The sequence below is a fragment of the Ovis canadensis genome, chromosome 24 (genome assembly GCF_042477335.2).
Source record: "Ovis canadensis isolate MfBH-ARS-UI-01 breed Bighorn chromosome 24, ARS-UI_OviCan_v2, whole genome shotgun sequence".
NCBI classification, from domain to species: Eukaryota; Metazoa; Chordata; class Mammalia; order Artiodactyla; family Bovidae; genus Ovis; species Ovis canadensis.
The window spans coordinates 46631008-46703096 of NC_091268.1; the positions used below are offsets into that span (position 1 = coordinate 46631008).

General features: G+C 45.3%; 1 long non-coding RNA gene across 1 annotated transcript; it reads left to right on the forward strand.

Moving 5' to 3' along the window:
* Window positions 1–3515: 3515 nt before the first annotated feature.
* On the forward strand, window positions 3516–20931 carry LOC138428904 (uncharacterized). The gene is made up of 2 exons (XR_011252615.1): window positions 3516–3603; window positions 20597–20931. It is a non-coding gene; the product is annotated as an uncharacterized lncRNA (long non-coding RNA).
* The last annotated feature ends 51158 nt before the right edge of the window (window positions 20932–72089 follow it).

The window sequence follows — 72089 nt, forward strand, 5'->3', positions numbered from 1 at the left end:
AATGAGCTGTCTGCAAAACCTGGCCGGTCAGCTCAGGCCAGCAGAAAAATTCACCTCACCACTAGCAGAATTAGCCTTCATATAAGACCTTGATGAGATTTTTCCATTGGGCCCAGAGTATGGAAATGTTGGCCATTTTCTTTAACCTCTGAGCCACCAGGGAATCTCTTGTATGAGGTCAGACCTGGGGAATTGCTCAGATTTCTCTTTTCACCATTGGTTGCTGGAAACCTTAGAGCTACACATGTGTTCCATGCAGAACACACACATGGTCTCTGAGGCACGTCTGTTTGGTTTAGACTCAATCCTGGATTCATCTTATGCTCCTTCTCTGGTTTGTCTTTCTGACTTACATGCAAAGATTTTCAGGCCTGCTTCTTTGCTTTTAAACTGAGTTTGTCCTCCATTTACAATTTTTTTTTTTTTTGGTAATTATAAAATTGTATAGTCTATAGTACAGTGAAAAGTGAAAGTTTTAGTCACTTAGTCATGTCTGACTCTTTGTGACCCCATAGACCAGGCTCCTCTGTCCTGGAATTCTCCAGGCAAGAATACTGGGGTGGGTGGCCATTCCCTTCTCTAGGGGATCTTCCTGACCCAGGGATCAAACCCAGGTCTCCCGCATTGCAGGCAGATTCTTTACAACCATATCATTATATCTACCTGTATCTATGATATACTTAGGGCTTCCCAGGTGGCGCTAGTGGTAAAAAATCCAGCTTTCAATGCAGGAGATGTAAGAGGCTCGGGTTCGATCCCTGGGTCGGGAAGATCCTCTGGAATAGGGCATGAAACCCACTCCAGTATTCTTGCCTGGAGAATCCCATGGACAGAGGAGCCTGGCAGGCTACAGTCCATAGGGTCACAAAGAGACACACACGACTGAAGTGGCTTGGCACACACATATGATATACTCATGAATACTATGTCTATAGTATAATGTATAATCACATCTATGATCAAAATAGTAAATCCTCATTATGCTGAAAGGGAAACAGAAAAATATAAGAAAATCTCAACTCTAATCCCACCACTATTGACATTTTCGAGCACTGTTCTACTTTTGAGTCACCACTAGGATGGAAACGAGGCTTTGACCTTTTCACCCAGTGTTCCACAAGCTTAATGGTCCAGCTGCTTGGGCTGGGGATGACTTCTAGAGAAGGATTTCCTGTTGGAAATGTAATTGCATTTGGGAATAATTATAGAGGCTGTGACTATGTGTACAGACTGCCATCTCAAACAGCCAGGAAACCCAACAAGGCCTGAGCTACAACCAGCTCAAAAATGGGTTATTTTAAAAATGGCTATTATCAGTCATTATCTGGTTACTTGCTGTTAGACTATTTCAGTGAATTTTGAAATTTTCAAAGAAATTTATATGGACAAATAGCCCAAGACTAGGATGATAATGGGCTGCCCTAGTGGCTCCGGAGGTAAGGAATCTGCCTGCAATGCAGGAAACCCAGGTTTGATCCCTGGGTCAGGAAGATCCCTGGAGAAGGGAATGACTACCCATTCCAGTATTCTAGTCTGGAGAATTCCAAGATCAGAGGAGCTTGGGTCAAAGAGTCAGACATGACTGAGCAACTAACACTTTCACTTTTACTTTCAGGATGGTAGCAAGGGTAAGAAAAGGGATACCAAGGAGCAAATTGATCTCTTAAGCAGTTCTTGAGTTGTATTTCTTCATACCCCAAAGAGGACGGGAGTGAAAAAAAAAATGGTCTTTGATACAGCATTGTTTCATTAAATTATGTTTTTATTAGCATATAATTATGGAATGCTTTGGCATCTATAGAATGTCAGAGGACCTTTTTCTTGTATCTAAAATAATAATGAAGCTGTGTTTTCTAGTCCTTCAACGGTATTAGTCACTCAGTTGTATCCGACTCTTTTCGACCCCAGGGGCTGTAGCCCACCAGGCTGCTCTGTCCATGGAATTTCCCAGGCAAGAATACTGGAGTGGGTTGCCATTTCTTTCTTCAGGAGATCTTCCCAAATCAGGGATCAAACCTGTGTCTCCTGTATCCTGGATTGGCAGGCGGCTTCTCTACCACCTGAGCCACCAGGGAAGACTTCAACTAGTATTTTTAAAAAGTCTTTTACACATGGACCATTTATAAAGTCTTTACTGAATTTGTTACAGTACTGTTTCTGTTGTTTATGTTTTGTTCTTTTAGCTGTGAGACTTGTGGGGTCTTAGCTCCCCAACCGTGGATTGAACCCACAGCCCCTGCATTGGAAGGTGAAGCCTTAACCACCAGGGGAGTCCCCTTCATCTAGAATTTACTGAGTATCTATTTTGTGCCAAGTCAGGGACCAGTGATGACTTATTCCTGGTCTCTACCTTCAAGACAGCTTCCCAGGTGGCTCAGTGGGTAAAGAACCCGCCTGCCAATGCAGGAGACACAGGAGACTTGATTTTGATCCTTGGGTTGGAAAGATCCTCTGGAGGAGGGTATGGCAACCCCCTCCAATATTCTTGCTTAGAGAATCCCATGAATAGAGGTGTCTGGTGGGCTACAGTCCAAAGGGCCACAAAGAGTCAGAAGCAACTGAGCACGCGTGCACACACGCACACACCTTCAAGGAGCTCCCCTTCTTGTGAGGCAGCAGCAGACTGCATATTGATTATGTTCTGCCTCTCCGAGGGGCTTTGGACGCACAGCAAAAGGACGAATTGAGGCAGCCTAGGGCAGCAGAGAATGAAGCCTCCCAGACACTGAAGGACAGAATGGAGTGAGCATGGCTATCAAGGTAGCAAACAGTGAGCAACACAAAGGTCGCAGCTGGGAAGATCCGGGTTGTTCCGAGCTGCTCTGAGTGTGGCTGGAGGATTGAACTAGGAAAAGCGGAAGGGCTGGCGCCCTGCTGCTGCTGCTCATCTCTGGGATGCCTCCTAGACTGGTTCCCACACATCAGCGTCTACTCCTTCCATTCAGGTCCTGCTGTTGTGCTCCCTGGTGCGGGCTCCACTTCCGTGCTGGCGGCAAGCTGTGAGAGCATGGAAGGATTTCAGCAGTTGGTAAGTGCTCAATCCATGTCAGCTATTTTTGTTATCAATGCAGCTGGCAGCCATAGTTCTAGAAAGTTGCAGTCACTTGGGTTTGTGTATCTCGTAGGGAGAAAGCAGAGAAGCTTTACAGACAGAGGGAAGAAGTCCCACACTGGGTAAAACCTTTTCAATTTAATCCCCAGAATGATCTCCTTGATCTTCCCCAGAGAGCCCCTTCCCTCATGACACCTCTCCAAAAGAGAGAACCTTGGCTCATCTCTGCCCAGAATTCGGGACTTCCCTGGTGGCTCAGAAAGTAAAGAATCTGCCTGCAATGCTGGAGACCCTGGTTTGGCCCCTGGGTCAGGAAGATCCCCTGGAAAAAGGGATGGCTACCCACTCCGGTGTTCTTGCCTAAAGAATTCCATGAGCAGAGGAACCTGGTGGGCTACGGTACATGGGGTTACAAAGAGTCGGACGTGACTGAGCGACTAACACTTTCACTTTTACTGCCCAGCACTCAGCTCCCCGTGGATGAGGGGCTGATGAAGAGAGTGAAGCCGGAGGCCAAGTTTCCCCAGGGTGCAGGCCAGGGTGCTGCTGCGGTAAGTTCATAAACAGGACACGGTCACCTCCCTCAAGCCTTCCAGAAGAAGGTAGGCGCCAAGGCAAGCACGTGGATGCGGTATCCTCTGGCTCGAAAGACATCATTTCAGTTCTCCCTTCGGTGGGGAATTGCTGACACGTCTGGAATTGCCACGCTGCACACACACCAGGCCACCATAGGCAAACCCACAACATTTATGCTCTGGAATGTCAGGCCTTTGAGTTTAAAAACAGACTTTAAAGAGCTTGACAACCTGGCAATTGATCAGTGCTCTCTGCTCAGAATGAAAGCACAGAACGGTTTGTTGTGTCTCGATCCACAGATGGCTGTGGCTGGAGAAATTTTTTCTCTATGGTACTCAAAACACCCATTTGTCTGATATTCCCCACTCCACTTTGTAATTTATTGTTTGGCATTTGGTATGCACAGCCTGGTAGTAGAGTGAGTCTGCAAGTCATTTTTTAAAAATTCATGATGCTTGTGTATTCAGAACAGCACCCACTGGTTTTTGACGACCACGAGATCAGGTTTTCGTTATCTCACTGTCAACTCATGGGTTGTCATTGAGTGACAGGTCCAGGGTCAGGATTCTGTGGGGTTTCCCAGTTTCTGTCTGAACAAAGTACAGGGCCTTAGCACTTGAATTAGTGGCTTAGTGACTTGGATTTATTCTGAGTTTTTGTTCCGGCCCATGGAAGTTCTATCCTGACTTGGCCTCTCAGATTCATTCACTCCACAGTCAAGGATCATTTATTGAACTGCTACTCTGTGCTGGATGTTAAGGGTGTAGAGAGACCCAGGCCACTTTGGGTAATCTCCAGGTCGTTCCCACTGGAGCAGATGGACAGGGTTCTGAGCTGTCCAGACATGTAGACAGAGGGAGGGTAGCCAGGTCAGCAGTGGGCGGCCGCCACAGCTTGGGTGGGCGGAAATGTGGCTTGGGAATACTTTCCTTTTCAAAAACTGACTGTTTTCTGTTTAAAATCCAGACAATATTGTTTTGGGCAGTTGAAGTTTGCTTGTCTTCTACATGTACAGCCAGGGAAGAGTCTGACACACCACACTTAGTGCCCTTTTGGCAGTTGTAGAAAGAACTCTGGATATCACCAAAGTTCCACTAAGTGGCCTTTATCAACTTATTCGATTTCTCTGTGCCTCAGTTTTTCCTTCTGTAATATGGGGATAATCTAGATTGTTGTCGCAATGCAGTATAATACCATATATTCAAAAATTACCATTCAGGAAAGCCTTGTCTTACAACCAAATAGGTAACACATCTTACCCATCTATGTATTACCAATTTTCTAATCACTGTGAATTTTGAGATTCATGAAATGCAGATTTGACAGAATTGGTTCATTCATAGCAGTTGTTTCCTATTTCCTCAAACAAGAGATAGAGGGCATAATGACTACCATTTTGGAGGATAAGTTTCTTTGGGTATTTCTGATGATAAAGAGTGCCCCATGCTCTGAGACGCTGGAAAGCCTTGAAAATGCAGTGGGAGGTGTTACTCAATCACACTTTCTGTTTTCCGCGGTTCGTGAGGCTATGAACGATGCACCACTCTCAAAGTCCCATCAACTTGAAAAATGACCAAATGATGTCAGTTCAGTAATGGTCATCCATATTGTGCTTTTGAATCCCGCTGCTCTAACTGGAAGGAAATAAGGCACAGAGGGAAATTGGATTTTCTCAAGTGCCATCTGTCCAGGTTACCTCTGCAGTGTCAGGAGATGGAGGGCTGGTACAGGCAGCCCAAGGTGAAAGAGACTCTGGTCCATGGACCTCCTTGGAAACATGACTCTGGCCAGCCCCATCTTCCTTCTTTCTGTTTGCTATGTCTTATTTGTGGATTGTCATTTTGGATTTGAAGTTTTCAAAATTTTCCTTTTATGATTCCTAATGATCTCCTGATACTTGTGTTGACTGCTTCATCCCAGGTGGCAGACTGGACCTTCTGCTTGCTTGCTGATTTCTGGCACAGACCTCAGTGTTGCTGAACCATAGCAGATTCAGCCTCAACCATCCTTATCTGGAATCTTGGACAATTCATCCACTAACAGGGGCAGAGTTGTCAAGCTTTAGACCAGGAGTCCGCAACCCCCAGGCCATGGAGTTTCCTGGTGGCTCAGATGGTAAAGAATCTGCCTGTAATGCAGGAGATGCAGGTTCCATCCCTGGGTCGGGAAGATTACCTGGAGAAGGGAATGACTACCCACTCCAGTATTCTTGCCTGGAGAATTCCATGGACAGAGGAGCCTGGTGGACTACAGTCTATGGGGTCACAGAGTCAGACACAACTGAGCGACTAACACTTTCGATTTCTCTAACCCCCAGGCCACAGACTGGTACCTGGTACCTGGTACTGGTCCATAGCCTGTTAGGAACCAGGCCACACACAGGAGGTGAGTGGTGGGTGGGCGAGCAAGCAAAGCTTCGTATAGATTTACAACCTCTCCCCAGCACTTGCATCATCGCTTGAGCTTCATCTCCTGTCGGATCAACAGTGGCAGCATTAGATTCTCACAGATTAGATTCTCTAACCCTACTATCCTCGAATCATCCTGAAACCGTCCCCCTCACCTCGTCTCTGGAAAAATTGTCTTCCATGAAATGAGTCCCTGGTGCCCCCAAAAGGTTGGGAACTGCTGCTTTAAACTGTGATATTCATCTCTCAAGACGTAAATTCTCTCTGTTCCATATCGTCTTGGCTTACAACCTAAGGCATGATATTTAGCTTCTGAATCCCAGTGTCCTTGTCTGTGGAATGATGGAATGATACTGTATCAGGGCTGACCCTCCTGGAAAGGAGTGCCCAGGTGTAGTTACAAGTAATCCAAGAGCCTTATGTGTGAAAACAGGACAGGAGGAGCCTGTGGGGCCCTCAGGCTTTTCTGGTGTGGCGGGGGAAAGCGGCCCGATTATGCAGGCCTGATGCCTGTGAAAGAAGAAAGGAGAAAGGAAGATAGGGTAGAAGAGCTTGAAACTCTGGAGGAGCTCCTGGAAGCTCTTAGCCAGGCACACGGAAGCGACAACTGTCACAACTACTTTGAAAACTATAGCTTTGACTCTATGGACCTTTGTCGGCAAAGTGATGTCTCTGCCTTTTAATACGCTGTCTAGGTTGGTCATAGCTTTTCTTCCAAGGAGCAAGCGTCTTTTAGTTTCATGGCCATCTGATGCAAAGAGATGACTCACGGGAAAAGACTCTGATGCTGGGAAAGATTGAAGGCAGGATGAGAAGGGGACGATAGAGGATGAGATGGTTGGATGGCATCACCAACTCGATGGACGTGAGTTTGAGCAAACTCCAGCAGATAGTGGAGGATGGGGAAGCCTGGTGTGCTGCAGTCCATGGGGTCACAAAGAGCTGGACATGAGTGAGCAGTTGAACAACAGCAGGAGCTCCAGTACAGAGACTTCCCATAAAGGAGGCCCACTTTGGGGCAGAACTGGCCAGGGCCTGGTGTGCCCTCTAAGCTCAGCCATCCACTGGGGCCTCTTAGCAGTGATCATCTCCATCTCATAGTCACAATTCATCATTGGGAAGTAAAACCATTCATGTTTCAAATCAAATATTCATTGAAAACCTATTTCCATAAAGCACCAAGCTGAGTGATGTCATGAGGCATTTGCAAATTGCCTCAATATGTCCTGCAGAGAGAGAGAGAGGTAATGTAATGAAAAAAAATTTTTTTTTAGTCAAAGGCTGGGAAAGATGGCAAGAACAGGTGAGCCCCAGGTTAGGTGAACCAGGACTTTATCCCCAAAAGATAGAAGTTCAAATTTGGGCATTCAAAGGGACAGTGAAGATATAGGATTGATTTGGGTTAGTGTAGAGTTCAAGGCAGGAAGAACTAAGCAACCACAGGCTGGGAGCACCTTGGTGCTTATAATTCAGTGGGAGTGGAAGCCAGAAAATAGGTGGGGGCCCAGTTCTCTGTAGGGACTTTCCTGGTAGCTCAGCTGGTAAAGAATCTGCCTGCAATGCAGGAGACCCCAGTTTGATTCCTGGGTTGGGTAGATGCCCTGGAGAAGGGATAGGCTACCCACTCCAGTATTCTTGGTCTTCCCTGGTGGCTCAGCTGGTGAAGAATCTGCTTGCAATGTGGGAGACCTGGGCTTGATCCCTGGATTGGGAAGATCCCCTGGAGAAGGGAAAGGCTACCCACTCCAATATTCGGGCCTGGAGAATTCCATGGACTATTCAGTCCATGGTGTTGCAGAGTCGGACATGACTGAGTGACTTCCACTTCACTTCATTTCAGTTCTCTGTGGAAGCTGCAGACAGAAGGGCAAGGTGCAGCCAGTTGGTCTGGGGTTCTGAGAGGCTTCTAGGCAGGAATAGAAAGACACGTGCTGTGTAGACTGAACTGATGCACCTGAGCCTGGAGGAAACCTACAGAGGCAGGCATCCATCTGCCAGCAGAGGGGCACATGGCACACCATCTCATTGGGGTTGTCTCTACCGTGAAGCTGAGCAAAGCCTGCTTAGCAGTGAATACAGTATTTTCCAAGTTTGTTCCTCTAGAGCACAAACTTGGGAGTGCTCCCTCTAACTTGGGAGTTAGAGCTGGCATTTTCTGTAATGTTCGCTTTGATTTCCATGCTATTAGAAAATTGCTTCCTGCTAGAGAACTTTTCCCTGGATATTTTTCTGGATGACTGGTTGGTTCCACATGTTGCCTATTCAGAGGTCACACTTGGCTGAAACTCCCGCTCAGTCACCTCTGTCAGTCCCATGGGGCCTTCCAGTGGGCAGAAATGAGGTGGAGGTGGCTGTTTCGTCTTGTTAATTGCTCAGAGAGATATGTGGGTCTTGTGCCTACAGGTGGCATTTGAGTGAGAACTGAAGAATGGGCAGGGGCTTGCCTGGAACACACCTCCTCCCACCACCACGACTTTATCTGCCTGAGGACAAGAAAGTGTCAAAGTGTGAGTTGCTCAGTTGTGTCCGAGTCTTTGCAACCCCATGGACTATAGCCCACCAGGCTCCTCTGTCCATGGGATTCTCCAGGCAAGAATACTGAAGTGGGTTGCTATTCCTTTCTCCAGGGGATTTTCCCAACCCAGGGTTCGAACCCAGGTCTCCTGCATTGCAGGCAGAATCTTTACCATCTGAGCCACTGACACTGGTGTGTCCAGCAGGTGTCCCACAAAGTTTTCGGGGATACAGAAAGCACTGTCTGTTTGTAGACGTGCTGATGGTGGACAGTGGGTGGAGCATGGAGGAAAAAGCAGGGCTTGGAGAGAGGTGGGTCCCAGGGAGCAGAGCCCGAAGGTCTTTGTGTAGCCCATGAAGCACCTGGGCTTGATTCCAGAAGAGTTCAAAAGCTGTGGGAGGGTTTGGAGCAGACAATTGGTATGATCAGATTTGTTTCTAGAAAGATGACTTTGGCAGAACTGCTGAAGGGTCAAGAGTTGGCGTGGAGAAGTGTTAGGAGTGTTCAGCATTAATCCATGTGAATAAATAGTGGGGACCAACAAAAGTGGTGTCAGAGAATGAGGAGGGAAGTGCTGCTTGGAAAGAGCAAAGAACCAAGTCCAGTGAGAGCAAGAGTTTAAACCACCGTCACCCACAAGAATGGGTGACTCAGAGAGTAGAGTCAGCGAGGAGTCCACAGGAATCAGGTCCAGCTTCTGAGGCAACATCCAGAAGAACCTTTTGGAGAGGGCCAAGGCCTCCTGCAGCAGTGAGCTTCCACTGGTCTAAAAGATTTTTCCCAGCCTGGTGTCCACGCCTATCCTAAATTGACACTGGTGTGTCCAGCAGGAGAGAGATGTGATAGAATGAGTGGTTTCTGACCAGTCAATGAATATAAGTTAGTCTAGATGAAGCCCCTGAAGCTGGGTGATTTGGTTGATTCAGTCAAATAATGATGCCCATTGATACTTTGACTTTTAGTTTTTTGGCCACACGGCACTGCATGTGGGATCTTTATTCCCCAACTAGGGATTGAACCTGTGTCCACTGCATTGGAGGTATAGCATCTTAACCACTGGGTCTCTGGGCAAGTTCCACCCATTGAAAGTTTGATATTCAATGCTGGGTGGCAGTAGTGGTAAAGAACCTGCCTGCCAATGCAGGAGAATGTAAGAGATGAGGGTTCAATCCCTAGGTCAGGAAGATCTCCTGGAGGAGGGCACAGCAACCCATTCCTGTATTCTTGCCTGGAGAATCCCATGGACAGAACAGCCTGGTGGGCTGCAGTCCATGGGGTTGCAAAGAATTGGACACGACTGAAGTGACATATCACAGTAGAACATAGCATGATATTTTGGTACTGAGTTGCCCCTTTCCTCTTCCTGGGGCATTGGCATTACTGTATTGCCTGGTCAGTCAGGCAATACAGTAGCACCTGCACTCAGGTTTTGGCATCTGGAAGAGGATTAATTACTTCATCTTTTCTTGTCTCCAGCTTTCATATTCAAAGGTTGAATAATAACAGCCCCTGGCCGTCATGAAGTTCAAATTTTGAGTAGGGGCCCCAGCACAGTGCCTGTCCTGAAATATTGTTGTTGTTGTTTAGTTGTTAAGTCCCGTCTGACTGTTTTGTGACCCCATGGACTGTAGCCCACCAGGCTCCTCTGTCCATGAGATTTCTCAGGCAAGAATACCAGTGTGTTGCCATTTCTTTCTCCAGGTGGTCTTGCAATCAACCTCCATAAATGTTAGCCAATATGAGGATTATTACACATCCCTTTGCCTTAGAATGTTTTGGTCTCTTCATATTCTCCCAGCTCTTGGGAATGCCTGCATCCTAGGATGTCTGCTGCTTCTGTGTCTGGTCTTACATTGGTGGGCCTCTGACCAGAACTGCAGCCTCCACACCATTCCTTAGCCAGCCTCCCATCACCTGCCCTCCACCCCTTCTCCTCCACATCCTTTCAGAGTGTCTGGAACAATGGAGGAGACCTGTTTGATTACAGTCAAAAGTCTCTCCGGGAAGCTCCAACCCTTTCAAGGTAATTTGGCATGATTTTATGGAAGTGAGCCTTGGGGAAAATTCAAATGTCAAGCATAATTTGGTACTTGAAACATGAAAGAAAAAGCGTTCTGATTTCTTTTCATCTGCATTTCCCCTCCACACTCTGTCTGGCCTTCCTCCTTCTCTCTCAGGGGTCATTACCTCGCAGTGGGGGCCAGAGGTGGAAGCAACAGTAGCAGGTGGCAGTCTTTTAACCCTCCCTCTCCCCGAGTCCAGCACAGCCATTCAGTCTCATTCACGTACCCAGGCATCTCTGCTGACCCCGTTTTCTGGGTGTTGTCAAGGCAGAATGCTTTAATGAAAGCTGAAATCTCAGCTTAAGGATCAGCAATTATTTATACACACTAGATGATGAGTTAAAGTTCCCTTAAATGTGATCTCTGGGCTTCCCAGGTTGTGCTAGTGATAAAGAATTAGCCTGCCAATGCGGGAGATGCAAGAGCTGTGGGTTCAGCCTCTGGGTCGGGATGGTCCCCTGGAGAAGGATGGTAACCCACTCTAGTGTTCTTGCCTGGGAAATCCCCTGGACAGAGGAGTCTGGTGGGTTATCGTCCATGGGGTCACAAAGAGTCAGACTTCTCTGAGCAATTAAGCACTCATTGGAAGCCTGGGACACCATCTCATGATCCTATTTTACTAGGAGTTCTTGATACCCAGGCACAGACTGGAGAGGTTTTTATTTTTTTCCAATCATGCTCTCCCAGGCTGGGATGTATGAGTGGATTCCAGTTTGTATGCTGTGAGACAGAAACCAATTGGCAAGACCACTTTCTGGGTCTAGAGGGACACACAGCACAGTACCGGCTGTGAAGGTTGAAAAATGGAATATTTCCTGCTATATCAGTAAACAAGGATGTCACAGTCATCAGCAATTCCAGCTCTCCACTGTGAGCCTAAGGGCACTCAGGAAGGAAGAAAATACCTCTGATTTAACAACCATCAGCCTGCAGCCACTCCCTATGGTGAGCCCCAGGGAGCTCTCAATGTGAAAAACATGGGGTACTGGCCCAGGATAGCTGACTGCTGTTCAGTTGCTCAGTCATGTCCAACTCTTTTCAACCCCATGAACTGCAGCACACCAGGCTTCCTGGTCCTTCACCATCTCCCGCAGCTTGCTCAAATGCATGTTCATTGAATCTGTGATGCCATCCAACCATTTCATCCTCTGACATCCCCTTCTCCTCCTGCCTTCAATCTTTCTCAACATCAGGGTCTTTTCCAACGAGTTGGCTCTTCTCATCAGGTGGCGAAAGTATTAAAGCTTCAGTTTCAGCTTCAGTCCTTCCAATGAATATTCAAGGTTGATTTTCTTTAGGATTGACTGGTTTAATCTCCTTGCTGCCCAAGGGGCTCTCAAGAGTCTTCTCCAACACTACAGTTCAAAAGCATCCATTCTTTGGTGCTCAGCGTTCTTTATGGTCCAACTCTCACATCCATACATGACTACTGGAAAAACCATAGCTTCGACTGCTCCTAAGTTGCTTCAGTTGTGTCCGACTCTGTGCAACCCCATAGACAGCAGCCCACCAGGCTCTCCCATCCCTGGGATTCTCCAGGCAAGAACACTGGAGTGGGTTGCCATTTCCTTCTCCAATGCATGAAAGTGAAAATTGAAAGTGAAGTCGCTCAGTCGTGTCTGACCCTCAGCGACCCCATGGACTGCAGCCTTCCAGGCTCCTCCATCCATGGGATTTTCCAGGCAAGAGTACTGGAGTAGGGTGCCATTGCCTTCTCCGATAGCTTGACTAGATGGACCTTTGTCAGCAAAGTAATGTCTCTGCTTTTTAATAAGCTGTCTAGGTTGGTCATAGCTTTTCGTCCAAGGAGCAAGTGTCTTTTAATTTCATGACTGCAGTCACCATCTGCAGTGATGTTGGAGCCCAAGAAAATAAAGTCTCTGACTGTTTCCATTGTTTCCCCTTCTCTTTGCCATGAAGTGATGGGACCAGATGAGTAGCTGAGATGCCCATGAAAGGAATGATTTCAGTAAGCATTTTCCCATACATAGGAAAGCACTAAACTCCTTAACTTGGGATATTTGGTTTTCTTTAATTCATGAAAATGCTTTTGTTGTTCAGACAACCTGCCCTTTGTTACAAAACTTCTATATAACCTGACTCTTTCCCTAACCTTCTCAGAGCAGTTCTCTCAGGGTTACTTGAGATGCTGTCTCCCAGGCTTGAAATCCTAAAAATTCTCACTGAATAAAACAGAACTCTCAACTTTTAGGTTGTGACTATTTTTTAAGTTGACAAGTTCTTCTTGGGTGTCATCTTGGGTCTTCTTTGATGTTCCACCTCTGGATCCATTTGGCTGATCTGGGCCAAAATCTATCTTTAAGTTTAATGAAGTATAGTTAATTTACAATGTTGTGTTAATTTCTTCTGTACAGCAAAGTGACTCAGTTATGCATATACATATATCTGTGTGCATGCATGTTAAGTCACTTTAGTCATGTCTGACTCTTTGTGACCCTATGGACCGTAGCCTGCCAGGCTCCTCTGTCCAGGGAATTCTCCAGGCAAGAATACCAGAGTGGGTTGCCATGCTCTCATCCAAGGGACCTTTCCAACCCAGGGATCATATCCTTGTCTCCTGCATTGGCAGGCTCTTTACCACTAGCATGTATATTTTTCATATTCTTTTCTATTATGGTTTGTTGCAGGTTATTGAATATAGTTCCCCATGCTGTACAGTACAACCTTGTTGGTTATCCATCCTACATATAAAATCTGTCTCTTTTTGAATCTATCACCAGATCGAGGGAAGTTATACTGCTATTTAGTACAGGACAGACAACCAGCTTTCCAAAGACTGTGCTTGACTTGGTTTTATAGTTTCTGCAAAGTATTACTAGTAAGAATTTTCCTATTGAAACTTTTCAAGACCACTGCCTCACCTGTTGCCCATCTGTTGGTGTGGTCAGTTGCTGTTGTCATTATTTCCCTAGCCAATAAGGGCAAGTGGATGGTGAGATATCCCATTGGTTGGGCTTGTACCATCTAATGTCATCACAGGTGGGGAAAACAGTGGAAATGGACAAGGCTCTAGTGATGGCTCAAAAAGTGACAAGTCAGAGTCCTTCCTGCAATGGTATCAACTTTCTTATGTCTAAAGCAATGATGCTCAAAGTGCCATCTCTTTACCAGCAGCATCAGAGTTACCCAGGATCATGTTAGTAGTGTAAATTCTTGGGTTCTGTCCTGGACCTACAGAATCTGAATCTCTGTGAGCCAGCAAGAGATTTTAACAAGCCCTTCAGGTGATTCTGATGACAGCTTAAGCCTGAGAAGCACTGCTCTGGAGCTTGGAATGGACTCATTCTCTTGACAGCTGAACATTTTCTTAGCCTGCTGGACAGGCTCCTGTATGTTGGAACAAGCTGCAACACTTATATAGGAGATGGAAGCTTTTCTTACTGGTACGTGTGTCCAAATCTTTAACTTTTATAGATAAAAACTTTGAGACTAGAAAAAGGTGCGAGTGTGGGAGGAGCTACCCAGTGTCACACAATGAACTGCAGAAATCAGAATGGTTTTTCTCTGGATCCCACTTCAGTGCGATCTGTTCTAGGAGCTTAAGAAGATGCTGGGAGGAGGATGGATGGATGGATGATTAAGGAGATGTGTTGGTAAAAAATCGTGCATTATGTTGGGATTAGAATTGCTCTCAAACTCTCGTTCTCTCCGTATGGTCAAAGGAGAATCATTGCACCCCAGCTCCAAGCCTCAGTTTCCTCGTCTGAAAATTGGGAACAACAATCTGCATGTTGTCTTCCGCTATAAGATGTGAAGAGATCTGCAAACTGTAACGTGGAATCTGTCCAGGAAGCAGCAGGAGCGTGAGAAGCAGCAGCCTCTGCTGCCTTTTTACAGGGAGCCAGTGTCTGGGCAGGGCTTCCTTGCTGGCTCAGTGGCAGAGAACCTGCCTGCCCATGGAGGAGACGCGATTCAATCCCTGGGTCAGGAAGATCCCCTAGAGAAGGAAATGGCACCCCCTCCAGTATTCTTGCCTGGAAAATCCCATGGGCAGAGGAGCCTGGCAGGCTACAGTCCATGAAGTCGCAAAGAGTCAGACCCGACTTAGCAACTAAACAACAATAAGTGTCTGGACAGCCGTGTTCTGTCAGACAGCGGGGAGCTAGTGTGCCTCAGGGTTGTCAAAGAGGCCACAGAGCTCTCACCAGGTGGAAAAACTATCCTTTCCTTTCATTGACTAATTCACATGACAGGTTTTCCCATTCTGGTTCTGGCTCTATCAAAACCAGTGAAACAACCTCTTATGTGATAATCATTTTATCACTCGGCTGCTATTGTAAATAAGGGATGGAGGCCTCTGTGCAGGGCCATCTTTACAACAGCTCCATCTAAATGCAAATGTAGATCCCCTGCCAAACAGAGAGGTGAGAGCTTTCCTATTAGCAGGCAGGAGATAGGAGAGTTAATTTAATGCTAAAACATTCCTGAGCAAGGAGAGCAATTTCCCCTGTTGAGCAGTGGCCTCATTTTCTCTCCATGACCACTGAGCCCATAATATGATAATTTTTACCTTTTTAAACTTTGCTGAAGGAAAAAGGACAGTCATCTATCTTTGGAAATGGCTCCTTCTGCATTCATTTTTATCTACAAAAATGCAGATATTTGTCTATTTGGTGAATGAATGGCCTGGAAAGAAGCTAAAAGATGAAGATGACTTCAGTGCTGTGATGCGCTGGGATTCAATGCCTACGCTTGACTCCATGAACTCCCTACCGGCAGGCTTGCTGTGTAATGGTATTTGCCCAGCCCAGACTAATCGGCTCATTTTCTTCCTCCCTGTGGCCGGTCTCCCTGGGCTGAGAGAAGAGGAATTGAAGAGGAGAAGGGAAGAAAAAACACGCACAAGCAAGTCCATTCATGCTGCAGTTATCGGGGCAGCGGGTTGCGGGACTTCAAATGAGTCCTTCCTTGAGGAGCATCTTGGGTGAGATGCTTTTAAGCTGTGTGACCTTGAATAATCACTCAGCCTTGCTGAGGCTTCTCATCAGTGTAGGGATGGGAGGTAATCCACCATGCGTCTGGAGAGGCAGAAAGGGGTGAAAGTTTTCTGAACCTGTTTCACCTGCTTCCCTGAGTCAACAGTCTCATACTCCCTGGTAACCTTGGGAGAAGGCAATGTAAACCCCATTTTACAGATGGGGAAATGGGCTCAGGTGCTTTTACTGCTCAAGACAGAACTGCTAGTGGAGAAACTATTGTCAACCATCATGGCTTGTTGATTCCACACTTGTGAACTCGCTTACCTAAGAAAGACTTCTGTTCAAAGAGTGCCTTTGTAAGTCCAATTTGTTTTTAAGTCCAACAAAGTTAGCCTAGGTACCCAAATAACACAATTGGCTATACAATATTCTACTGTCATAGGTTTATAATACTTTTCACACAAATAATTCATAAAAACAAACACAGAAAGTAAACATTTTTCATTTTACAGTGCAGTACCGTGAAAAGTACAGTTCAGTTCAGTTGCTCAGTCGTGTCTGACTCTTTGCGACCCCGTGGACCGCAGCATGCCAAGGCCTCCCTGTCCATCGCCAACTCCCGGAGCTTGCTCAAACTCATGTTCATCGAGTCCATGATGCCATCCAACCATTTCATCCTCTGTCGTCCCCTTCTCCTCCTGCCTTCAATCTTTCCCAGCATCAGGGTCTTTTCCAGTGAGTCAGTTCTTTGCATCAGGTGGCCAAAGTATTGGAGTTTCAGCTTTAGCATCAGTCCTTCCAATGAATATTCAGGATTGATTTCCTTTAGGATGGACCGATTGGACCTCCTTGCAGTCCAAGGGACTCTCAAGAGTCTTCTCTAACACCACAGTTCAAAAGCATCAATTCTTCGACACTCAGCTTTCTTTATGGTCCAGCTCTCACATTCATACATGACTGCTAGAAAAACCATACAACAGCTGCATACATGGGCTGGCACTGAGTGAAGAGGCAAGAAGAGTTATTGACTACAGTAGGGAGAGGAGGTGGGAGATGGTGGAGCTGAAGGATCGTCAGCAATAGGAGACGGAGGGGCAAGCTTCGATCTCACTCATATCTGACACAGATGGAAGGTTCTGGGCTTGAGATAAACATACTGCACTACTATATGTAGGACTGTAAAGTGCACAGAAGCACCACCACTTGTAGAGAATGCAGATACATGACCAAACTTCCACATGTACATGATTGGACATGCGAATGTGTGTTTCCATCTTTGAAAGTTCATGACTTGAAGGTTCGTATGTTACTTACTGTACTTGCTAAGACTTATCTGTAATCATCAAATTGATACTTGCTCTTTCCCAGGCATTTATGGACATACATAGACCTGAAAAAAAAAATTGAGTTGTCAAACGTATACGTTCCTGGCTGAGGTCTATCAAGGTGACACTCTGTTGTTTCTGCTCAGACTTTGACGAGGTCTCTTTCATAGTGTATTTAGCATCATGTTTTCCACATTTCTGTGATTTGGGTTGTGATTTTGCTGTTTTGAACAGCTTCCACGCGTACTGCTAAAGAGCTGTCTGGTGTTCCCAAGTGCAAAAAGGCTAGGATGTGTCTTATGGAGAAAATGCTTGTGTCGGGTAAGCCTTGTTCGGGTAGGGTTACAGTGCTGTTGTTGTCTGTGAATTCGATGTTAATGAATCAAGTATAAATCCTATGGGGCTTCCCTGGTGGCTCAGACTGTAAAGAATATGCCTGCACTGCAGGAGACCCAGGTTCGATCCCTGGATCAGGAAGATCCCCTGGAAAAGGCAGTGGCAACCCATTCCAGTATTCTTGCCTGGAGAATCCCACGGATAGAGGAGCCTGGTGGGCCCCAGTCCATGGGGTCACAAAGAGTCAGACACGACTGAGTGACTAACACACACATATATTCAATAAGGTGTCTTTAAACAGAAACACAGACAAAACATGTGTTGACTGGTTGATGAAAATGTATTTCCTTCAGGAGCAAATTCGGTGTTCACTGATTCGGAGTTTGCCATGACTTTATGGAACGTGATTACAGTGAGTCACGAGTGCTGACTATTGTTCAGTTGCTAAGTCATGTCCAGCTCTTTGTGGCACCATGGACTGCAGCACGCCAAGCCACTCTGTCCTCCACTCTCTCCCAGAGTTTGCTCAAATTCATGTTCCTTCATAGTGATGCTATCTAACCATCTCTTCCTCTGCCACCTTCAGTCTTTCCCATCATCTGGGTCTTTCCCAGTGAGTCAGCTCTTTGCATCAGGTGGCCAAAGTATTGGAGCTCCACCTTCAGCATCAGTCCTTCCTTCCGGCCCTGCCCCATGGCCCCTCACCCCAGCCAGAGTTCCGTTCTCCCCGTTTGCTTATCAGCTGGCTGCCTCGGGTGACTTCCGTATTCTGTTTCTTCTTCTATAGGGTGGAGTTCTTAATACTGTTTGGCCAGGTTGTTTAGGGAGTCAGGTGAGATTAATGTATCTAAACAGCTTAGCACAGTGCCTGGATCATCATAAAATTTAATGACTATGAATACAACTAATAGGATCTCTGGAGAAGGCAATGGCACCCCACTCCAGTACTCTTGCCTGGAAAATCCCATGGACAGAGGAGCCTAGGAGGCTGCAGTCCACGGGGTTGCTAAGAGTCAGACATGACTGAGCGACTTCACTTTCACTTTTCACTTTCATGCGTTGGAGAAGGAAATGGCAACCCACTCCAGTGTTCTTGCCTGGAGAATCCCAGGGATGGGGGAGCCTGGTGGGCCACCATCTCTGGGGTCGCACAGAGTCGGACATGACTGAAGCGACTTAGCAGCAGCAGCAGCAATAGGATCTCAGGTTAGAATTATCTTTCTGATGCTGGTGTTCTTTGCCTTCCCTGGCTGGTTATTCTGGCTCTTGTCTGAGCCTCCCTTTTAATCTCTGCCTGTCTTTTCTGCTGCTGATCCCTTTCTGATGGCCCCTCCTGGCCTCTCTGTTTCTGCACCTTACAAACTCTGGATCCTCTCGGTAGGGCCCAGGATTCACTGGTTTTCTGTGGGGGAAACAGGAGCTATGGGCTCATTCCAACCACACTCTACCTTCATCCATAGTTGTAGGTGCAGGGGGATGTTGGGTTGAAGCCACCTAGCACATTCAGTCACTGCCCCTCCCCAACCATGGTGTTTTGCTTGGTCCAGCCCACTGAGCAGCGGCTGCTGAAGGAGTTGCTCCCTGAGAAGAGAGTGATCAGGGGGCAGGCCAGAGCTTAGATGATACTAGGATGTATATATGTGGCTTCCCAGAAGACTTCTATCACATTTACAAATACACATATACATACATTACATACAATAGTGAGTCTGGGAGGCAGACTCCCCCAGAGCCTCGGCCGACACAGTTACACCTCTTAGGAATTCTAGCACAGGGTGCTGGGCCCCTAGAGTAATGGGCTCCATGTGTTCTCTCCTGCCCAGGACAGGCCCGCCCAGCCCACCCCTCTTCAGGGTTTAGTTTGTCCAGTAAGGAGAGTTGCCTCAGGTGGGTTTGACGGCTTGCGATTTGGGCTGCAGGGAGCTGGGGGACTGTTTGCACTGACCAGAGCGGCTCTGAGCACCCTGCAGAAGGCGGTTGCAACAGCGAGCAGTGAGTGAGGCTGCTGGTGGGCAGGCAAAATGTGCAGGAACGGTGGGGGTGTGTAACTGGGGGCCAGGGGCCCAGTGGAGCCCAAGGCTGAGGGCAGGCTGAATGAGGGCAGGGTCTCTGCATGAAATACCTGCTCACCAAAAGTCTGAGTCTTGTTGTAGACAGACCCAGTCATTTCAGGGTGGTGCTCAAAGACACCCACACTCCTTTGCCAGGCCCAGAACCTGCAGTGGTAAAGAACCCACCTGCCAAGGCAGCAGACATAAGAGACATGTGTTTGATCCCTGGGTCGGTATGATCTTCTGGAGGAGAAAATGGCAACCTACTCCAGTATTCTTGCCTGGAGAATCCTATGGACAGAGGGCCCTGGCTGACTACAGTCCATGGAGTCATAAAAAGTGAGACATGACTGAGTGTGCACGCGTGCGCTCACACACATGCACACAGATGTATATGTGTACATATCAAGGAGGGATCGCTCCCCTGCGGCAGTGGTACAAGAAATGTGACGCAGATAAGGAGAGGGTGGGATGCATTGGAGAGCAGCGTTGGCCTGTAGGCACTGCTGTGTGTAAGACAGATGCTAGTGGGAAGCTGCTGCGTAGCACAGGGGCTCAGCTCAGTGCTCCAGAGGGGTGATGACCTTGAGGGCTGAGACGGGGGTGGGGTGGGAAGGAGGCTCAAAAGTGAGGGGATATATGTGTACACGTAGCTGATTCACCTTGTTGTATAGCAGAAACACAATGTTGTAAAACAATTATCTTCCAATTAAAAAAATAGGTGTCACATAACAAGAAAAATATCTATAAATAGAACGCCGTGTCCCCACCGGGCTGAGGTCATTAAGAACCTGCAGTCCAGGTTCTATGCATGAGACAGGGTGCTCAGGGCCAGTGCAGTGGGATGACCCTGAGGGATGGGGTGGGGAGGGAGGTGGGAGGGGGGTTCAGGATGGGGGACACATGTACACCCATGGCTGATTCATGTCAACGTATCAAAAACCATTCCAATACTGTAAAGTAGTTAGCCTCCAATTAAAATAAATTAATTTTTAAAAGTCTGATATTTAGGATGTCTCCCCATTGGACTGTATAAAAACTCAAGAGTTTACATAGTCCTTTCAAAATGAGGGTGGGATGCTAGCTGGGGGCAGCCGTGACTCCTCTTGCAGGGCTGTCCAGCGTGGTCCAGCAGTGTCCCCGAGTCGGGCACCAGGGATTCACCTCCAGAACACCCATGCTGCTGAAGTTCCAAGGTGTGGCCCTAAGCCTCATGGCTCTAAGCCTTGGCCCCGTGCCCTACATACATTCTGGCCTCTCCAGTTTCCTCCTAAGTGTGGCCATAAGACTTTCCCCTTAGTGGAACTCCAGACCCTATTTCTATTTCCAGCCCTGAGTGGAAAAGTCTGGAAATGAGTGAAGAGGAGAGCAAGATTTCAACTAATTTCTCACCCTGTTACACCAATCAAGCATTTGAATAATTCCCAAAGCAGAAGCAGAGCATGAGAATGGTTGTCAAGGCTTTATCGGAGGGAGATTGGAAATAGTTCACCAAGGAGACATCTTCATTGCTACGGGGCCTCTTTGGAAACTCTGGACATCCACCCTTGGTATATCTCTTTTAGATTTAAAGGGACAGTTTACTCATCACTCAGCAGGTTCAGGTTGAGCAAAGAGTTTTTGTTAATGAGAGTCTTTGTTAATAAAGAGTCTTTGTTAATAACAGCTGCTGTCTGTTAATGAGATTTGTACCTTTCCCCCTGGGCTGTGGACGGAAGTTTTTCCATTTGAGCTTTGGAGGTGAAGAAATTCCTCACCGGGTGATGCCTTGTTAGGTGGATGCTGGTATTCACATTTCATCCCTACTGTAACCTGAGAATTAAGTACTAGCACTGTCCTGCTTTACAAATGAATAGAGTAGTTTGCGAGTTGAGATATACTGAGAATCAGATGAGCAACTTTGGTAAGGAGACTAGCAATTCAAACGGTGACAGGCTGAGTCCAAACCCAGTGTTTCCAGGCGCTGAACCCTCATAGGGAGGCATAGATCATCTTCCCTCAACAGTTTGTCAGTCTGCTGAGAGTTTACATTCTGTTGCATTTTATTGTATTTTTTTTAAGATTGTGGTAAGTGCCAGAGGGGTTGCCTGGGGCTACTGTTTGGACCGGGCCACCCCACTCACAAGAAGCTTGGTGGCTGCAGAATGTTAGTTTCCACTGTGTGACACTTCCCGCCAGGCCATGGAGAAAGTGATTGGCGGGGTCAGAGTCTTTCTCCTGCAAGAGTGGGTGTTGAGAGCAGAGTCAAGTAAAACCAGGATCCTGGAACAAAGACTGGCCCACTCTCCTTGCTGAAAACCTGGGAATAGCCCTGGCTTCCTATCTTTCTATTGGCTTGGCTGTTTAGATTTTCACTGGAGCCTCTGAACTGCCTCGGTGGCATCAGCATCATCATTATTATCTACTTAAGCTCACTCCAGTTGTGTTCTTTGATTCCAATCAGAGCAAGTTTAAGAAATACCCAGCACCATTCTTTTTAAAAATTTGTTGATTCATGTGGCTGAGCCAGGTCTTAGCTGCTGCACTCAGGATCTTTGATCATCATTGTGGCACATGGGATCTTTAGTTTCAGCTTGTGAAGTCTAGTTCCCTGACCAGGGATCGAACCCTGGGCCCCCTGCATAGGGAGTTTGGAATCTTAGCTGTTGGACCACAAGGGAAGTCTCACACAGATCCTTTCTTTAACCCAGTTCACCACTCCATGTGAGGACCTTGGCTCCGCTGAGTGTCAACCAGACTCAGAAAACAGACTCTGGAATCCCTACCAATCAAAACCCCCAGTGCCAATTCAGGCTTTTCTTGTAGGGGGAGGCCTCATGGCAGTGGGGTTAGCCCTTTGGCTGTTTCTTAGTTTAGAATCTGTCAAAAAGTGTCAAAATAATGGGCAAGGTTAAATATCTGAATCCAAACGATTGTTCACAGGCACCTGTCCAGTCTGGAGAGTGTACTGTCTAGACATACGCAGAACAGGTGAGAAGCAAAAGGAAGGGCCCAGCTCATAAGTTATGATAAAATGACAGGAGTTGAGAAAGTCAGGGCACACAAATCAGTTTCACAGAACCGAGAGTTGCTTGGTTGTCATCGATAAAATCTTTGTGAACCTGACATTCTGCAGCCACCAGGCTTCATAAATATCCTGTTTACTTAGTTAAACCAATAAAGATGAAATGTATTTCCTTTCCTCATACGAGTTGATTTCTCTTGTTTATTAAGCTTACAGCCTTCAAATCCTGTGCTTTCTGACTCCAAAGTCCATGAATTCATTTGCCATGCCTATTGGTCTTCCAACGTTAGCATACATAAGAATTACCCAAGGAGCTGTTTCTGATTTTTGGCCCTATCGCTCAGAACTTCAGAGTCAGGATCTGGGAGGGGCACCCAGGAATTGACATTTTTCTATTGAATCAAGGACTGCAGTTTAAGGAATATTTCAGTACCCTTGATAGCCTTCAGAAATCTGCAAAAAGGGAATTAAGTGTTAGCCTAATGCACTGAGAAACCATTTACAAATTGGGAGAGGAAATTATACCAAGACCCATTTTCCTTAAAATAGGGGTTGATTTGGCTTTTTGGTCCCTTTATGAAAATCAAAAGTCCCTTTTCCTCCAGCCATTTTCCATGGGATTACGATTTTTTTTTTTTTTTTTGGCCAAAGATGATTACTTAAAAAAAAAAAAAAAAAGTGTGAGTGGGATGAGGTGGTCTCCCAGGCACAGTGAGTGAGGAACCACAGGATGCTATTAGCACATCCTGCTTTCATTGATCAGAGTGGCTTCCAACCTACTTTAAAATCTTTCACACTTTCTATTGAGAAACAGTATCTTGCTTCTCGGAGAAGGCAATAGCACCCCGCTCCAGTACTCTTGCCTGGAAAATCCCATGGGCGGAGGAGCCTGGTGGGCTGCACTCCATGGTTAGAACTGGATGCTGGGGATTCAGGCCTTATGTAAGGCAGCTCTAGAGATACTTCGGAGTTTTTCTTCGTGTCTAGTGCCTGTTCTGTTCTCCAACCCACTTTTCTTGACGGGATCAACCGCTGAACAGGGCAGGAAATGGAGTTTGAAGTGCCATTGATTCACTTGGCCCAGCTCTTTTTATTTTTCCTGTCAGTGTCCTGAGGGGAAAAAAGAAATACACTAGGGAGTCAAGAGTTGGGGAGGTTTATCTGAAAGAGATGCCGAGGGTGAGGCAATGTGACAAATTAAAAAGATAAAAGACAGACTTCAACAATGCAGATGACTTACAGTCGCTATTCCCTTTTGGATGTCTTTGCTCCAATTAATACTTTCTACAGCCTTAAGGTAAGATTATAAAGTAGGTAATAAGATCCTCTAAATCCTACTGTTTTGAAAGAATTCTTATTGTCTAATTCCCTTGGCTTTTCTGTAATGCTTTCAAGAGGTTTCAAGCCAAAGTTCCAGAAATGTAGGGCTTCCTCCCCTTTAGCCTGAGAGATAAGTAAAAATAATTGATTCTTCAGGGTCCTTAATTTGTTGGGATTGCAAACCGAATCCTCAAAAGATCATGGTCAATTTGTTATATAAATGTTTCTGGGATGAATAAAGAGCTAAAGTCGGAGTAAGATTTGAGTCAGGTTGAATAAAAGTCTTAGGATTATGTGTGTGTCTATACTCAATATTTTAAATGGTCTTTGGACATGTTAATAAAATTATATTAAAAAAAAAAAAAAGAGTTCCAAGCACTGCTACTCTGGGACACTGGGGAGGTCTTTTTAATACACTGGCCTTCTTTGCCTCATTTCTGTTGGATGCAGCATTCAGCTTAGAGCCTCTGAAGTTAAATTCTGGCTCTGTTCCATAGCATGATGATGGATGGAAAAGCTTTTCATTCCTTCTGAAGGGGAATTTGCCCAAGTGTAGAATGGGAAAAAGAATGGCTACATTAGAAAGTTACTGATTACCCATGTATCCAATAGCTGTCTATACAATGATTTGGGCTTCCCTGGTGGCTCAGACAGAAAAGAATCTGCCTGCACTGCAGGAGACCCAGGTTCAATCCATGGATCAGGAAGATCCCCTGGAGAAGGAAATGGCAACCCACTCCAGTATTCTTGCCTAGAGAGTCACGTGGACAGAGGAACCTGATGGGTTACAGTCCAGGGGATCACAAAGAGCCAGACTCGACTGAGCGCCTCACATTTTACTTTCTATAAAGTCATCATGTATTCATTCATTCTTAAGCTCCAAGCCTGTACTAGGTTCTAGACTGTAACAGTGAACAACTTTAAGAAGCTCTAAAATTAATGGGTAGACAAATATTTGAATGACTCCTCAGTGGCTCAGTGGTAAAGAAATCCCTCTGCCAATACAGGAGACACAGAAGACACGGGTTCAATCCCTGTGTCAAGATGATCCCTTGGAGGAGAAAATGGCAACCCACTCCAATATTCTTCCCTGGAAAATTCCACAGAGGAGCCTGGCAGGCTACAGTCCAGGGGGCCACAAAAGAGTGAAACATGACTGAGCAACATACCATGCATGCATATAAGTGAACAGTCTATTGCAATATATGATTCAGATTTCTGAGGGGGCAAAATCGAGAGCAGTGGCAGGACATGGTCCCCTAAAGAAACATGCAAGGGTTTGGGGGTTGTAGAAAATAGTGTTGGTTGCCAGTCTGCCACCACCCTCTCTTCTGGCTGACTTAATTCTGCTCCTGCAGTCTGCGCTTCACTAATCCAATCATGGTAATCCCTTTCTTGCTGGTGATTGGTTTAGGCATGGGTTTGTTACACAGTGCTGGTCACTGAGAATTGAAAGCCCGATTGAGGATTCTGAGACGTATTTCCTTACTCTTAGAGACACTCAGAGACCGAGAGAGGCTTTCCTCTCCTCTGGATGATGTTGTGACCTGTGTTTTGCCTGTAACAGAACCATCCCATCCATCTGCAACCACAAAGGAGCCAAATAGGCAAAGGACCCCTGTGGGACTTCTCAGGCTGGTGAACTCAGCTCCTCAACAATGTCATCAATGACCCTGCTTTGTCCGTCTTTCTGTCCCATCGTCCTTCAAGAGGGAGGGGATCTAGATATATTTACTTATGGCTGATTCAGGTTGTTATACAGCAGAAACCAACACAATCATTGTAAAGCAATTATCCACCAATTAAATATTTAAAAAAACAAGTAATATTTTCATCTAAAAAAGACTTCATGTTTTACAATACATCTTTGTTATAAATAAACCAGTTGAGTCGGGGTTTCTGTGACTTCAGTTACAATAGCCTTGCCATTGATAAGATGCTTGATTCCTGAAGAAGTAAGTGATACTCAGGGGATGAGAAAGGAGGGCAGTTTTTTTGGCAAACGGAGATACATTGGTGAAGGCTCTTATAAAGAACCTGACTCTGGGAAGAAACTGAAAAAACACAAAGTCAATATAAGTGAGAGATGGTCAAAGATGAGCTTGGAGAGATAACCAAGGTGCAGGTCAGGGAAGCAATTGCATATCTTCGTGACAGTGACACAATTCCTCTTTATGAAAGTATAACCTAGACAGCACATTAAAAAGCAGAGACATTGCTTCACCAACAAAGGTCCATATAGTCAAAGCTATTTTTCCAGTAGTCGTGTATGGATGTGAGAGTTGGACCATAAAGAAGGCTGAGTGCCAAAGAATTGAAGCTTTTGAACTGTGGTGTTGGAGAAGACTCTTGAGAGTCCCTTGGACTGTAAGGAGATCCAGCCAGTCAATCCCAAAGGAAATCAATCCTGAATATTCATTGGAAGAACTGATGTTGAAACTGAAGCTCCCATACTTTGGCTACCTAATGTGAAGAGTCAACTCATTAGAAAAGGCCCTGGTGCTGGGAAAGATTGAAGGCAGGAGGAGAAGGGGATGACAGAGGACAAAGATGGTTAGATGGCATCATTGACTCAATGGACATGAGTGTGAGCAAGCTCTGGGAGATGCTGAAGGACAGGGAAGCCTGGTGAGCTGCAGTCCTGGGGTTGCAAAGAATCGGACTCGACTGAGTGTCTGGACAGCAATGACTGTAGACCAGGGAGGAGTCGGGACCATCGAGTCCCTTCCAGCGCTGATGTTCACCCGCATATCAGGCCTCTAGCCGGCAGGACTCCAAGAGGAACTTGGAGTTTACACTGTTTTCCATTCGAGGACCATCACCGTGAGCAGAGGACACCCTACTATTGGCTACACAAGAGTGCAGAATGCTGGAAGCACCCTGTACACAGTAGCCTTGGGCCCCATTGAAGGCGTCATGGGTTTGTTTTCTAATACGATTATTCCTATAAATATTTAAAACGTTGATTTTCTTCTTCTTCTTCCCTCTGTCTCTTTCCTCTTCCGCCACGGTCTTCCTCCTCCCCCTTCCCACCTTCCTCCCTTCTTGACTGCCAAACACTGGCCTTTTATCTCTACCTCTATCTCTTCCTCTAGGCGAATCATCGCCCTGCTCTTTCCACTCTTCCATTTGTGATATGAATCTATTCGGTGAACACTAATGGAAAGCGCAGAGCAAAATCATTTTAAAAAATCTTTGCTGGATTCAAATGTATCTCACAGTTTTCAATCAAGCCTCATGCCATTTGTAGCCCTCTTTCTTACTCAAATGTATCCCTGGATTTCATTTGCTAATTCATTTTCAGTTGGAACCATGTAAACCAAACTCTTTAAAATACACCTGCTTTAGAAATGGGCCACCTATACCCTTAGGATAGAAGGATGACTGTGATAAGAGTGGAAATTATTTGTGCTCATAAGGGATCAGATTCGGCATTTTTTTACACTCTTCTTACATATGTAAAATTACTGAGGCTGGGTCTCGATTAATGAGGTCCAATTTATAATTTTTCCTTGAAAGCAGTCCTTTATTTTAAAAATAGCTCTGACAAGGATTTTATTATGGAATGAGGTATGTTAAAGAAGACTTCCTTGTGTTAAGGCAGAGAGGGATTATTTAGAATGAGTTTGTGTGCTTGTGTGTGTGTGTGTGTGTGTGTGTGTGTGTGTGTAAGCTGAAGGTCTTGCTGAGCTGAAGGTAGGGAGAGGGTTAGGTAGACATGACATAGGACACTTGATTGAAAGAATGCTAAATGCGTATTATAGGCGCTCCTTATTTCACAGGATATTTCCATGCACTTTCCACTGAATAATTCAGTACTTGTATTCAACCGGTAACTTACCTAGAATGGTTTATGAATGGGATGAAATAGAATTAGAAGACATGATCCCACCAGGGACTATGTATTTTCATTCATAATCATCAGGATTGTTCTTCCTGTTTAGAACAAGAGGGAGAACAAGAGGGCAGACTTGGATAGAAAAGAAAAAAATAGCCTACTTATCAAGCCTTTTAAAGAAACATGACAAATTATAAAATAATCAGGTTACGTTAGATTACGCCTCAAAACTAGCACACTATTAGATGTCGCCTTATTATTTTGTCTTTTTCCATCTTTCTACATTAAGGCTCACATGTGAGTCCTCACATATAAAGTAGTGAGTATTTCATATCCAGAGAACTAAAAATTGTACCTAACACATAATTTCTGACTCCCTAGCAGTCTTTTTCACTGCCTTCATATGAAATGGCAAGAAGCCAACTTCTCAACACCACCAGCACAATCTATTTACCCCATACTCTGTGGGGTCAACAGGAGTGCTTTTCTGGAAATCATTCTCTCCACATGTACAAGCAAAAATCATGTAGAACTTAAGACCAACTGGTCTGGTGACAGTTTAATTTTTAATAAAAAATTAATAATAAATGTTCTGATCCTACGGTGAAAGTAGAGTTTGATAATGTTCCCAATTCACATTTTCTCACTTCTTTCCTATTGGATTTCAGGCTCTTGTATTAATTCATTTCTTTCTTTCCTTTTTTTTTTTTTTTTTAATTATTTGACTGTGCCGGGTCTTAGTTATGGCACTCAGGATCTTTGATCTTCATTGCAGCACGTGGAACCTTTTTAGCTGTGGCATGTGAACTCTTAATTGGAATATGTGGGGTCTAGTTCCCTAATCAGGGATCCAACCTGCGCCCCCTGCATTGGGAGGATGAGTCTTAGCCCCTGGACCACCAGGGAAGCCGCTAATTCATTTCTTAATTCCTTTGTTGACTGATTGGTTTGTCCACTCCATTTTCAAAACCACTTAATGACATTACATTGTTCCAAGTCCTTTTTAAAAATTCCATGTAGGCTTACTTTTGTGGTATGAGCTATTGCGTTTCAATGTAAACTTACATTGGATAGTTGAAAGAGGTGAGGGCATTTGCAGATTAATGGGCATTCAGGAGATCCAGGTTTGATTCCTGGGTGGGGAAGATGCCCTGGAGGAAGAAATGGAAACCCACTCCATTACTCTTGCCTGCAGAATTCCATGGACAGAGGAACCTGGGAGTCTCAAAGAGTCATTCACGACCGAGCAACTAACACATTCACTTTCATAATGGCAGGATGACAGCGTTGGGAATAATTCAGCTGAAAGATTCCCTTGATAATTTAGAGGGTTGTGTGTTTTTTTTTTTTTTTGGAGTGGGGTGGGTTGAGGAGCAGGCAGTTTACACAGATGAAAGCAGAAAAGTTTTATTTTTAAATTATATTCATTCAATGGTCACAAATAAGAGAAAAATTGTTATGGTTGTTGTTCAAGGTAATATGTTGTAAAAGATTTTATACTGACTTATTTCAGATAGAAACATGTGCTTAACTCTGGGCCAACTGCATAATATGACAATAACTTTGTTGTCCAGAACACTTGCCTATGATGAAAATTTATTAACAGTTGTAAGATTTTATTGGTATCACATTCCAACAGTGTGATGTAGCCTATGGCCCACATTTCTCTATGGTGTACAGAACTGCTAATATTTATGGGGCCGAGCCAATGTGTGGTCTCACCCATCTAGGGGCTCTCCACTCTTTAATGGCTGTGTGATTCATTCACAAGATGATTCCTGGCCCTGCCACACCATGTGACTGCAAGCTTGATGACAGCAAGGGACCCTCATCCCTTGGGGTGTTCTTCACATGGTCTGCCTGTGGTTCTGCATTGCACAGTCCAGAACCTTTCATGAGTAGATGCCAGTGGACAGCTTGCTCAGCCCAGTTTAGCTTCTTCCTCTCCCCTCTCTCTCCTCCTACTTCTCTCCCCCCTTCCTTCCTCCCCTATCTGTCTCTCCCCCTTCCCCATTCCTCCCACATTCTTTCTCTATGTCTCTCCTTCTTTCTGAATAAATACTTGCAAGGTTATCCCCCTTCATACATTGCTAAGAATGATCTTTGTTGTCGCGAAAATATAGTGGGAGTTCCCTGTTGGTCCAGTGGTTAAGATTCCACCTGCCAGTGTAGGAAGTGTGGGTTCGATCCCTGGTCAGGGAGCTATGATCCCCTGTGCCTTGCAGCCAAAAATCCAAAAACATAAAACAATATTGTAACAAATTCAATAAAGATTTCAAATATGATCCACAGCAAAAAAAAAAAAATTTTTTTTTAAAATGTACTAAAGGAAGCTTCTTGGATGCACTTTGCTTTGACATTTATGAGATTTGCCTGTATCAATTGTCTGATGAATAGATGAGCGTAGAGCCCCCTAGGAACTCTCTTTCTGGGGAAAACTGAGCAGACACTCCACAGGCAACCCAGGTGCTGAATTCCTATAATGAGTTGCCTGAAAGCCCAGCAGATGTTAAGGTGTCTTTTCTCAGGTTTCTCCTGATTGGGAAGAAAAATTAAACAATTGACAATTGTGCAGGTGTGTGAGCCAGGCAGACTGAATGTCAGGGGTGATGCATCAGGATGTCATTTCTCACACGGCTGGGAACATGGCTGTTACATTTTAACTTCCAGGTTCATGAGAACAGAACTGTGGGTTTTTCTAAAGATGAAAAGCTCTCTAAAATGGGACATTTGCAAACTAATGTTTCGTGGAGATAGGAAGAAAAAAAATACCAGGAGGGAAATAGAGTCGAGGTCAGTCCTAAGCATGAGCAAGGCAAACCTAAGCCGTGAAAGTAATGCTGCCCCAGACCCATGGCCCTGGGTGGCCAAATATCAAGGATCCTTGTGCTAACAACGGGCTTCCTGGTGGCTCAGTGGTGATGAGCTGTCCTGACAAAGCAGGAGGCATATAAGAGATGCGTGTTCGATCCCTGGGTCAGGAAGATCCCCTGGAGGAGGGCATGGCAGCCCACTCCCGTATCCTTGCCTGGAGAATCCCTTGGACAGAGGAACCTGGAGGGTTACAGTCCGTAGGGTTGCAAAGATATGGCTGAGGTGACAGAATGCATGCAGGCATGCTGTGCTGACAATGGGACACTTGCTCAGTTGTGCCTTGTAAACTGGCCAGTCCTTGGCCTACGACCACTAGACAAAGCCCAGAAAGACAGCAGAGTCGGGGGCATGCTGAAGACTTACAGGCAAATGTCATGGATTCAAGACTGGCTAGGGTCATATCCAGAGACTCAGGTTTGCCGGATCCCTGTGGCCTGACAGGAGCTGGTGGAGACAGAATCATTAGGATCAGGGCTCAGAAAAAGACCCCTAGAAGGACAGGGTGGGGTTTACAAGGCAGGGAGCTAAAACAGCTGGAATTTTAGACAGAGAGCCAAGACGGACTGGGAATCAGGAGACAGGAGGTGAGACAGGGCAGGAATACAGGCCAGGTCTCTGGGAGGACCCTGGGTCTTAGACTTGGGCGTGGGACAGAGTGAGTCCACACCCTCCAAACCCCAGATGCGGAGGTTCTTGTGTTCCCCTGTGTGGAGCTGCGGGTTCCAAGCACAGTTGTAAGGGCGTTCATAAACACCAACAATGGGTGCGAGGCTGAACTCTTGATCTGATCTTGCTGCAAAGTCTTCATGGGCTTTTGTACTTCTCGGTTTTATCTCTATTGTTTACTCTTCTAAATCTACAAGTCTCTGAGTTTCGGGATTTTGCATTTCTAGTCCTTCCTGCTGGCAAACTAGCTGTTTTCTTTTCCTTTTTCCTTTCTGTTTTAAAACACACCCCATTTCAGGGTGGTTTTTTTTTTTAATATTTGTTTATTTTTATTTATTATGTAGCTGCGTCCAGTCTTAGTCGCAACATGTGGGATCTTCATTGCGTCAGGTGGACCCTTTATTGTGGTGAGCAGACTTTCTAGCTGTGGTGCTTGGGCTCAGTAGCTGTAGCATGTGATCTTAGTTGCTCTAAAGCATGTGGCATCTTAGTTCCCTGACCAGGAATCGAGCCTGTGTCCTCTGCGTTGGTAGGTGGATTCTTAACCACGGGACCACCAGGGAAGTCCCTGGCTGCTGCTTTTTGAGCTGCTTTCTTGTATCACCTCACCAAATGAAGCCAATGCAATCAAAATGAAAATTTTGTCTCCTAACTTACCTCTCTGGAGCTATAACATATTACCTGTATTCTGGGTTAGCGAAGGTGGCAGTTTTACCATGTACTTTAGCCCTGCACCTTAGGGGTGGCCCCTTCCAGCCTCCAGTGATGGTCTTCTGTTTGTAGACTGACCCCCTCGAAGCACAGGTTAACTCCATGTCTTTGAGGGCTGTGTTGTCATGTGTGTGTGTCCCTGCTCAGTCATGTCTGACTCTTTGTGACTCCATGGACTGCAGCCTGTCAGCTTCCTCTGTCCATGGGATTCTCCAGGCAAGAATACTGCGCTGGGTGGCCATTTCCTTCTCCAGGGGATCTTCCCAACCCAGGAATCGAACCTTCATCTCCTGCATTGGGAGCTGAATTCTTTACCATTAATGCCACGTGGGTCTCATTAGGTACCATATAGATACATATATATATACACGCATATATATATATATGTGTGTTGGGTCTTAGTTGCATCAGGGAGATTGTGGTACTTGGACTCTTTAGTTGTGGTTCACGGGCTTAGCTACTCTGTGGCATACGGGATCTTAGTTTCCCAACCAGGGATTGAACCCACGTTCCCTGCATTGCAAGGCAGATTTTCAATCACTGGATCACCAGGAAGTCCCTTTAGCCGCCCCCCTCCCCTTTTTTTCTTTAGGTAGAAAAGATAAGATTATGTCAAAGCAGGAAATAAATGTGGCGTTTCAGTGGAGGTGTATTTCTTGTTCTTACTACAGGTCTACCTAAGGTGGGCTGGGATCTTGGCTTTTTCTCTTCCCCACTCAAGCCCTCAGACTGAGGGAAGCTTCATCTCTATGTTTCCATGTTTTCCAAGAAGAAAGTAGTATGGGTAAACTGCATACCAGCCTTTAGAATTTCTGCCTGGAGGAGACATGTGATATATTTCATTGACTAAAACAAGTCACATGGCTAGTTTACCTTTCTGGAGAAATCTACCATGTGACATGTACCTGAATACAAAGAGCAAGAAATATTTGGTGGGTATCACTAATGGGGGCTTCCCAGGTAGTGCTAGTGGTAAAGAACCCACCTGCCAATGCAGGAGACATAAGAGATGTGGGTTTGATCCCTGATTTGGGAGGATCCCCTGGAGGAAGGCATGGCAATGCACTTCAGTATTCTTGCCTGGAGAATCCCATGAACAGAAAAACCTGGCAGGCTTTAGTTCATAGTTTCACAAAGAATCCAACATGATTAGAGTAACTTAGCATGCACGCACACACACTAATGATTACTGCAGTAGAGAGCTGATGTCTATCACTTGTACTTTTTTATGGCATTCTCTACATATTAATTAAAATCTCACAATTCTCTGAACTAAGTACTATAACAAATACTTATGGTAATCAATGATAAGATGGAGGCTTGGAGAGGTGAAAAATTTGCCTACAATTACATTGTTACTGAGTGGTAGAATTATATATATATATATATATATATATATATATATATATATATATATATATATATATATAAAATGTATTTGTTTATTCAGCTGAGCCAGCTTTTAGTTGCTGCAAACTCTTAGTTGTGGCATATGTGGGATCTAGTTCCCTCACCAGGAACTGAACCCAGGCTCCCTGCATTGGGAGCATGGAATCTTAGCCACTGGACCATCAGGGAATACCCTAGAATATTTTTATCCCATACTCCTAACCCTTACTTTCATTGCCTCTTTTGTGCTGCTGTTGAGCAGAAACTATTCTCTAAGACTTCCTTGGGTACCACAATGCTAGCTCCCTCTGCCTGCGAGGAAGAGTAAATGATCCCAGTCATGGGCACTGGCGGGAGAGGGCCCCTGGGGCAAATGGTCCCCCGAATAATAAGAGAAAAGCAACTGTTGTCCGGGCTCCCAGGACCCGGTGGGGGCATTTTTCCTCTTTAGCAGAGCACTGCTTGCTTTTTGGCCTTGAGGTGTTTCTGAACCTGAGAGAATGAAGGTGGAGGCTGGCCCTGCCAGTGGAGGTGAGGATGTTATTAATTTCAGAGACTCCCTGCAGCGGTGCCCGGCCGACCAGGTGACGCTAGCCAGCCCCCATGCAGCCGTGGGCACGAGGGGCCGCCTTATTCTGTAAGACCTCCGCCACCCTGCTTTGCCTGTGGTAATTGAGCTGCCTGACCCCTGTGGGAGTCTCCCTTCTCCTTCCCAGAGAACGGAATTGATTTGTCAAACGTATATCCACATCCCTCCACCCGGGGAAGATTCATTCTCTCGGCGAGGCTACACATCATGCTTTCAAAGTCAAGCGCTGAATCCTGCCACAGGCAATACTGGGGATTGTAGAACTCCCTATTTCTTCTCTTTCTGACATCTCCAAAATGTCAAGATATAAGTAAGTCATTTATTTATTCAACCGACGTTTGGCTATAAAGGGCATATATATCAGATAAGTCTAGAACCTCTGTTAGCAACTCCGGACCCCAAGATAAATAGCCTCAAGGTTCTTTAAGGACCACAGTCAAGTTCACATCAGGGTTCTCCAGAGCTCTTGGTGGACTGTGCAAAGTACTCACCCCCCATTTAATGAATACATTGCATCCTGTATATACAGAGAAAGGAAAGGAAAGTGAAGCTGCTCAGTCGTGTCCTACTCTTTGCGACCCCATGAGCTGTAGCCTACCAGGCTCCTCTGTCCATGGGATTTCCGCGTCAAGGGTATAGGAGTGGATTGCTATTTCCTCCTCTAGGGGATCTTTCCGATTCAGGGATCGAACCCGGGTCTCCTGCATTGCAGGGAGACACTTTACCATCTGAGCCACCAGGGAAGCCGTATATACAAAGAACAGTCCCTCAAATCTCACCTCACTGGGAGAGGTGCTAACTACTAGAAAGAGACCTAGTTCTTTCTGTTATTGGAGTATAGCTGTTTCACAGCTTTGTGTTAGCTTCTGTTGTACAGCAAAGTGAATCAGCCATGTATCTATTTTATACACAATAGTGTATAAATGGGACTTCCCTGGTGGCTCAGTGGTAAAGAACCCACCTGCCAATGCAGGAGACGAAGGTTCGATTCCTGGGTTGGGAAGATCCCCTGGAGAAGGAAATGGTAATCCATTCCAGTATTCTTGCCTGGGAAATCCCACGGACAGAGGAGCTGGTGGGCTACAGTGCCTGGGGTTGCCAAAGAGTCAGGCACAACTTAGCAAGTAAACAACAACAGCAAGTTTATATATGCCAACCCCAGTCTCCCAATTCATCCCACCCTGCTACCCCCCTGATGTCCTTGTCCCTCTGTCTGTGTCTCTATTTCTGCTTTGCAAATCCACCTAGTTTTTTTTTTTTTAATGTGGATCTTTTTAAAAGTCTTTATTGAATTTGTTACAATACTACTTCTGTTTGATATATTGATTTTTTGACCATTAGGCATATGAGATCTTAGCTCCCCGACCAGGGATTGAACCCACTCCCCCTACATTAGAAGGCAAAGTCTTAGCCACTGGACTGCCAGGGAAGTCCCTCTACCTCGTGGGTTTTTTTTTTTTAACTTTTTAACGAGGAAAAATAGATGGGTAGTATACTACACTGATCACAAGTGAATTTCTCCATGAATTGCCACCAAAGAAGCACCTCTGTGTATTCAGCACCCAGCTCAAGAAACCGAACATTACCAACGCCCCAGGAATCCCCTTTCATGCCGCCTCTCCAAAATATTCTTCATCAGTGTAACCGTCATCTTGACTCTTAATACAATGACCCTCTTTCCAGCCTTAACAGCCTTGCTGCCTGCCGCATGTATTTTTTGGACTTTCCATGTAATGGTCCTTAGAAGGAGATACTGGGCATCCCTCCTTGGCCCATGGATCTGTCACAAGAATCACGCTCTCTTTTGATTGCCCATCAGAGGGAGGTAGGGTTGCAGCTTTTCCCAGACTTGGGGGCTGCCTTCATTCAGGCCCTGCAAGACAGGCATCAAGATGGACGCAGGCATCCAAGTAACTGAAGGAAATTCTTGTGAAGGATGAAGGGGAGAGAGAGCAGGAAAAGGCCAGAGAGCCTTCAGACCACAGTGCCGGTCTGCAACTGTGAAGGACGGAGGGGAGAGGGGAGGGTGTACTTGGATAGGAGAAGCCTTGGATTATAGGCAGATTGTCCATCCGAGGAGATCTGTGCTTCCCAGCAGGAACGGCCCCACCCTCCTTCATCCCTAGGAGAGGCCTGGCAGGGCATGTCCTCAGAGTGGTTGCTGCCAAGGAGCTGAAGGCGCTGAAGCTGGATTCCTCGGAGCAGGTTCTCATAAAGGTCACTCTAGGTGGTGCGCCTCCAAGACCACCCAAGGTGGCTTCTTCTCTGGTGGATACACTGACCTCTTCATTCATGTGACAGTTTCATGTCACTGTCACGGCCGTGGTCAGAGAGTCGAAAGTCAAGCTAACCTGGGTGAGAGTTGTAATAGAGCCTTCGCTTCCTAGCAGGATGACTGCACTTCTCTGAGTCACAGTTTCCCCATCTGTGAAATGGGAGAACTTGTTCTCACTTCATGAGGTTGCTCTAAAGGATTACAGGATTTCAATAAAGTACAGGACTTCCCTGGTGGTCCCGTGGTTAAGAATCCACCTGCCAATGCTGAGGACACAGGTTTGATCTCTGTCCAGAAAGATTCCATATGCCCCAGGGCGACTGAGCCCGTGAGACACAGCTACTGAAGCCCAAGCACCCTAGAACCCATGCTCCAAAGCAGGGGAAGCCGCCGCAATGAGAGCCTCGACTAGAGAGTGGCCCTTGCTGGCCACAGCTGGAGAAAAGCCAGCATGCAGCAATGAAGACACGATGCAGCCAGAAATGTCAATACAATAAAAAAGATTAAAAAAAAGTATGTGACATGAAGTGTGTGCTCCATCAAGTCAATTCCATTTATTCCTTCCCTTGTAGGATTTCTCACTCCCCAGGGTGCAGAGCGTACCCTCTTTCTTAGGGATCCCTTTTCTCATGGGCAGGGCATATTCTGCAGGGCTGGATCCTGATGCTTTGGGCTTATAGGCAACAGGTTCATTATCCCCCGCTTAAGTCATGGGCCACTTGGAAGTCTGGTGAGCCCTATAGACCAGTGGTCCCCAACATTTTTGGCACAAGGGACTGTTTTTTTTTTTTTTTTTTTGTGGATGGCAGTTTTTCCATGGATGGGGGTTGGGAGGGAGGATAAGGTAAGGATGGTTTCAGGATGATTCCAGTGCAGTAGAGTTCACACTCCTATATGAATCTAATGCCACCACTGACTCACAGGAGGCAGGGCTCAGGCAATGATGTGAGCATTGGGAGTGGCTGTAAATACAGATGAAGCTTCGCTTGCTCACCAGCAACTCACCACCTGCTGTGCGGTCTGGTTCCTAACAGGCCACGGACTGGTACCAATCTGTGGCCCCGGGGAATGGGGACCCCCTCTATAGACCTTTTCTCAGAAAATCATTTCTAAAGAATACAATAAAATACCTTAGATTAAAGAAGAAACCGATTATGCTTACACTATTTATTTATCACAATATTACAAAAATAAATTTGTGACATACTAATGGCTCTGTCTCTTTAGTTCATATGGTAAAGAATCCACCTGCAATGCAGGAGAGCGGGGTTCAACCCTTGGATTGGGAAGATCCTCCGGAGAAGGGAATGGCAACCCGCTCCAGTATTCTTGCCTGGAGAATCCCATGGACAGATGAGCCTGGTGAGCTATAGTCTGTGGGGTCGCAGAGTCGGATATGACTGAGCGACTGATACTGCTGATGGATCTGTTTCTTTTTCTTTTTTAACACCTTAGGTAACACATTCTAGCGGTGCGCCTAATAATGAGTCTAATTTTAAGCCACAGAGCATAATTGCTATTTTGTGATATCTACAACAGGCATGATGTGATAGGAAAATGTCTTTGATTGTATCAGGGATAAAGTCTCAGGCACTGCTGATTCTACTGCAGCTTGTTTTCTGCGCCCATAGTGGATGGAAATGCTAGATTTCAGTTAGAGGTAAGGGAAAATTAGAGATGTACTTTTTTTTGTTTTCCCCTACATCCAAATTTATGATTGCAAACCCCAGGTGAAGACCTCCTGCCTGAGATGAATGGTACCCGCCTGCTCACTTTGGAGCATTTAATACCCAGAAGTGGAGGTGCCGCTGGGTGTTCTCAGACCCTGCCCACCCATCGCAGGATTTCCGGGTAACATGTACACAAGCCTCCAGTGAGTTGACAAGGCCGCTGGGCTCTCACTGATGTGGGCATGTTCAGTCTTGTTATTTTGTCCCTACACAGTGGCAGAACACTGGACAAGTCTGGGTAATTCTCAAGCCCTGGAATCACTTTCCAGTCTGTCTGCAAAATGAAGCGTTCCCATTTCTTTTCTCCCTCCCTTCCCCCTTTTATTCAATGAAGGCAGCTTGCATTTCCCACCATTCTAACCCAACCCAAAGTTCCAGAACAGGTTTGCTTTTGAAATCCACTCGTGGATCCAGTGTGAGTTCAGAGGGTTTTATCTACTCAAACCTATCCACTCATTAGGGCTTCCCTGCTGGCTCAGTGGCTAAAATCCCACCTGCCAGTGCAGGAGATGAGGGTTTGATCCCTGGGTCAGGAAGACCCCCAGGGGAAGGAAATGGAAATCCACTTCAGTATTTTTGCCTGGGAAATCCCATGGACAGAGGAGCCTCGTGGGCTACAGTCCATGGGGTCGCAAAAGAGTCGGACACGACTGAGCGATTAAACAACACCAACGATGCACTCACTTGCCTCTGGGGGAAGTTTTCATCCTGGTGTGAAATGCAACCCTGCAAGCTGATATATACCACTTGGCAAGCACCTACTGTATCATGTCGAAGGCAATGCGTTAGGTGCCATTTATGTGTTTTCTCGATTAATCTTGACACCTCCACAAGGGAATCACTTGTTCTCATGTTTCAAAGAGCAAATGGGAACCAGAGAGTTTAATACCATTATTAAAATAATACACCCAGGACTTGAATTTGAAAGGTAGCTTTAACTTACTCCAAATCCTTGAAAATGATATAAGAGCCCTCCAGCTCAAAGTTCCCTTGATTAGGCTCAGGTAGGAAAAATCAAAGTAACAAAAGTGAGGTGGTGAGTACAATATTAAGCATGTTAGTTTCGCTGCCAGGCTAAGAGCACTTGGGACCACAGTATGCCTTAGATTCTGCCCAGGTCCCAAGAGCTGCTGGTAGCAAAGGCCCCTTGTACCACATCAAATTCTACTGCATTTTCTGTGTCCTCAATCTCTTTCTTTTGAACATCAGATGCAGAGAAATTACTGGCTCACTCTGCACTTCTTTGTGTCCGTTCAATCTCTGGTGATTTGCTGTCGACATCATCAGTAACCTGCTCTGAGCTCCCACAGGGATAGGGTAGTCACGGCCCACAGAAGCAGCTCCTGACTGGTTGCAGGCTTATTTGCGTGCTTCTAGCACTCGGGATCCTGGGCTTTGCTCTGGAATGCACGAGACAGAAGAGATGATGATGCTGGCTCCTATCTGCATCCCTTTCTCAGATCCTCACCATCCTGTGCCTGTAGGTGTAACTCAAAAATGACTAGCTGGACGTTGCTTGCAATGTTTATATGGTAGAAAGATGGACTCATATCCAGGGAGAGAATTGTTTAGACTAGGCTAAACTCAAAACCCAAGCCAAACTGAACTACTGTGGGCACCTAGCCTTGAGCGAGCCTGAGCTATACTAATTCCTAACTTTTAAAGGTTCACATGCTTTCATTTCCTTTATAACAGTAAAGTGTATTGGCCCCACTGACTCAGTGCCATGCCAAGCAGTGGCTGAGAGCTCTGTGGGCATTATTTAAGCAATTCTCATAGGAATGCTGGGCTTCCCAGGTGGCACTAGTGGTAAAGAGCTCGCCTGCCAATTCAAAAGACCTAAGAGATGCAAGTTCAATCTCTGGGTCAGGAAGATCCCATGGAGGAGGGCATGGCAACCCAATCCAGTATTATTGCCTGGAGAATCCTACCAACTAAGGAACCTGGGCAGGCTCTGGTCCTTAGGGTTGCAAAGAGTTGGACGCAAATGACTTAGCATGCATGCATGCATAGCAATGCTATGAGGTATGTGATATTACTTACCCGTTTGGCAGATGATAAAACTGAGACCAAGACTTGTCATTTAGCCACTAAATAAGGCATCTGGGATTCAGATTTTTCTCTAAGTGATTCCAAACTTAATGTTCAGAAACCGCAGTTGGCAAACAGTGTGGATAGTGATTAAGGATGGGTGCTCTTTTATTGTCTTATTGAAAATTGTCATTTATTTCCTTTCAGTTCAGAAGTAAAGGTGATAAAAGCATTATGTGGTCATGCGGTGTGTGTGTGTGTGTGTGTGTGTGTGTGTTGGAGGGGGGAGGCAGAGAGAGAGAGGACAGAAATGGGGGACGGGGTGGTGGGAGGAGTTGATATTGATTTAGGAAGCTTATTATAAGCATATACAAGGATGTGTGGGAAAGATGATGTGGAAAGACTAGACTTTGGCTATCTGAAATATATCTGCTGCTGCTGCTGCTGCTAAGTCACTTCCATTGTGTTCGACTCTGTGTCACCCCACAGACAGCAGCCCACCAGGCTCCGCCGTCCCTGGGATCCTCAAGGCAAGAACAGTGGAGTGGATTGCCATTTCCTTCTCCAATGCATGAAAATGAAAAGTGGAAGTGAAGTCGCTCAATCGTGACCCCATGGACTGCAGCCTACCAGCTCCTCTGTCCATGGGATTTTCCAGGCAAGAGGACTGGAGTGGGTTGCCATTGCCTTCTCCAGAAATATATCTAGATTAGGATAAATGTAATTACAGTTCTTAGGCTTGGTTTTGAAAAGTCCGTGAAGTTCCAAGTGAATCTGATACAGGACAGAGAAAGTGATGAAGGACAGACAGAGGTACATGGGTTGGTGGGCAGAACAGCTACTGAGGAAGTTGTCCACTCAGGATATCCTGGCCTCCAGGGAGCCCTCCCTGCCCCCACCAAGAGACATGCAGAGAAAGTGGCTGTGCTGTATTCATTTCCTATTGCTTTGTTACACATTGCCACAAATGCAGTGGCTTAAAACCAGATCCTTCATTAGCTTGCAGTCCTTTACTTTTTTCTTTTATCTTCAGTCATAGGTGTTTCATTAAATAGATTTTAAGTGGAATTTTTTTTAAGCTTTTAATTAGAAATTGCAGATTAACAGAAGGTTGCAGAGATAATACAGAGAGGTCCTGTGTACTTTTCACCTAGTTGGCTTGCAGTCCTTTAGGTAGATGTGTGGGTGGGCTTGAGTGAGTAGTCTGCCTGGGGTCTTAACAGGGCTGAGATGAAGGTGTTGGCCAGGCTGGGCTTTTACATGAAAGATCTAAGGAAGATGATTCTTCCAGGTTCATTCAGTTGTTGGCAGACTTTAGGGAGGGGTCATGCTTCACTCCTGGGGGCTGGTCTATGGGCTTGCAGGTGGTTCCTCTGTCTTCAAAGCCAAAACAGCACATTGAATGCTTCTCTTTCTTTGACTCTCTCTGATCCCCCACTTTCTGCTACAGAAAAAGCTTCCTCTTTCAAGGGTTCACCTGGGTTGGGTCAGGCCCACCCAGATCATCTCTGTATTTTAAAGTTCACTGATTTGGGATTTTAATTGCATTATCAGAATCCCTTCTCAGCATTCCCTAGATTCATGTTTGATTAACAACCAAGGGCCAGGAATCTTGGGGTGTCATCTTTAGAAGTCTGCCTTCCACAACTGCCTTCTTCCTAAATGACCGCAGCCTGCTTGTCACAAGTGGTTAGACCGGAAAATTGTCATCTGACCCAGAGCTGGGAGAATTAGTTCACTTCCTGAGATATTTGAAAGTACCTCCCTCTGTCTTGGGACGTTGGACGTGGTTTGCTTTTACAAGGGCTTCCCTGCTGGCTCAGATGGTAAAGAACCCACCTGCGGTGAAAGAGACCTGGGTTCACTCCCTGCATTGGAAAGATCTCCTGGAAGAGGGCATGGCAACCCACTCCAGTATTCTTGCCTGGAGAATCCCCATGGATACCAGAGCCTGGCGAGCTATAGTCCATGAGGTTGCAAAGAGTCGGACATGACTGAGCAACTAAGCACACAAGCAGGAGGGTTAGAAACACTGTCACACCTATGTTTTTAAAAAGGAGTGTAGGAAAAAAAAAATAATAAAAAGGAGTGTAGGAACCAGAACGTAGGAATTCAGAGAATGCAGGAAGCTCAGGGATCAATTAGGCTGTGACACAGCTCAGGGCACTGTGCCAGGAAGCTTGGAAGGGGATAATGAGAAAAGAGGGTCAACATTCTGGTGATAGAAAGGAAAGGAGGACGCCTGAGAGATGAGAAAGGAAGAGGCAGGCAGGCAGGGATGGTTCAAGAAAGAGCCCCAAGACCCTGCTGGGGAAGTCTGGGTCAGGAATAACACTATTAACTGAGATCAGAGTGTGGATGGAGGGTGTATCTGGGGAGAGAATGAGCTCTCTGTGGAACCTGCAGAGGGACCTTTCCAGTGGGCAAGTGACAATGTGAGTCTGAAACAAAGTGGAAGGGAGGAACCTGGAGGTTCGATTTGGGGCTCGATGTGAACTAAGGGGTGGCTGAAGTCTTGGCAATGACCTTACTGGTGGGGGAGGGAGTAGAGTACATGGTTCCTAGGCTGTAAAGACACTGGGATGGTCTCTGCAGCCCCAAAGTGAGCAGGGTAGATAGGGAATGGCAAGGACTGAGAGGGCAGAGGGCAAGAAGAGATGACATGTTTCCCTTAGGTTTAAAATAGTCACAGGGGGGACTTCTGTGCTGGTCCAGTGGTTAAGAATCTGCCTTGGAACCCAGGGGACCCAGGTTCAACCCCTGGTCAGGGAACTAAGATCTTGCACGCCACAGAGCAGCTAAACCTGCTCATCAAAGCTAGAGAACCAAAACGAAAGATCCTGCATGATGGAATGAAAATCCCATGTGCTGCAACTAAGACAACGCAGCCAAGTAAATAAACTCTCGTCCATCTTGGGTGGCCTGGCTCATAGCTTCCCTGAATTACACAAGCTCCTTTGCCATGACAAGGCTGTGAGATTATGAAGGGGAATAAATACATTAAAAAAAAAAGTCTCATGATGCTCTTTACATTGGCTCTGGTACCCCGTCTCTTCTCCAGGCCCACTGATGCTTTTTAATTTCGTTTTAAAATTGTGGTAAAACACACACAATGTCATACTTTTCATCCGAGCTATTTTATGTATACAGTTCAGTTCAGAGGCCATCATCCATCTCTAGAACGCTTTTCGTCTCATAAAACTGAAACCCTATACCCATCAAGCACTAACTGCCTGTGCGCTGCTCCCCTCAGCCCCTGGCTACCGCCATTCTACCTTCTGTCTCTGTGAATTTTTTGACTCCTCAGGGTTTCTCCTTTAAGTGTAGTCATACAGTATTTGTCTTTTTGTGATTGACTTATTTCACCTAACACAATGTCCTCCAGGTTCATCCAGGTTGTAGCCTGTGTCAGAGTCTCCTTCCAGGGCCTCCCCGGTGGCTCGGGGGGTAAAGAATCTCCTTCCTTTCTAAGGCTGAATGATGCTCCTTGGTATGTATGTACACGTACCACATCCTGCTCATCTAGTCATCCGTTGTCAGTTGGACATTTGGGTTTTAGCCATTGTGAATAATGCTGCTATGATCATGGGTGTCCAGATGACTCTTTGAGACTCTGGCTTCAATTCTTTTGAGTACATACCCAGAAGTGACATTGCTGGATCACTTACTAGTTCTATTTAAAAAATTCTGAGAATGCACCATGCTGTTTTCCACAGTGACTGTATCATTTTACACTTCTACCAAGAGTGCACAAGGGTCCCATTTTCTCACCATCCTTACCAACACTTGCTATTTTGTTTTTTTATTCATTTTTATTCTTATAGTAGCTATTCTCATGAGTCTGAGGTGGTCCAGAGGTGCTTTTTGCTTGAACATTAGTTTGCGCTATCAGTTTTTAAACTTGTTTGTTGTGCTCATTGAATGTGATTGATCTGTTTAGTGGAGGCATGTTTGTGCGTTGTTGCTGCTCAGTCACTAAGTTGTGTCCGATTCTTTGTGGCCCCACGGACTGTAGCCTGCCAGGCTCCTTTGTGAGGGAGTGTTCATTTTATTTTAAAATGTTATTCATCAGAATTCATTTCTGGCTGCCCCGGGACTTCACTGCTGTGGTGGGCTGGGTCTAGTTGTGGTGCCTGGGCTTCTCACTGTGGTGGCTCCTCTTGTTGCAGAGCACAGGCTCCAGCGTGCCCGCTTCTGGAGAGTCCACTGTCGGGCTCTAGAGCATGGGATTAGTAGCTGTGGCACAAGGCTTAGTTGCCCCACGACATGTGGAAGCAGAAACTGAACCCGTGTCCCCTGCATTAGCAGGCAGATTCTCAACCACTGGACCACCAGGGAAGTGCTGTGCTATCGTTTTGTGTGATCAAACACTTCGTGTCCTGACTTGAATTGTCCAGAAGGCCCCTGGAATTTTCTGGGACACCTGATGCAAAGAGCCGACTCATTGGAAAATACCCTGATACTGGGAAAGATTGAGGGCAGGAGGAGAAGGGGGCAACAGCAAATGAGATGGCTAGATGGCATTACTGACTCAGTGGACATGAGTTTGAGCAAACTCCAGGAGATAGTGAAGGACAGAGAAGCCTGCAGTCCATAGGGTTGCAAAGAGTTGGACACGACTTAAGCAACTGAAAAACAATAGGCCCAAAGTTGCTAATGAATGGATTTGACCATTCATTGGCAAATGTTCATAGAATTCTCTAAATATGAGACACGGGCCAGCCTCTGCTTGATAATCCTGTATGTGGATTTACCCTAGACGATTTCCTTGTCTTCTTTCAGGAGATTAAAAGTCAGAATGGAGAGGAAATAAACCCATTATGGACAATTCAGCATAAATACATAAACTGACGGGCAAGGCATATGGCACATTATTTCCTTGGCTGAATTCATTCCCACCAGTACAAGAGCCACCCCTGGAAAAAAAAAGTCTCCTTCTTGCAGGGCTCCAAAGAGAAGGCCAACAGTTCAGTGAAGGTTTTTACAGAGTAACAAGATGTTTGATAATTCAGGTTCCATGTGTTGCTGCTAAGTTGCTTCAGTCATGTCCGACTCTGTGTGACCCCATAGATGGCAGCCCACCATGCTCCCTAGTCCCTGGGATTCTCCAGGCAAGAACACTGGAGTGGGTTGCCATTTCCTTCTCCAATGTGTGAAAGTGAAAAGTGAAAGGGAAGTCGCTCAGTCGTGTCTGACTCTTAGCAACCACATGGACTGTAGCCCACCAGGCTCCGCTGTCCATAGGATTTTCCAGGCAAGAGTACTAGAGTGGGGGTGCCATTGCCTTCTCCATCCATGTGTTACCTATCTGCTTAAATTTTATTCTGCGTTTACAAAAAATACATTTCCTAAGTTATTTGGCTCCACTGTCAGTAAAAGGCTCTAAGATCATTTAAAATTTCAGGCTATATGTTGTCTCATTTGCATTCCAGATACTGCTTCTGATGGAGGATAATTGCTCAGTTCTTTCTGTGGAGTGAGGGGGTGAGGATGGTTCAATAATGGCACTAGTAGTTAAGAATCCACCTACCAGTGCAGAAGATGTAAGAGATGCTGGCTTGATACCTGGGTTGGGAAGATGCCCTGGAGAAGGGCATGGCAACCCGCTCCAGTGTTCTTGCCTGGAGAATCTGATGGACAAAAGAGCTTGGTGGACTGCAGTCCATGGGTCGCAAAGAGTCGGACATGACTGAACAACTAAGCAGCAACAGCATTATTTTTTTTAAAAGACAGAGATGGAGAAACAGACAAAAATCTCTCCACCCTGAAGTTTAACTGTGGAAACCAGAGTTACCCTGATCCAGAAATGCAATTAATTGATAGCTTCATGTACTCATTCACTCCTTCCTCATCTGGGGGCTTCCCAGGTGGCACTAGTGGGAACAAACCCACCTGCCAATGCGGGAGACATAAGAGGCCTGGGTTCAATCCCCGAGTCGGGAGATCCCTTGGAGGAAGCCATGGCAACCCGCTCCAGTATTCTTGCCTGGAGAATCCCATGGACAGAGGAGCCTGGTGGGCTGCAGTCCACAGGGTTGCAAAGAGTCGAACACGACTGAAGCGACTTTGCGTGCACGGCATGCTCCTTCGTTCATTCAAAATGCTGGTATAACCAGCAACACTATTCTTTTCTCTTTTAAAGATGTTTTGATGTCAACTGCTTTTTTTTTTTTAGGGAGAAAATGGCATCATATTTTTATTTATTTTCTTTAAACACTATTAACATTTAACTTTGTATTTATTTTTAAAATAATTTGTAGTTCATCACTGGTGAAGTACTTCTTCATATCCTTGACCAGTTTTCTTTAAAAATTTTTTTCATTGGAGGATAATTACCTTACCACATTGTGTTGGTTTCTGCTGTACAATAACATGAATCAGCCGTAAGTACACATATATTCTCTCCCTCCTGACCTCTCTCCCACCTCCCACCCCATCCCACTCCTCTTGGAGATGTGGATCTTTTTTTAAGCCTCTGTTGAATTTGTTACACTACTATTTCAGTTTTGTGTTTTGGCTTTTTGGCCGTCAGGCATTGGGATCTTAGTTTCCAACCAGGGATTGAACCCACACCCTCTGCACTGGAAGCAGAAGTCTTAACCGCTGGACCACGAGGGAAGTCCCACCAGCAGTGCCATTCTCATCAGTCAGCTTTCCAGCCCCTGACAAAGGAAGGCCTTGTTGGAAATCACTGACATTCCAGAGAGATGGTCTAAGAAGCACTGAGTGAACTGCTAATTTTCTGATGCTCTGCTAGAGGATCAGGTGGGCTCCCAGCCCTCTGTACACTCGGTCCTGGTTCCCCCGGATGTATGCAGACGTGCCTCGTGTTTAGCATCATGCTTTTGGCTTTCACTGGGTGAACCAAAAAGAACTGGCCAGGAGCAGAACATTGCTGTATACATATATATATATATATATATATATATATATATATATATATATCCTGTAAAGCAGTGTTCTTTTCAGTTCAAGGCACTGTTATTTTTTGATTATATTATCTCAACAGGCTCCTGATTGGTCAACTGGCCTTGACTCTGGCTCCCTCCACTGCCACCCATTTTCCACGCTGAGTCATCATTCTAATTCTACAATGCATGTTTCATCAAGTCACTTCTCATGATTACGAGGCTGCAACGGCTCTCCCGTGGTTACAGAATAAATCTAGGCTCCAGTGTGCATCCCACGGGGCCTTCCATGGCCTACTCCTGGCCCATGGCACCTCCTCACACTCTGGGCTCCAGTAAGACCAGCGGCATAACTTGCACTTCCTCAGATGTGCTCTGCTCTCTCTCTCTCTTCCTGCCTCCAGCCTGCTCAGCCCTCTGCTTCCCCCAGCTCCTATTCTGCTCTGAAGTTGGACTCGCTGTGGAAATTGTCCCTCCACCTCCCTACGTCCTCCCAGCCTGGGTTCCATGCTGCTCTGTGCCTCCTATAACCCCCTACCCAGCTCTCCACCGCAGCGTGTCTCACACACTTGTCCGTCAACTTGTGTATCTCACTCCAGGCTGTGGGCACCAGGCAGGCCAGTTAACTCTGCACCCTTGTGTCCTTAGTGTGCAGAGTAGGCCTGGCCTTAGTGGACCTGCAGTAAATGTTGGGACAAAGAAGTCCCCAGCCTTCTACTGTGCCACAAATATACGACTTCCTGTGCTGTGGCTAGAGTCACCCCATGATGTAAGTGTTGTCTGTCCCTTTGGGGAAGTCAGAGATATTAGCATTCACAGTTGCAAACACACTGATCGCTGCTCCTGCTATGGTCTCAGAAGTGACAAGCTACTCAACGGGAGAGGGAGGAGTGGAAAGTTACCTGGCAGACCTGTGTCAGTGGCACCCTCTGTTCCCTCTGGGATATTACCCTCACCTCCTGAAGGCGTGGTCAGTCCAGGAGTCTCTGGAGGCTCCCTCCTCCAGATTCAACGTCCCTCATCCCTGGCAGAGAAAGGTCAGGCACCTGAGCTAAACTCAGCTAATGGGAGCATCTATCCTGGGACCTTAGAATCTTTGAAATAAAGGGGGAAGAAAAGAAATAGAACCCAACTGGTCCTGGAGTTGATGCAGAGGAGAAGAGGAATGGAGGAAATCAGGCACATGAGTCCCTTTGCCTGTTTATAATAGGAAATCCTCCAATAACTTGATAGATTTCTGCCTTATATAAAAGAAGTCTTGGAATAAGTGGCTCATGAATGATAAAGCCATTACAGGAGGATGTGAGAGATCCAGTGTTCTTTAACTCCATGTTCCTAGGCTATGAGACTGTCCTCGTAGTCCGATATGGCTACTAGAGCACCGGCCTTCACATGAATGTTCCAGGCAACAAGATGGAGGAAGTGGAAGGTAAAAGAGAATGCCTCCTTCTTTTAAAGATCTTTCCTGAAATTAAAAAAAAATGTTAAAAAAATTTCCACACTACTTTTACTTATACCTTATTGTCCAGAACTTAGTCATATCTGAATTTAGATTCAAGGGAGGCTGTGGAAGGTACTCTTCCAAGTGACTGACAATATTGTAGTGGGAAATCATGATTATGTTATTAAAGAAGCATATGCATATGTTCAGCCATGTCCACCTCGCAGCAATCCTATGGACTGTAGCCTGACAGGCTTCTCTGTCCATGGAATTTTCCACATAAGAATGCTGGAGTGTGTTGCCATTTCTTCCTCCAGGGGATCTTCCCGACTCAGGGATCAAACCCTAATCTCCTGAGTCTCCTTCATTGGCAGGCGGATTCTTTACCCCTGAGCCAATCCAGGAAGCCCTATTAAAGAAAAGGATAATATATATTGGGAGTTAATTAGTAGCATCCCAACACTAGTTATTGTTGTTGTTTTGTGAAGGGTTAGGTATCCAAGGATTGTTTCAAGATAAGTTCCAAGTATTGCGGTTTATATAGTTGGGTAATGACTGAGCTGGGATAAAGCAGTAGCAGCGGCAGGCTTAGACCTTTGAGGAGCTACCAAGTAACAGACACTCTGTCATGGGCATATGGGTGTGTGAACTATTTATCTTGACCCCAGATGACAACCCTATTATTGTTCCTGTTGTATAATGACGAAGCATATCCATGATCAGAAGGCGCCAGGGCTTGGTTTGAATGCAGACCTGCTTGAAAACTCACGTTCACTCCCCTTCCATGCCTGGATGCTCAATCTACAACATCAGAGCAAAATCACTTCAGTTGGTGTGATGCTCAGAAGTGCTGTTTACCTGGATACCAGCAGGCAAGCTTCCTGTAAAGGGAGGAGGACTGTGGTGTGTCCCTAGTCCTGATGGCTGGGACAGGCTAATGAGGATCACTCTCTTGTGAGGTGTGTGATGCCCTCATTTCACTGTTGTTGTTCAGTTGCTCAGTCATGTCCAGCTCTTTGTGAACCCATGAACTGCAGCACGCTAAGCTTCCTTGTCCTTCTCTGTCTCCTGGAGTTTGCTCTAACTGATGTCCATTGAGTCGATGATGCCATCCAACCGTCTCATCCTTTGTTGCCCTCTTCTCCTCCTCTTGTCTTCAGTCTTTCCCAGCATCAGGGAATTTCTCATGAGTTGGCTCGGGTTTTAAGGAAATAATAGGTAGTTTTTCTCTGAGAACTATTTTTGGCAATTTTTTTTTTTACTTCACCTCTCAAAATGCAACTACGTACCCGGTTTAGGAAGGACTCAGTGTTTGGGCTTCCCTGGTGGCTCAGATGGTAAAGAATCTGCAGAAGACCTGGGTCCAGCCCCTGGGTCAGGAAGATCCTCTGGAGGAGGAAATGGCAACCCACACGGGTGTTCTTGCCTGGAGAATTCCATGGACAGAGGAGCCTGGCCAGCTATAGCACATAGGGTTGAAAAGAGTCAGACATAACTGAGTGACTAACACTTTCACTTTTCAGGATTGAACAGGCAATAGTTTAGTTATTTAACATTATGAAGAATCTAGTACTTTTCTTCTGACAGTAGTAAAATTACTCTTAGGAAAAATTTGCATGAAAAATCATGAAAATCAATTTGTGTATTGTACATAAATGTATTCTCTGCTAAGAAGAAATAACCAGTTCAAAGTGATACTGGTTAAGAGAGAGAGAGAGTGTGTATGTGTGTGTTTATAAAGGGGGATGTGGGACAGAATAAATAGAAATCTTGTGGATGGAACTTACTGAGTTAATGCACTTTGGAAATGCACTGACTCAAGCTGATTGGAATTTGGTAGTAATAATTAAAGGGACCCAGCAGCTAAAAGCAAGGTCCTGGCTTAGAATTGCCAAGCCAGGCAGAAATGCATTGAAAATCCATATGACAAGAAAGGCACGTGATAGGGATGAAATGATTCTGATATTGGCAGGTTTCCACTTCTCAGCCTAAGTTACCCAGCTGAGACGTGTGGGCGCCACACAGAGACAGCTGACAAAATAAATGTATTGATGGAATGATCGGCCAGTTCCCTGCTGAGTGACAGAGGGATGCCAGCAAGATTAGAGGTCTATGGCCAATTATCTGAATTGGTCATCATCCAAGCTAGTCATCATTCTCACCATTGAATGAGGCTTTCTCCTACTGCAGCTCTTTAAGGGAAGTTCTTTGAGGACTGGACGCAAATCTCCAGTCTATCAATGTTTTGAACAGTGTTAGGGAAGGGCCAGAAAATGCCCTTAAGAGCAGCATCCTGTAACACAGGGGTGTCATACACAAGGTGTCGGACTGAGCAGGGGACTGAACAGGAGGGGATGCTTTGTGGGATGTGAAGGGGCACCAGAAAGAGAGTCATAAGGGAAGACAAACACAATACCAGGCACCCAGGAAATCAGACAGCTGTGGCTTCCTTCATTGCTGGCAGAGTAAGCAGGAACCATCTACTGTGTGTTTTTTTTTTTTTTTTGGTATACAGATGCCATTTTATCAGTTCAAATTTGGAAGCTATATCTTCAGGTGTCCAAGAGAGCTCATTCATACCACCATATTCCCCCCTTTATACATTTTCATATAAGACATACAGCTTAATCAATTAGCAAACTGAAGTTATATACTGTCAATAGAGTAAAGATGGATTTATGTCAGAGAAATAGATCACATGGAATGAACCATGTGGTACCCTAATGCGTGACATCTGAGGACACTGACGTGTGTCTGTCTTCAGGCAGCACTACTTACTTAACGATGCTACTGTGTGGGTTTTGAACGGGGTGAGAAGAGACTGCAGCCCAGACATTGAAGGGTGGGGCTTACAGTGGGTGGAGAAAAGAGACAGCAGCCTGATCACAAGAGAAGCTAGCAGGGTCTTCCTTACAGCCGGCAGAGCTCAGGGCGCTGGGTGGGGACAGAGACCCAGGACAGCGATGAGACCGGGTACAGAAGCCAGGTCTTGCCTGCTCGCCCGGTGAGTTCTCTGCATCTGTGTGTGTTTCCCTCCCTCAGTGCTCAATTAACAGAAACACCATATAACATGTGTCATACTTCTAATAAAACTTTGTAGGAAGAGATGATTTTTCAGTAATTCAGATTCTCTTAGTACCAATAAAGATTTATGCTGCCTGGTGGTTCACAAAACTAATTGTACGGAGGAATTTCAAAACATCACGTGCAGCTGGAGCCATAAGAAAGCCATCTATCTCTTCATTATACCTGGCACTGTTCACTCACTCATTCACTCATTCGTCAAACAGCCGCCGAGTAAAGCTCACCTTGGTGTGGAACATTTGGCAAATTCATTTGAGCTGGTTTAAAATGGAAACCTAAGTGTGTTTTGAACTTGAGGCATATGTGAGCAGGAGATTATTTGCTTTACAAAGGGATTTGCCATATGACTTTTCCATGGTAGAAACTTCCTCGGTGAGTCTGGCTGTCCTGGATGCCTGCACACCACATTACAGTTTATAGATGACTTTCCAGAATGCTCACATGGGTTCCATACTAGTCCTGCTAGGGGGAAAGTCCAGGGTCATGGCTTACATTTCACAGGTGGGAAAGTGTCCCCATGAAATGTTAAGTGATGTGTTCAGCCTCTGAAATTGCATAAAATCTAACTCCCAGTCCAGAGCTTGCTCCATTTGATCATATAGACTGTTAGATATATCTGCTTCAGTTGGGCATTTGACAGTTTACATTTTTACATACATTCCTTTGATTATCTTCACAGCAATCCCATGTTAGAGGTAAGCTATCATCATCATTCTGAATAACGACCCCCCCTCCAATTTATCAGGGAGATAATTGAGGCTCACAGAGGGAAAGATCTTCCAAATGGAACCAGTAAAAAGCAACACGTAATGGATAGAATTAGTCAGCTGCAGACGCAGTCTATTCTAAGAGCCTTTATAAATGTGTTGCTAAGGAGATTTGGGGACCATCAGACAATCCCATGAGCCTGGCACATCTTTCAGTCTAACTGGCATGGCTGGAGTGTGCTCAGGATGAGGGTGTAAAGGAAAGTGAACCTCAACCTAAACCATCACTCTCAGTTTGTCTAAACAAAGACTCTAGTAATAGACAAATAGTATTTGCATCCAGTCTACAGAAGGGGAATCAGAGGGTAAGAACTTGTCAGAGCTGGTGAAAGAATTACTCTATCCAGTAACAAGAATTCTGCTTGTTGGTTGACCAATCTGTCTTTAGAGTAAAAGTGGACCCCAGGTGCCAAAACGAGTGCTTTGAGGTCATCCCATTCTGGACACCCCAGCCTGCTCCTGAATTTTATTCCTGTTCCCTCCCTGGAGAGACGTTACTGTTCTCTGCTTCCCTTAAAGACCCCAAACACCTTCTGACAGGAGGCTGGCCCGAGGAACCTGACTCTGATGTCTGTGAGCAAGGATGTCTCCCGCCTCCTCATCCACCCTCAGAAGCTCACCCACAGCGCTGTTCTTTTCTGATTAACTTTGTATTTTATATCGACGTATAGTTGAGTATGGGCTTCCCAGGTGTCACAGTGGCTAAAGAATCCACCTGCAATGCAGGAAATGCGGGAGACACAGGTTCCATTCCTGGGTCGGGAAGATCCCCTGGAGGAGGGCATGGCAACCCACTCCTGTATTCTTGCCTGGAGAATCCCATGGACAGAGGAGCCTGGCGGGCTACAGGCCGTAGGGTCACAAAGAGTCACACACGGCTGAAGCAGCTGAGAACGTACACAGGTACTTGACTAACAATGTCTTAGTTTCAAAGTGATTCAGTTATATGTGTACACGTCTCAGTTCTATTTGTCTTACTTGTCAAAGTGATTCAGTCATACATGTACGTGTATCTATTCTTTTTCAAATTCGTTTCCCAATTAGATTGTTACAGAATATTAAGCAGAATACCCTGTGCTATACAGTAGGTCCTGATCGGTTATCGATTTTAAATACAGTAGTGTATACATGTCATTTCCAAACTCCCTAAGTATTCCTCCCCCCAGCCTTTTTCCCTGGTAACCGTAAATTTGTTCTCTAAGTCTGTGAGTATCTTTCTGTATTGTAAATAATTTCATTTGTATGACTTTTTAAAGTTTCTGCGTATTCAGTTCAGTTCAGTCGCTCAGTCATGTCCGACTCTTTGCGACCCCATGGACTGCAGCACGCCAGGCCTCCCTGTCCATTACCAACTCTCGGAGTTTACTCAGACTCATGTCCATTGAGTCAGTGATGCCATCCAACCATCTCATACTCTGTCATCCCCTTCTCCTCCCGCCTTCAATCTTTTCCAGCATCAGGGTCTTTTCCAATGAGTCAGTTCTTCAGGTGGCCAAAGTATTGGAGTTTCAGCTTCATCAGTCCTTCCAATGAATATGCAGGACTGATCTCCTTTAGGATGGATTGGTTGGATCTCCTTGTAGTCAAAGGGACTCTCAAGAGTCTTCTCCAACACCATAGTTCAGAAGCATCAATTCTTCAGCACTCAACTTTCTTTATAGTCCAACTCTCACATCCATACATGACTACTGGAAAAACCATAGCCTTGACTAGACGGACCTTTGTTGGCAAAGTAATGTCTCTGCTTTTGAATATGCTATCTAGGTTGGTCATAACTTTCCTTCCAAGAAGTAAACATCTTAATTTCATGGCTGCTGTCACCATTTGCAGTGATTTTGGAGCCCAAAAAATAAAATCTGACACTGTTTCCCATCTATTTGCCATGAAGTGATGGAACCAGATGCCATGATCTTAGTTTTCTGAATGTTGAGTTGTAAGCCAGTTTTTTCACTCTCCTCTTTCACTTTCATCAAGAGGCTCTTTAGTTCTTCTTCATTTTCTGCCATAAGGGTGGTGTCATCTGCATATCTGAGGTTACTGATATTTCTCCCAGCAATCTTGATTCCAGCTTGTGCTTCATCCAGCCCAGCGTTTCTCATGATGTACTCTGCATAGAAGTTAAATAAGCAGGGTGACAATATACAGCCTTGACGTACTCCTTTTCCTATTTAGAACCAGTCTGTTGTTCCATGTCCAGTTCTAACTGTTGCTTCCTGACCTGCATACAGATTTCTCAAGAGGCAGGTCAGGTGATCTGGTATTCCCATCTCTTTCAGAATTTTCCACAGTTTGTTGTGATCCACACAGTCAAAGGCTTTGGCATAGTCAAGAAAGCAGAAATAGATGTTTTTCTGGAACTCTCTTGCTTTTTTGATGATCCAGTGGATGTTGGCAATTTGATCTCTGGTTCCTCTGCCTTTTCTAAAACCAGCTTGAACATCTGGAAGTTCGTGGTTCACATATTGCTGAAGTCTGGCTTGGAGAATTTTGAGCATTACTTGACTAGCGTGTGAGATGAGTGCAATTGTGCGGTAGTTAGAGCATTCTTTGGCATATAAGTGATATCATACGATATTTCTCTTTCTCTGTCTGACTTAATTCACTTAGTATGACCATTTCTACATCTATCCATGTTGCTTCAACAAATGGCATTATTTCATTCTTTTTAATGGCTGAGTAATATTCCATCATATGTACATACATATATATGTACATACATATCATCTTTATCCATTCTTCTGTGGTGGACATTTATGTTGCCTCCATGTCTTTGCTATTCTAAACAGTGTTGCAACGAACACTGCAGTACATGTATCCTTTTGGACCATGTTTTTCTCCAGGTATATGCCCAGGAGTGGAATTGCAGGATTGCATGTTCATTGGAAGGACTGATGCTAAAGCTGAAACTCCAATACTTTGGCCAGCTCGTGTGAAGCGTTGACTTATTGGAAAAGACTCTGATGCTGGGAGGGACTGGGGGCAGGAGGAAAAGGGGATGACAGAGGATGAGATGGCTGGATGGCATCACCGACTCGATGGACATGAGTTTGGGTAAACTCTGGGAGTTGGTGATGGACAGGGAGGCCGGTGTGCTGCGATTCATGGGGTTACAAAGAGTCGGACACGACTAAGTGACTGAACTGAACTGAACTGAACTGATGGTAACTCTATTTTTAGTTTCGTAAGGAATTTCCGTACTGTCCTCCTTGGTGGCTTCACCACTTACATTCTTACCAATGGTGTAGGAGGGTTCCCTTCTCTCCACAATCTCTCCAGCCTTTTTTGTTTGTGACTTTTTTGATGATGACCATTCTAATGGGATAGGCAAATCAAAACTATGATGAGCTATCACCTCACATTGCTGTAGTTCCATTTTTTATCATCTCTTCTTGACCATTTATGGCTGTGTGTCCTCCAATTAGAGCCTAGAGCCCTCTCTCCACTCCTGCGGCAGGTATCAAAGAGGGGCTCAGATTGCTCAAGTGTGTGCTGCTTACCTTCTGGGTGGGATCGGAGGAGAGAGGGAGGGCAGGATGTACGCTTCTGCTGATCCAAATTATTATGGGGAAAAGGTGATAGAAATTATTATGGGGAGAAGGTGGTTGAGCACAGGACCAGGAGGATGGAAAATTAGAAAATAACAAACTAAATGTGGCATCAATATGCAAAAAATGGGAGTGTGCCTGGTGGAGGAAATTACAGTCTATCAGCTTAATATTCATTGCGTATAGGAGAATGCAAGCTTCCTATTGTATGCGGGAGTGTAATTAAATCAAGGAGTTGGAGTAAAATTGGATGTAGGAGAGGCGTGGGAATTATTAGCAGCTCCTGAGATGTCTTTTGCCCAAGCGTGATGCCCTGGAAGCCTGTGCACAACCGTGTCCCCATTGTGGGCATGGGCGCCAGCCTCCCACTGAGGATAGATTTTCCTTCACTCCTCTTCCGGTTCTGTTCTTCACCTAGCACACAAGCCCAGTTGTCGCGGGACAGTTGGAGGACAGACATACATGAAAAGCACAGATTCAGGCTTCCAGGGGAGAGGGGGAGGGGAGGTGTCTGCTTTTGTCACTGGAAATAGAGAAACCCCGTGAAGGAGGCATGAGCTGAATTCAGCTTGCCAGGGCGCATTTCTGTGCCATGACGTGACACCGTGGGAAGTCTCACGGGGCAGACACTGGCATTGAGGCATGGGCAGCACATGGCGGAGGAAGAGGCAGTGTTTTCCAGTGGGAGGCTCCGAATTGCCCTGATTCACGGACGGCAGTGACCTTAGACCCTGGACCAATCACACCTCTGTCCAAGAACCCTATTGGGTCCCCCAGGCCAAGCCTGGTACCCTTCCGGTCAGCGTCTGTTTCTGGTGGTTCTTCCACATCCGTGGCCATGTTTCCCCTGCCTCTAGAGCCTGAGGTCTGGAGTATGTGGCTGGACTCTCATCTTTAGAGAGTGTTTATATTGCTCAGTGCAACAGCCAATAACTTGCATTATTTTCTTTCAAATTTTACTTATTTATATTTGGCTGTGCTGGGTCTCCACTGCTGGCGGGCTTTTGGCTAGTTGCCTTGAGCAGAGGCTACTCTCTAGTTGCTGTGCCCAGGCTCCTTGCAGTGGCTCCTCTTGTTGCAGAACACGGGCTCTAGAGCATTCAGGCCTCAGTAGCTGTGGGACATTTCCAGGTCCTAGAGTGCAGGCTCAATATCTGTGGTGCACGGGCTTAGTCACGCTGCAGCATGTGGGATCTTCCTGGACCAGGGGTCGAACCCATGTCTCTTGCCTTGGCAGGCTGATTCTTTACCACTGAGCCACCAGGGAAGGCCAATAACTTGCATTATTAAGTGCCGGAGTTACAATTTTATCTACTGTTTCCCTGCTGGATCGTCTTCAGTGCCCTATTCCACACCCTCCTGCGCCCCGGGTTTGCCCTTTGCCACATCCTGATTGAGGGTCTGAAGACACAGTCCCTGCCTCTCAGGAAAGTGGGGGAGACGAGTGACGATGGAAGTGCTACTATGGAGTTAGGTGCTGAGAGGAGAGGCCACTGTGTAGCTGTTATCGCTGAGGGCTCACGACCTGCCCCACACGAGCTTGCCTAGCTCTTTAAGCATATTGTCACATTTCATCCTCACAAGAACCTTTCAGGCAGCCACAGTTATTATTCCCATTTCACAGATGAGGAAATTGAGACTCAGAAAGGTGAAGCGTCTGGTAGAGCTAGATTCTGGGATGCTCTGCTCGTTGGTTTTATTCCTGCCTCACTGGTGTGGCTGGTTCTCTTCTCTTCCCCAGTGAAGCCCAAACACTGCTGTCACTTAGGGCCTGTGAACTGGCCGTTTCAAACACCTGCATCAGAGGCGCTCCTGTTGCTGTTCAGCTGCTCATTCATGTCTGACTATTTGGGACCCCATGGACTGCAGCATACCAGGCTCCTCTGTCCGTGGGGTTCTTCAGGCAAGAATACTTGAGTGTGTTGCCTTTTCCTTCTCCAGGAGATTTTCTCAGACCAGGGATTGAACTTGCATCTCCTGCATTGGCAGGAGGATTCTTTACCACTGAGCCACCAGAGAAGCCTGGAAGCTCCTCTAGCTACCTGCTAACTCTTTACCGTAAGTGTTGCTCAAATGTTACCATTTTGCTGGGGCCCTGACCCTCATCCCAGCCTGCCTACCCAGCCTGTCTTCCAATCTACCTGTCTATTTTATTTTGTATAGCACATATCATCTTCCAGTATAGTTTACCTAGTTATTACTTTTTCTTAGTTAATGTCTCTCTCTCTTTACTAGAACATGAACTCCATGAGGGCAGGAATTTTTGTCTCTTCTTATTTGAAGTTGTATTCTAGGCATTTGTAGCCCTGCCTGGTATACAGTGGGTACTCAACAAATGCTTGCTGGTTGAGTGAAGGAATTAATGAGCACCATGAAGTGAAGTCTGGTAAAGATGTTCAGTCTTCATTTGAATGCTTGTTTAAAGTTTGCTCCAAGAAGTCATCTATATTGTGCTCTGTTGTGGAGATCTGGTTTCCTTCTAAGATACTTGACTTAACGCTGACTGCCTGCTCATCACCTGGGCACACATTCAGCCATTTAACACCTACCAACTCCAGTGGGTGCCCACAGCCAGCATCCAGTCTGATTGACTAGAGCCAGTGCCATATCGGGGGCTTCCCTGGTGACTCAGATGGTGGAGAATCTGCCTGCAATGCAGGAGACCTGGGTTCAGTCCCTGGGGTGAGAAGATCCCCTGGAGGAGGAAATGGCAACCCACTCTGGTATTCTTGCCTGGAGAATCCCGTGGCCAGAGGAGCCTGGCGGGCTACAATCCATGGGGTCACAAGAGTTGGACTCAACCGAGCAGCTAACACTTACTTACTTAGTGCCATACTGACCATCCAATGATTTGACGTGACCCCCATTAGCCATTCCAAGAATGGACCCTTCAGTTTATTAGCTCTGTCTTTGCATTGATCTGACCACTCTCTATTTTGTATTTCATGGCGCTACTCTAACCCATGACTCAGCTGCTGGATGAACTTGGTCAGTTTACAGAAACCCCCTATGCCTCCCTCTCCTCATCAATAAACTGGAGGTGGCATTCTCACCTCGTTATGGATCAAATGAGGTAACAAACATACAGTGCTCCTGGCCGTGCCTGGCGTGCATATGCACTCAGATAAATGTGCACAATCAGAATTATCACCTGTGTGCTGCCCACATGGGGCCATGGGATCCGTGCTTTATTCCATTTGGCTGGCGGTGGAACTTCCTGGTTGATGTCCTAAGTGAAAATGGATTTCCTCGCTGGGCAGGAACAAAACTGCCATGATTCTTCCTGGGTAACGCCATTAAACAGCCCTCTTGATAGCATTAGCTCAGGGGTGGTTACTGTGCAGTCAATTTTGCACAGGCTTTCTAAGGACCCAGCTCTGGCTCAGCCGTATAATATGTCCTGATAAATGCCGGCTGTTTTCCTTTCCTCCTGCTTCCCTTCAGCTTGTCTCCGCCACTGTATTCCTTTCTCCAGAGGAATACACATTTCAGCTCCTGTTGCAGAGGTTTTAAATAGCAGGGAGCAGGTGGGGACAGCCCTTTCCCTACCCCCCGCCCCTCGTGGGTACCATATCTCTGTTGGCAGCCTCTTAGTGCTTTAACGTGCAACATAAACTCTGCTTGGGAGGTTTCCCCCTGTGATGTTGTCGTTGATTAAATGAGCTAATGCATATAAGGCACTTAGGGGCCTGGCATTTGGGGCAAGTTACTTTTAAAGAGTTTATTATGAGTAGTATCATCTAAAAATGTCTCTAGTTGATCTATCTTGGACAAGCTTGAAGACAATGATTCTGGTTCCCACAGATTGAAGGAATTCTTATCAAGAGAGATTTCCCTGCTGACCTATTTTTGGCAGAGTCTATCTACACATGCCTGGGCCATGCTGACAAGATCAGTCTCCCTGTGTCCTTCCTCTGGATGAATGTTTCTTTGGGTCGGGAGAATAATTTCCTGGTCACCACGTCTGTAATCTCTGGGTCCCTATCTTAGCGTCCAGAGCACCCCTGTAACCCCCAATCCAGCTGGGGGCAAAGTCCTTTGTCATATAGGAGTGGGGGGGTGGGGGTCAAGGCGGGGTGGTACACCAGATCCACCTGGTCTTTGTAACCAGACCTCCTATCTGTAGTTGTGAGAACTTGGGCGATTGCTCAAGCTCCTGACATCTAGTCGTCTCATCTCCAAAGTGGAGATACAACACTGAGCCCACTGGGTTAAAAAAAGATTAAATAAGATAGTCTATGTGCCAGGCTTGAATTAAGATATTTATCTCTCATATATTATAAAAACTACTTATTGGCACCAGGGCTTAAAGAGGTCTGGATGATTATAAAAGTACATTCAAGCTGATGATCCTTGAGCTACCTGCTCTGTCCTTTCCGTTTTCTCTCTTGCATATTTCAGGGGAAGCAAGTTATCTTTCAAACTCATAACACTCACCTGCTTAAAACCTTTCTTGAGTTCCTGATCTGCTTTAAAAACTCCTTATAAGCTAGTGTTTACATAACTAGATTAACTCCATCTTCACACACCATCACTTTTCCTTCCCCAAACCCATGCTTCCTTCCTTTGTGCGTCATGCTTCCTTCATGTTGAACCATTCTGGCTCCCCAGGATGCTTGCTTTTTCATGCTACCCAACCCTTGCATGTGCTGGTCCCTCCTTCTAGTTTGCATTTCTCCATTTGACATCCCTCAGCCAGGAGAACTTTTGTGCTTCCACTGAAGCTGATTTAAATGTCATTCCATGAAAATATATCTTTCCTGGGAGGAAGTATGACCTTTCTTGACCTTTCCCATTTCAATAAGTTACTCACACCTTCCCTTGTAATCTGTATACACCTTTCCTTTTATTCCAGTCACTATTAGGAATATCAGGTCAGTTCAGTTCAGTTCAGTTCAGTCGCTCAGTCATGTCCGACTCTTTGCGACCCCATGAGTCGCAGCACGCCAGGCCTCCCTGTCCATCACCATCTCCCGGAGTTCACTCAGACTCACGTCCATCGAGTCTGTGATGCCATTCAGCCATCTCGTCCTGGGTCGTCCCCTTCTCCTCCTGCCCCCAATCCCTCCCAGCATCAGAGTCTTTTCCAATGAGTCAAATCTTCGCATGAGGTGCCCAAAGTACTGGAGTTTCAGCTTTAGCATCATTCCTTCCAAAGAAATCCCAGGGCTGATCTCCTTTAGAATGGACTGGTTGGATCTCCTTGCAGTCCAAGGGACTCTCAAGAGTCTTCTCCAACACCACAGTTCAAAAGCATCAATTCTTCAGCGCTCAGCCTTCTTCACAGTCCAACTCTGACATCCATACATGACCACAGGAAAAGCCATAGCCTTGACTAGACGGACCTTAGTTGGCAAAGTAATGTCTCTGCTTTTGAATATGCTATCTAGGTTGCTCATAACTTTTCTTCCAAGGAGTAAGCGTCTTTTAATTTCATGGCTGCAGTCACCATCTGCAGTGATTCTGGAGCCCCAAAAAATAAAGTCTGACACTGTTTCTACTGTTTCCCCATCTATTTCCCATGAAGTGATGGGACTGGATGCCATGATCTTTGTTTTCTGATTGTTGAGCTTTAGGCCAACTTTTTCGCTCTCCTCTTTCATTTTCATCAGGAGGCTTTTTAGTTCCTCTTCACTTTCTGCCATAAGGGTGGTGTCATCTGCATATCTGAGGTTACTGATATTTCTCCCGGCAATCTTGATTCCAGCTTGTGTTTCTTCCAGTCCAGCATTTCTCATGATGTACTCTGCATATAAGTTAAATAAGCAGGGTGACAATATACAGCCTTGACGTACTCCTTTTCCTGTTTGGAACCAGTCTGTTGTTCCATGTCCAGTTCTAACTGTTGCTTCCTGACCTGCATACAGATTTCTCAAGAGGCAGGTCGGGTGGTCTGGTATTCCCATCTCTTTCAGAATTTTCCACAGTTTATTGTGATCCACAGTCAAAGGCTTTGGCATAGTCAATAAAGCAGAAATAGATGTTTTTCTGGAACTCTCTTGCTTTTTCCATGATCCAGAGGATGTTGGCAATTTGATCTCTGGTTCCTCTGCCTTTTCTAAAACCAGCTTGAACATCAGGGAGTTCACGGTTCATGTATTGCTGAAGCCTGGCTTGGAGAATTTTGAGCATTACTTTACTAGCATTAGTGATATTATCACTAATCTAGAACCAGACATCCTGGAATATGAAGTCAAGTGGGCCTTAGAAAGCATCACTATGAACAAAGCTAGTGGAGGTGATGGATTTCCAATTGAGCTGTTTCAAATCCTGAAAGATGATGCTGTGAAAGTGCTACACTGAATATGCCAGCAAATTTGGAAAACTCAGCAGTGGCCACAGGACTGGAAAAGGTCAGTTTTCATTCCAATTCCAAAGAAAGGCAATGCCAAAGAATGTTCAAACTACCACACAATTGCACTCATTAGGAATATAACTATACATGAACAGAAAACCGGATGAAAAATGGCTTAAGTTTAAAAAGTGTGTATTTGGTTTTTATTACTTATTTAACAAAACATCCAGAGTTTTGGTGGTATCTGGCACTGATTCAGGATCTCAGTATTGTCATCAGGAAGCCAGGAATTTTCTGTCCTTATGTTTTTCCCTTTGAGTGTTAGCACTCCTTACCACCTCATGGTTGCAAGATGACTGCCACTGCACCAGGCATCACACCTATGCTCAATGCAAAAGGTGAAATTTATTGCAGCATGGGTCATGTCTGTCCTCTTTATTCAAGTGAGTAAAAGCTACCCCAGAATATCCTGTTAGACATCTGCTTATATTTCATTGTCCAGAATTATGTTACTAGTGTACTCCTAGCTACAAAAGAAACTGCTAAAGGGAGTATAGAGTTGGGGACATCACCAACCCAAACACAAATGGCATCTGTTAATTAGAAAAATGGGAGAAAGGATTGCTGCTGCTGCTGCTGCTAAGTTGCTTCTGCGGTGTCTGACTAAATGATAATGGCGACAGCCTCCACCACATCTGGTATTATAATTTTTTTGTTTCATGTTTTTCTCCTTACTAAATGGTGAGTTCCTTGAAGTCCAGAGCATGGCTTATTCCCCCATCTCCAGGACCTACAGTGCCAAGCATAGAAGGCATTCATTTAAACATTTATTGAGTAAGCAAATGAAATCTATACAAATCCCTGAAATCCCACCAGTTTATACACCATATAAAGGCCAGTTTTATTCTTGCTCAGGAAAGAGCCAGGTGTTTGGCTCAGTTCATATAATCACTTGTTGTTCTGGCTCCATGTGGCTGTAGCCAGAGCTTCACGTGGGGGCTTAGGCAATTTTCTCCTGGGGAAGCATGGATATTAAATTCTCTAGGTTGCCAGTTCCTAGAAGCTGGAATTTGGTTCTGATAGTAAAATACTGCAAAGTCTTTCACTCTCAAGAAGCTGCCAGCTGACACAATAACATTATATTAATTTTCCGTTTAATAAAGCATCTTAGAACCCTCAACCTGGGCTGCGTGTGCCTGCCTGGGGACGGAAGAAACACGAGGCAGAGGTTCACTTATGGCAGGATGTACCAGATAAAGGGAATCTAATTGAAGTGTACAATATGCTTACCATGTAGCTGCTGATAAAACATTACTGTCTTTTTTTTTCTTTACACAGTATAAAAGATAAAATCAGAGCCACTAAATCAAAATCATATTTAACAGTATCCTTTAGTCCAGGGCTGTGTCCCTCTGTGGTTTGTGACAGATTGCCCTTTGAAAGGGTAGCCTTGAGAGCTTGTTAGTGAAGCAGAGTGGTGAGGAGGGCATCATTGTAGGCTCAGAGAGGGTAGGGGTGTTTAAACACAACTCCTGGCAAGAGGGAGGTAAGAATCTCTGATTTGTATGAAGACTGAGGTTCAAAGCTTATTTGTTATAATTCCAAGTAACCTTGTAGTTTAGGTTAAAGAGTGTATATAATTAACTGCTTCTTAGTTGTAATCAGCTAAAACTGAGGATGGTTAGACTCTATATCCACATGCTACCTATCGGGGTCTTTGGCTACCAGGCTGAAAATTTGGCTTTTTAAAACACACTTTTTATTTTGTATTGGAGTATAGCCAATTAACAACGTTGTGATGGTTTCAGGTGCACAGGAGGGCACGGGCGACTCAGTCATCCATATACATGTATCCATTCTCCCCCAAACTCCCCTCCCAGCCAGGCTGCTGAGTTACACTGAGCAGAGTTCCCTATGCAGTACAGTAGGACCTTGGTGGTTATCCATTTTAAATATAGCCACGTGTACCCGTCCATCCCAACTTCTTAACTATCCCTGCCCCCCATCCTTCCTGCTGGCAACCATAAGTTTGTTCTCTATGAGTCTGTTTCTGTTTTGTAAATAATTTCATTTGTATTATTTCTTTTTCGATTTTGCATATAAGGGGTGTCATATGATATTTCTCCTCTGTCTTACTTCACTCAGTACAATCTCTAAGTCCATTCTCTCTTTTTTAAAAATGGTAGTCCAAATTTTGATCCAACTCAAGAAGGAAGCACTGATTGGAATATCATTTATTCTTGACATGATTATTCCTATCTCTTCCCTCTGCTGATGGAATGTAAAGGAAAAAGCAAAAACAAAAACAAAAAAACAAAAACAAAACCCCAAAACTCTGTCTGTCCAAAACCAGTGGGATGAAGGGGGAACCCTGAAACACCTTTCCTTGGATGTCAAGCCTGCTAAGCCTCATGCCAGATGCTACCCAGCAAGGTCTCCCTGAGGCCCTTGGAAACAGTGTCGATCAAGACCCAAGGGAGCCTCTTCACGAGGACAGGAGGCTTGCTTGTGCCCTGAAACCTCCTTTTAAGGTGTGGATCAACCAGATTTGTTTCAAGAAATGAACATCCTGCCCTCTTCCTGCTGTTTTTGTAGAATCAGCGAAGGCCTCCATATGACTGATGTAATGACAAGCAGAAAATGTGTCACCAGCCCAATGAGACACTGTCTTTACATTGGCTGTTAACTCTGCATAATCCACCCTCCTCACTATGTGCAGCTCTCTGAATGAAGGGGCCCCGGTTCACCCTTCCACGTCTGGCACACTGCCCCCGTACACTTAGTGATGCCTGATGACCACATGAAACGAGAGCAGGAAGACAGAAAACCAGAAGCCAAGGCCACTGACATTTCACTGTGACTCTTAGAAGTTCTAAGGAATTTAGGGCTCTTCACAGTGGAAAAATATCAATAAGAAAATCATCAAAGATCTTTGAGGTCAGTACAAAATAACTAAATTCCTAGATGAAATTTATTTTCAGGGTCAACTTATTTCATAGGAAATGACCACACTTGAATTTCAAACAAATTTCAATCAAATTAGTCCCCCTACCCCACACAGTCTATCCAAAGACACCCTCCGCTTGAGCTTGCAGGTAAATCAGTGGCTATCTTTCCTCCCACGTGTACTGAAGAAAAGATTATGCAGAGAAAGACCATTTCTCACATACTTTCTCCCCTGCAAGATGCAATCTAAAAACTACTTGCTATTATGGTTTGGAATAAGATATGTTATTAAGTGAATGACAGAAAAATAAGAAGACATCCATCAAAGTGTCTATTTCCTTCCAATATACAGAGCTTTCCTGTAACCAGAGGGTATCAACGCACAAATCATGAGTCACTATGTCTTAAGTAGAAGGAACAAGAAATATACAAGGAAAGACTCTTATAAATTGTGTCTTCTTGCTCTTAACCTAATCCTTTCTTTCTGGCATTGTCTTTCAAGGGAGGATATGCATGTTTGCTAGCTTTGAGGAGGAAATAAAGCATTTGGAGACCCATGCTCAGAAGTGAGACGTAGACGCTGAGATGGCCATGATCTCGGGGGGTCCTACCAGCCCTGCTGCCCCCACCAGGAAATACCATGGGGGCAATATGCATTTCATCTGAGGACCGACTGGGTAAAGGGCCTCAGAGAGAGAGACTGGAGATTGGGCTTCCTTGGTGGCTCAGACAGTAAAGCTCTATCTAGCAAACATCTATTGAAAAGGAGGTGATGGCTGTCTTTACCATCCTCCTAGCAGTGACCTCAGAGAGACAGCTGTGAGTGGTCCTGAAGACAGATCTTAGTTCCCTGCCCAGGGATTGAACCTGGGGAGCCTGGGTGAAAACTGAGAATCCCAGTCAAGGCTAAGAGTGGGAGTGGCTGCAGAGCAGCATGGGGCCAGCCCAGGTCCTCTTTCCTGGCCCCGGGGTTCAGGGATGCTCACTGTGAGGTCCTGGATGGTGGGGTGGGGTTAGGGGTGAACCCTGACGCTGTCTGCTCCTATTTCTGCATTCAGTGTCAAGCTGGAACATCAGAGATGTTTTTAATATTCTAATATACTTAAAAAAATTGATAAATAATTGACATGTAGAGTAAGTTTAAGGTGTACAGCACATTTGTTGTTGCTTAGTTGTAAGTTGTGTCTGACTCTTTGTGACCCCATGGACTGCAGTCAGCCAGGCCCCTCTGTTCATGGGATTTCCTAGGCAAGAATACTGGAGTGGGTTGCAGTTTCCTTCTCCAGGGGATTTTCCAGACCTAGGGATCGAATCCTTGTCTCCTGCATTAGGAAGTGGATTCTTTACCCCTGAGCCATGAGGGAAGCTCAAAAACATGTGAAAAAAGAAAGTGAAGTCACTCAGTCATGCCCAACTCTTTGCAACCCCATGGACTGACTATAGCCTGCCAGGCTCCTCTGTCCATGGGATTTTCCAGGCAAGAGTACTGGAGCAGGTTGCCATTTCCTTTTCCAGGGGATCTTCCTGACTCAGGGATCAAACCTGAATCTCCCGCATTGCAGGCAGACGCTTTTACCCTCTGAGCCACCAGGGAAGCCTGTAGCTTTGTTCCCATACAACAGGTAGCTTTGATACATTTGTTTCACAGTGTGATTGCTATTATGGCATTAGCTAACACTTCTAGTGTGCCATCACATAACTATAATTTCTTCTAATGGTGGAAACAGTTAAGATCTAGTCTCTAAATAAGTTTAATGTTTATAATACATTTTTGTTGCCTCTAATTGCTCAACTATGTATTGAGTATCCAATACTTATTTATCTACCAGTTGTAAGTATGGACCCTTAAACAACATCGCCCCTCCTCTTATAATCTTGGTAATCAGTATTCCATTCTCGGTTTTTTTGAGTTCCGTTTCCTTTTTTTAGATTCCACATATAAGGGATTTCAATCAGTATTTGTCTTTCTCTGTCTGCCTTCTTATTTGTCTTTCCCTGTCTGCCTTCTTTCGGGCAGCGTAATGTTCTGAAGATTTGCCCATACTGTTGCAAATAGCAGGCTTTCCTTTCCTCCTGACTGAATAGCATTGTTTTATGAATGTGCCCCATCTTCCGTATCCATTCATTCACTGATGGACACTTAGCTTGTTTCCATATCTTGGCTATTGTGAATAAAGCTGCAATGAACTTGGGAGCAGTGATGTTGAACACAATATATAGCGAGCAGTTTGGGAAGCCAGTGTGGCTGAGGATGCCTTGAACTTCAACAAAGTAGGTAGCCATCGGCTGTAGTTGTCCAGCTATAAGATGCTAAGTCACCCATTTACCAGAATTTTCTCACTTTCCAGCTAGAACTCTTGGTGTTATCTAATATAATTGTTAAAACCAAGAATGAATGTTCATGTCATAGGGTTACATGTTCATGTTAATAGGGTTATAAACTGTTATTTCTCAACTATCTTTGTGTCAGCACTGAGATATGCTTTCATATAATTATTAATCTTCATCTTTACATAACTTGCAGTGTAGGTGTCATTACTCCCATTGCACAGATAGGGAGACTGAGGCCCAAAGAGATTAAGAAATATGCACAGATGATACCCTGGCTGCCTATGTGCTCAGCTGCACCTGTCTCTTTGTGACCCCGTGGACTGTAGCCCACTAGGCTCCTCTGTCCATGGGATTTTCCAGGCAAGAATACTAGAGTGGGTTGCCATTTCCTCCTCCAGGGGCTCTGCTCCACCCAGGGATCGAATCCATGTCTCCTGTGTCTCCTGTATATTGGCAGGTGGATTCTTTCCTCCTGAGCCACCTGGGAAGCCCTGATACCTTGGAGCCTAAACCAAAACCCACAATGCCTTGTCTTCTCCTCCAGTAATAACAACTGAGACTCCAGCAATACATAGAGTACCCAAAGCAAGCAAACTCTTTTTTTCCCAGGTGATGTTGCTTATGTTGTTAAGTTTCTGGATTAAGAATGACTTGAATACAGAAAAGGAAATAGTTACAGGGAAGCTGGTTTTCCCCCCAGGAGGCTGTGAATACTGATGGGCACCCTTGTTTATCTGGCCCCATCATCATTTTACTTCCTAATAACAAGGGATCTTGTCACCCTGACTCACTCAGAGTCTTTGTTGATGGAGACAGTGTGACTGTCAGTTATCAAAACCCCATGATACTTTAGTAGAGAACAGATCCTGGGTCTCAGATGGCACACAGAATTGGGGCATACTGAAATGCTAGCCAACTACTGTCTGCTTTCCCCATCAAGAGAGGCTCTAAATTATTTTAGTTTGTTTTTTCCTCCCCCTTTCTATGTTTAGGAAGAAAAAAAAATGAGTCATATGTTAAAGCTAATTTTACTGCCAAAATTTCAAGCCTGTGTCTACTCTTCCCTGTTATTATCAGGAAAGGAGTTTGTAAAAAGTTAATGCTGGCAGCTTGCATGAACCCATCCCAGCTTACCAAATTCCCTGGCTGGTTGTCTGTGCTTAACACAGCTCATTGCATCAAAGCTTGTCTGTTCCAAAACTCTTAACTAAAGGCTGCTGCTCGTGATCTGAGGAGACCGAAAATTAATTCTCATCTAGTCAGAAATGGAAATACAGACACTTGGATAAATATTGCATGTTTTCTTGTGGTAGCTAAAACTCTTCTGCATAAACTTAACAATACTTCGTTACCTTTCTGTTTTGGGGTGAAGCGGTAAATGCAAGAAAATGAAGATCAGATCGTTAACCCTAGTACAATAGAAGGCTTTGAAATAAATCTAGCCTGTTATAGAGCATTTAAAATCATATACATATGATATTTAAAATTTTATATGTGTGTATATCTATCTATCTGTATATATCAAGATATAAACCAACGAATTGTCCCTTTCATAGAAGTGTGTAAACAGAACAATTGCTTAATTTAATATGTTTTGAACATTCACTAGATGCAATGCATTGTGCCAGGCACATTCCAGGTATAGTAGAACGCTTGTCATTTGAGGACTGTAACATTTGTGATTTTGATTATTTTTCACCAAATGTGAGGCACCATGGGAATGTGAGACCTGGATTTGTAAGTTACGTGTCACGTCCATGAGTAGGACAGGTACAATTCACCCAGCCAGACTCGCCTCTGGTCACCAGCAGCCCAGGTCCCTCCCCTAGCTTTGTTCCTCACTGCTCTCTACCTTGTGCCAGGAACTGCTCGAGAAATCAGAAATGCTGTGTTACTTTGTGAACACATGGACCTAAATAGATGCCTTCGCGCTTTTCATGGAAAAACAGTATGCCACTGATAAACTGAGAGATGCTAGCAAATTGAGGAGTTAGCGAAGCCCCTAGCAGGAGTCCTCTCCAATGTTTGGGGATCTTAATTTTTAAAAATATGCCTAAATTTTAAAATAAAACATATACAAGTCTCCATCCTAAGATCTCCAATGTGAGCATAACATATCCACTATCTTCATTAGTCTCCATCTATTCTCCAATCATTTTCTCATTCAACAGATATTTGTCCAGCTTGGCAGGGGAATTGAGATCTGTTACAATTACAATAATAGTGATTATTATTTATGATGACTAGAAATGAAAGCGGTCCTGTGTGAATGCTTTAAATGCATCATCTCCTTTTCAATCAACAAATCAGCATGTGGCATAGAGTGGTGCTTTGGGACTTGAGGAGAGAGAGAGAAGAGGTTATTGGCCAGAAGGACAGATCCTCTTAACTCTGGAATGGCTGAGCAGTCAGGCACGTTGGAATTTCAGCAGCAGGATGGAGGTGAGGAGTGGAAACTAGGGCAGATCAGGGGCTGGAGTCTGCCAGAATGACCTGCTGTCATCTAAAAGGGACTTCAGGTAAACTAATGCCGGGAGCCAGCATGAGGAACTCCGCCCATGGCAAAGTCATGAGGAAGGAGGCTTCAGCATACACAAAGGTAGGATCAAGCCTCAGGAAACCCCCTGTTCCTGAGCATCTACCCCCAAAACCACAGTCTACCTACTTTACTGTTTCATGCTCTCACCTACACCTCTGACTTCTCAGGGGGCTCTCCCCCATCACCATTTCTCTCGGAGAAGGAGTTAACTTGCAGCTCCAGTTCATAAAAATTCCTGGGCGTGACAAGAGTGTTTCAACTTACAAACTCCTCTGAAGTTTCTCTAGCCTGCCTGACCAGGTTCGTCCGGCCACATGTGATTGTTTACAGCCTCCCAACCGTGAGAGGCATAAGATGCTTTAAACTTTCTAAATACAGACTCTTTTGAGAAGTTAGAAAATTAGTATAGTATAGTAGATAGATTAGAAATTATACTGGTGAAGGGTTTTCATTTGTTGAGCCAATATTTGCTGCTAAATCTCCATATTCCTTGCCCTTATAATGAATATAACTAGCATATAGGAGAAATAAGTATTAACCTTTAAGATTAATCATGTTAAACCTTAGACTAAGTAAATTCCTTTCTTGATTGCAACCCACTACACCCTCACCCTATAGGAATGCAACTTTATTTGGAGGGTGGCACCTGGTTTAAGAAAAAATCACCCCTGGAAAAAATAAGTTTTCTGGTTGACTGACCATTATCAGAAAGGGCCATAAAATGTCAGCAGGCCTCATGGCCAGAAGATGATGTAAAACCCATAAGACCTTTGTATACATTTATATGAAGCACCTGATTTTGACAAGGGTCAGGTCTGCTGACCCCCGCATGACTCTGTATTCATCCCTATGTATAACAGAAAGTACATAAGCAAACCTGAAAAATAAAGAAATGGGATCAGTTTCTGGAAAGACTGGTTCTCCCGTGTTGTTCTTTCTTGCTCCCCATTTTTCTGGCTGAATTCCCATCTGGAATGTGGGTACTCATCAAGCCTGCTAATTCTGCCTGGGCTTCTAAGATCGGACCGGGCAGGCCTCAGTGCCTCCTCTCCTTTGGGAGAACGGAAAGATGCCTGTGGCCTACATAGGTGGTGATTGGTATTCCACGTAAACCAAGTTATTCAGCTTTTTTTTCTCCACTAATTTTCCTACTACACTATCCGTTTCTAATCTCTCTATATATCTGTAATTAAATAAGTTTTTTTTCCTAGGACGCCTATTCCATCTTCCCTTCAAATTACCCTGGATCCACCAGGGCTGGAGCCCAGCAAACTAGCAAAGGAAGACACTAAGAGATGGGAGGTGAACATGTAGAGACCGAAATTGTTATTCTAGGCAGAGGAGAGCATACAAGGAAAAGCTCAGAAAAGAAAAAGTGCAAAAGACTGTTTATGGGAACTTCCCTGGTGGTCCAGTAGATAAAGATGCCACGCTCCTAATGCAGGGGGTCCAAGTTCGATCCTGGTCAGGGAACTAGATCCCACATGGCTCAGCTAGATGTTTGCATGCCCTAGCTAAAGATCCCATGCATGTGCACGCCAAGTTGTTTCAGTCGTGTCTGACTCTATGCAACTGTATGGACTATAGCCCACCAGGCTCCTCTGTCCATGGGATTCTCCAGGCAAGAATACTGGAGTGGGTTGCCACGCCCTCCTCTAGGGGATATTCCCAACCCAGGGATCAAACCCATGTCTCTTACATCTCCTGCATTGGCAGGTGGGATCTTTACCACTAGCTGCACACAGGAAGCCCAGAGACCCTATATGCTGCAACAAAGATTGAATGAAGCTCCTGTGGGCCGCAACTAAGACCCGGCAGAACTGAATAAATAAAATGAAAATACATATTAAAAATTGCATGTTAAAAAAACAAAGAATGTTTATGGATCAGAATATTAACTGATTTACAGTTAAAGCAAGAAAATGGGAGGGCTGACTCAAACTGTAGAGGGTGGCTTGCTTTCTAGCAAAGCAGATTAATATGTTTAAATAGCCCACGGAGATGTCATTGAAAAAGTTTGACTAAGGAAACAGCAAGATCCAAGTGGACCTTTTTGGTTGCTATCTGGTACTTGGGATTGTGTACCTTTGTCACAAAGAGTCGGACACAACTGCGGGACTGACACGTCAGCCTGTTGTTGACTGCTGGTGTTCTCTAGGTTGGAGAAGTTTGCTGGTGTGCAGGAGCACACACACGGCCCCTCGGGGTGGCATGTCAGCTATTCTTTCATCTATTCATAAATTTAGCAAATGCTTTTTTGAGAGTACACAAGATGCTAGACCCTGGGGATTTAAAGAGAACCGTGAGAAGTCTTTTGTCTCAAGGAGACTTTGGGGTTATATTCTGGGTGTTTTCCTTTGGGAGTTGCTTTCTGCTAGTTCATCTCCTTGGAACACTGAGTGATAAAATGTAGCCCAGCCCAACTTTAATGTTCTTCTATGATAAAGTAGCTTGCCTCAGACCACCTTTCAAGCCAAGAATGACTAGAACATATGGGTAAAAACTCAAAAACCAAACAACAAAAGTCCAAAAACACTGTT